General features: G+C 42.4%; 3 protein-coding genes across 3 annotated transcripts; 1 reads left to right on the forward strand and 2 right to left on the reverse strand.

Annotated features, from left to right (window-relative positions):
* The first annotated feature begins 5,007 nt into the window (after window positions 1-5,007).
* On the forward strand, window positions 5,008-42,615 carry FYCO1 (FYVE and coiled-coil domain autophagy adaptor 1). The gene is made up of 17 exons (XM_086467894.1): window positions 5,008-5,062; window positions 7,069-7,175; window positions 8,271-8,396; window positions 11,255-11,361; window positions 12,199-12,342; window positions 13,123-13,216; window positions 13,630-16,245; window positions 17,299-17,391; window positions 18,404-18,522; window positions 19,867-20,034; window positions 20,456-20,605; window positions 22,076-22,281; window positions 22,624-22,768; window positions 38,513-38,608; window positions 40,534-40,744; window positions 42,031-42,140; window positions 42,539-42,615. The coding sequence occupies exons 1-17, from the start codon at window positions 5,008-5,010 to the stop codon at window positions 42,612-42,614; spliced, it is 4,623 nt and encodes a 1,540-aa protein (XP_086324020.1). The 3' UTR covers window position 42,615.
* Window positions 27,677-28,714, reverse strand: CXCR6 (C-X-C motif chemokine receptor 6). Its single transcript, XM_009961382.1, has one exon. It carries the CDS (start codon window positions 28,712-28,714, stop codon window positions 27,677-27,679), a length of 1,038 nt encoding a protein of 345 aa, XP_009959684.1.
* Window positions 42,616-50,970: 8,355 nt separating the features above from the next.
* Window positions 50,971-52,642, reverse strand: CCR9 (C-C motif chemokine receptor 9). The gene is made up of 2 exons (XM_086468434.1): window positions 52,625-52,642; window positions 50,971-52,134 (listed from the first exon to the last, which is right to left on the reverse strand). The coding sequence occupies exons 1-2, from the start codon at window positions 52,640-52,642 to the stop codon at window positions 50,971-50,973; spliced, it is 1,182 nt and encodes a 393-aa protein (XP_086324560.1).
* Window positions 52,643-55,309: the final 2,667 nt, after the last annotated feature.

Consider the following 55,309-nt stretch of genomic DNA (forward strand, 5'->3'; position numbering starts at 1 on the left):
ACCTTAGCTGACATTCAGGCTGTGCCTGCTTTTGTTTTTAATCATCCTATTTAATGTAGTCCAGTGAGCGTTTTTATCAGTCACCTATCTTTATATGCAGTGTTAAAGCACAAAGGGTTGAGTTGCCCAGTAAAAGCATGTGTGTGTGCCTGACAGAAGAGTCATGCTGTCTTTTTTTGCAGTTGACCTCAGACCCTTAGTTCTAGCAAACAGTTCTTTAGCTTTATGGATGTGGAGCTTTATGTGCCTGCCTGGTACAAAATGAGAAAAGCTAGCAGCACAGCTGCAGTAAATTCCACTGGGACTCTGTAGAAGTACAAAGTACTTTTCCCAGACAATTACTGGAATGAAATTATTTAACTAAATCAGTGGTGTTACAGTCCTGAGAGTTAGAGACTTCCTTTTCCCAGTTCTTCCTTCATCTTTGCTGTGAGGTTTGCTTTCAGTGTGTCTTGTAGCCAACTGTATGACCTGGTAGGTTGTTTTTCCCACACAGTTTCCAAAAGTGTGCCTTGCAGTTATCAATCACTATCTGCTTTTACGGAACAAGTCATGTTCAAATTACACAAGGGAATAACACAATTAAAATTGTTGTGACTCATGAACATAGGATTTGGCTCAGTATCCTCACTTGCCTGTTTTGTTTCACATGGAGTGTTAGAATAGGTGTAGAATTGCAGGCACCAAATAACTAAAGGTCTTGTGATAGCAGTGGGGGCCATGTGATGAAGTGCCCTTGTTTGGAATGGCTAGACCAGAGTAGTTATGTTAACGTGAAATATTTCTGTATGCAGTAGAAAGTAGTGGACCCTGGTTTCCAATTAATTTGTCTTACAGATCAAATTTACTTTTTAACTGAATTGCACCAAATCTGCAGTGTGAGCTGTGCTCTCAGTGTGTGCTGAAAATGCACTTGGGTGAGGAGTGGATTCTCTGATACCAGGCTATAGTGGAGGTCTCACTGCAGCCTTTTTATCAATGAAGAGAAACTCTGCTCGTGGACTTCCTCCCAGCTTCCTGTTCTGATTGTACACGGAGGAGTGTAATATCTTGAAGGCCTCTACCTTCTGTCAAGGTTGGCTGGAAGTGACCAATGAATTAAAACAAATGTAGCTGCTGGAGATGCAGACATGCCTACAGTAACACAAAGAGAAATTTATGAGATCAGGTTAAAAGTAGGTCATTCTAGCTACCCCACTAACCAATTTAATTACAGTCATTAATTTGTTTTTACTGTTTTGTATGTGTCTCACTCCCCTTCAGGTAAATCTTTTCTTTTCCTGTAAGTGGGCTGTTTCCTTTCAGCTTCTTTCTTTAATCTCCAGGATATCCTCTGTAAAGAAGATTGTCACCCCCACACTAGTAGTTATGCCAGCAGAGGAGGGAGCAGCCACCTTCAGACATGAGCAAGCTCGGCCCAAGAGTGCGAGGAGGGACTGATGGCATGCCCTGTCTTGCCTCCGCTGCCATACTCTGTGCCAGGTCCTTAGTGTGACTGCACCGATGTCATTGCAGCTCTGCAGTTTTGTGCAAGCTAATGCAGTCAGCCTTAGTGAAATGCTATTATATAAGAGGTAACAATGCATCACCTAAAAAGCTTTTGACCCAAAGCAGGTCATTCATGCCTGACACATGTATAATGCTGTTCTCACATAGCAGACACTTACAGACATACATAATAGTACAGTAAATACTGGAGGAACAGAGTTTGCTCTAAACAATCCTGTTATGTGATGAGGAAGGACTAGATCAGGTGTTTACAGAAGCTCTTCCTATTCTGAAACATTGGGAAACCAGTTAAGGTATGTTGTTGGCTTTCTTTGCCATAGGAAGAGCTCTGCACCTTTCTGTGGGATGGATTGTGTTTTCTAAGAACACCTCTGGAAGGGCCACAGAGGAGAGAAGTACCCTTCCCCCCATTTTGCAGAGGAAGAGGCAGGTAGAAAAAGTTTTAGCACATTCTCCTTGTTCAGTAGCCCAGGTCAAAAGATCCCCTTCGCCTCTGGGAAGAGAAGGTCAGATGCATGTCTCATGGGTGGGAGCTGATGCAAGGAAGAGGAAAGCTGTGAGACCTTGCCCCCTGTCCTGAGGAAGGGGGTGACTGGGAGCAGGCAGAGGAGTGGGCTGTGCAGCTACAGGCCTCCAGCTGAGTTGTGGTCTCTGTTCAGGGCTCCTGCATTCTGCCTCAGAGATCAGAGGCAGGGGTAAAGATGCATGTCATGGTCTGCCTGGGCACAACAGGATCAAACCATTGGGAACACACTGCCTAGCGTTGCACTGTGCTGCTGAACTGTGGGGCACACAGTAGCCATTTATCTGTGGCTTATGGGCAAACGCACTAACTTACACAGTGCTAGTGGGGCTGGGGCAACTCTAAACCACCTTACTAGTAAATCTCTGCTCGGGCAGTCTGCTGGGAGTTAGCATTTGACAGGGTCCTGTGCTGCGCCTGTCTGCTGTAGGATGCCCCATGTCCTGCTCCCCACTGGCTGTTGCAAAATAAGGGCTCAAGTCCCAACTGCTTTCTCTTCCAGGCTCTCTGTACATGCCTGCAGATGGCCTGTTCGCTGTTTTCCTGACATGCCTCTCGCATAGTCTTTCTGCCTCTGGAACCTTGAATTGGAGCTTGTTCCAACCTTTGAGAAGGACAGTCAGGATCACCTTGTTGGTCCTTGCTCTTTTACCCCATTGTGTGAGGAAGAGCATTTGGTTTGGCCACACATTTTGTCTTTCCGTTGTCCACATTGCACAGTCTTCTCACTTAAGCTCCTTTCTGTAACAGTTACCAAACTGAATAGGTATAGCTGATGCTACTGTGGGTGCTTAGAAAAAGACATACTGACTCATTGGGTTTGTTATTCTTGCTTTTTTTCATTGGTACCTGTCCTGGCTACCGAACTAGCCAAAGGGTTATTCCGTACCATAGGACATGATGCCCAGTATATAAACTGGGGGGAGTTGGTGGGAAGGGGCGATTGCTGCTCAGGCGTCAGCCACTGGGTGGTGAGCAATTGCATTGTGCATCACTTGTCTTTTCTTGTGTTTTAATTCTCTCTTTTTGTTATATTAGTTTTCATTACTATTATTATTATATTTTAGTATTGTTGTTATTATTATTTTTAAAATCATTTTAGTTATTAAACTGTTCTTATCTCAACCCATGAGTTTTACTTTTTTTTTCCTGATTTCCTCTGCATCCCGCTGGGAGGGGGGAGGAGTTAGCAAGCAGTTTGCGTGGTGCTTAGTTGCTGGTTAGGGTTAAACCGTGACAGTACTCAAACTCAGCAAGTTGCCAGGAAGTGCAGTACTTTATATGATCACTCAGTAGAATCAAGACAAGAATCTTGGGTACGTAATATTGTTGATTTAGGGTAAAAAAAATCACGTTTGGCACCGCGAAATGTCAGTCGATCTATGCTGTGCTGGCCTTCTCTCCCTGAAGCAGCACAGTTGTGGTGGGGATTTTGCAGCCAAGGCCCTTCCCCAGGCAGCACATGGTCCACACAACGGTTGTGTCATAACGTAATGACTGCCATCAAAATACAGAAACGGAAACTAGCAGGTAACAAAGCACAGGAACTAACACACTAAGAAGCCTAGTTTCAGCCTTTTCTTTGTACTTAGTACATTTCTGTCTCTCTAGTTTGTTTTGGTTTGCTTTGTTTCAAAAAGAAAAGAATATGGGATCACATCAGGACCATTTCCAAACAATACCTCAATACATAGAGTAGAAGCATGGTTGGTTTGATTCGTTCAGACACCTACTTCAGCCATGCCGATTTAGTTATTTTGGGAGTGAAATTAAAAAAAAGAGAAAGGAGAGATAATCATTTGACCTAATCATATTTGTATTTCAAAAGTTTGTAAGATTTAATTACAACTTAATTTCATTTTAGTTCAGCTTGAATGATAGCGAAAGCACAGAAGTGTAACGACAAATTTTCTAAAGATTCAGTACTTTGGGTGTTGTGTTTGCTTGAAAATTTGGCTGTACCACTGCAGGCAGAATTCTTTTGAACAGGATGCTTGGTAAGTTCACTGTGCAGTTTCTGTGTGGCTTTTTTTGAATGATCATTCCCAGGATAGTGTTTGAAAGTTTGGGTCCCCAGGCATGGTTGTTTTAGTAAAGTGTTTGAGGTTTTAATTAATTTTAATTCATTAATTTTAATTAAGGAAAGATTTTCTACGAGTGCGAGGTGCAACTCACTTGTCATTGTTCTAAGCAAGGGAGGTGGTGCAAGGAATATTTATCCAGCCCTAGTATGCTGTAACAGAGCTTAAAATAAAATGGTGTCCTCTTACATGTGTTGGGAACAGTGGGTTCTGAGGAGGGGATGAGGGATGTTTCTCATGCTAAAAACAGTCTCTGGTACTAAATCTTTTAGTAGCTCTTATGAGTTAAAAATATGCTCCAATGCTGGAGAATCAGACATGCATCATTTTTTTGACTCCTTGGCCCATGCCTAGTCTGTGTCTTGGAAGTTTCCTTGAAATGGAAAAGTTGTACTTCTTACTGTGCAGCCTGTAGGGAAGATCTGGCAGAGGTTTTTGGGAGGGAAAGTCCCATGTCATCAGAACCTCTGTCAGGGTCACGAGATGAGTTGCACAAAATGCCAGCCTGAGCTGGGCTGTAAGACTAACTGTGTTGTTACTTCAGCAAGAGAAAATTGCTCTCTGAGGTTTGCTCAGTAGCTTTGAAAGATATAACTGAAGAAATAACTGAAATGGAAAGTGAAGTCTAGAAGGAGAAAGGAGGTTCCTGGAAAAAAGTTGGCTTTATGGGAATTCGTTACTAAACAGGATCTAAAATGCCAAAGCACCTCTCTTCTGCTCATTTGAGATGATAAAGACTTTAATTTTATTTTTGACTTTTACAGAATTGCAGGTATCACAGAGAAGAATAATCTTCGTCAGCCCAATGGTCATCAACGATATGAACTCTGCTGTTTCTATCTAGATGGATGAAAAGATTAACAGCCCAGAAGGGGAGGTCCTTTGGTTTTCAAGATGGCAGCAACTAGTGGCGAAAGCCAGCTGCAGCGGATTATCAGAGACTTGCAAGGTACAGTGCCATGCTGACAGATTCATTCAGTAGGCTGGACTGCATCCTCCGCATTTTGGATAACAGAGAGTAGGAGTTGTGTTTTCAGTGTGTAACACTTTCGTGCAGCACTTGCAGCAACATAGTTCAAGGTGTGTGGTGTGCTCAATAGGGATGCGTATGATGTTTTTTGTGAGAGATGTGCTGTGCCTTCTGCAGGATCCTATATTCTTCAATCCTGCAAATTTAAATGTACAAGGTGAGAAATATATTTTACGATTATAAAAAGTGTGTCTGTGGGATGTGCATTGTCTAGTCACGACTTTGTTGTCGTGACTAGAGCTGTGCTGTTACAAGACTTCATGAGAGATAAGGAGAAGGCCTGATTTTTAGACCCTGCCTTGATGGGAAGCTGGTGTGGAGTTGCTGCTAATGTGGGAAGGGAAAAAACCCAGGAGGCCAAACCAAAGTGGGAATGGAGACCCAAAGGAAGAATGCTGGAGAATTTGATTTGCTGTTCTTGCTGCTGTGGAACATGCTTTCTGTGCACCTAACTTGTCCTCCACTAGCAGTAGCCAACCTCATTTTCCACAGCTCTGTTGCAGGCAAAATTGGCAGCAGATTCATAACCTTTTTCCTGGTCTGTCTCTGTCCTAATCAGCTGCCTATACCAAGGTCCAGATATTTTTCCTTTTAATTTTTATTTAATATAAGCTATGATATGCACCAAAGCTGGGAATCTAGATCTTCCTGTAACGTAACAGTATTCACACCTCGAATACTGTGTGCAGTTTTGCGCCCCTCGCTACAAGAAGGACATTGAGTTGCTGGAGCTGGTTCAGAGAAGGGCAACGAAGCTGGTGGAGGGTCTGGAGAACAGGTCTTATGAGGAGTGGCTGAGGGAACTGGGGTTGTTTAGTCTGGAGAAGAGGAGGCTGAGGGGAGACCTTGTCACTCTCTACAACTACCTGAAAGGAGGTTGTAGCGAGGGGGGTGTTGGTTTCTTCTCCCAAGTAACAAGAGATATTTCTTTACTGAAAGAGTGGTCAAACATTGGAACAGGCTGCCCAGGGAAGTGGTGGAGTCTCCATCCCTGGAAGTGTTCAAAAACATGTAGATGTGGCACTTTGGGACATGGTTTAGTGGGCATGGTGGCGCTGGGTCGATGATTGGACTTGATGATCTTAGAAGTCTTTTCCGACTTAATGGCTCTTATGATTCTATTGAAAAGGAGATCTACATGCCTGCTAACAAGAAGAAATTTTAATTCACAGAGGGGATTGAGTGGGACTGGGAGCTAAGGCTCAGTCAGGCACCTGAAAAAAGTATAAAACCAAGGGGAAAGCAAGCTCAAAATTAGTAATTTCTGATGCTGAGAAGTGCATGCTTTGGGGCCAGAGTGTCCAGGGAAACAACAGAATTTGCTATGACTTGGGATTTCCTCACCCACTATAGGTGTAGGTTTTAGGGAAGAGGAGTTGCTCTATGCTTATTTTTATATAAATTATTTTCCCTATTTATGTTTGCAACCAGCATGAGCTGAACCTTCCTGAATAAAGCCTGGAGAAGATAAATGTGCTGACTGAACGGCTGTTCTCGTGTTACTGATCCTGTTTAGCAGATTGCATGCTTTGTCCTTTCTAACCAGAATTCTGTTTGTCCCGTGGCAATACCTTAATGTGTGCATGAGACAGCAAAAAGTTATTTGTCTTTCCTCTGCTAAAGAGCCGGTTAGCAATTGTCTGTTACCAGTTTTTGCTAAGTGTCAGAAGGAGGTTTTGCTTTTTTTAAGAAGATGATGTTGGTATAACAGATTGACATGATTTGAGCTCTATTTTTTTTATAAGTGGTGTTAAATTGCAAGCATGTCAGCAAGCTTTTTGTATTGTTGTTAAGACAGTTGGACTGAAAGAAACTGAATACACATGCATAATGTCCAGGCAGAAACCCCATTTATTTAGTTGTTTATGGATTCAGTGCTATATATCTATTGCATTAGTTAATAATTTTGGTGTTTTGTTTTAAAGATGCTGTGACTGAATTAAGTAAAGAATTTAAAGAAGGAGGGGAACCGATCACAGATGATAGTGTCAACTTGCAAAAATTCTCCTACAAGCTTGAGTACCTTCTACAGGTAAAAAGTGACATGGGTCATTTGTAATCCACCATCAAAGATAGGCATTGTTTTCTCTTATTGCCTCTTCAATAATTCAAATAATCATAAATATCCAGTTGAATATCTCTTTTTTTTTTTTTTTTCCCCCCGATAAGTGGGCTGAAATATGTGCTGCTTATTTTACTAATTTCAGGTGAAATTAAATAAATGTAATCAAAAGACAATGCTGGCAGTTTGATTGAAGAATGTAAGATGTTTTTCTATTGATCTAAAAAATTTGAGCTTGATTTTAAAATATATCCTGCTAAATTATTTTGGAAAAACTGTGTTAATGAGATTTTGACAACATTTTAATGCAAAATAAATACTAGTAATCTGTTCATGGTGCAAATATAACAGTATGAGCAATTTACAGAATTTTTAGCGATTTCGCTTTGGAAGTTCATTTTTATTGTTTGGAAGGCTTAACACGAAGGGCTGATTTTTAATCTGGAATTCTGCTTTTTGGCCATCCTCAAAATTTAAGTAAAAGGGGACACTACTGGGGAAACTGAAATTTTGCATACTCCTGTGTAATTGTGTCACTGGTTACAGCAAAGACATGCTAATCTAGCCTTAATCTAGGCAAGGGAGTTTTAATAGGGTTGCAGAAGCTGAAGAATCCTTTGAGATTTGACTGGTCCAAGCTGCAGTCCATACCCTTGCTGCACCTCTGCTCTGAGTGTGATTTAGCAAGAGCGGGTTTTTCTGGTATGTACATGTGTGCCATTGCCACACTTGATTGCAGGTCTCTCAGCAACTGGTTGTTAGTTCCGTGCTCTTGAACAGCTGCTGAATCTGTTGCAAATCTTTGTTTCAGCAATTTGAATGGATGTCTATATTTTAACTAGATCCAGAACATTATTATCTGTTACTGTCTGTAAAGTCTGTAAAGTAGCTTTTGTAACTGCTGGATTGCATCAGTGCAGTACAATGTCTTTTTTCCTTTGTGAATTCATTGGCTAAAACTAAGAGGAGTCGTGAAAACATGTGTTGCTGGGAGAGGAACAGAATTTCAAGTAGATGTATTTATGTTTAAGTTTTGCTCACTGCTTTTTGTTTTCCTTGTTTAAGTTTGACCAGAAAGAAAAAAACACATTGCTGGGGAACAGAAAAGACTACTGGGATTATTTCTGCGACTGTCTGGCGAAAGTCAAAGGAGCTAATGATGGAATCCGCTTTGTCAAGTCTATTACGGAAGTAAGTATATCAGTTAAGCATCATAATATGTGGTTTGTGTTTTGGTATGCCTTTTCAGGGGGCAACAGAAACCAAAAGAAAATACACTGGTTTTAGCATAAAGCAAAAAAAAGTTTTGAATTTTTGTTTTTAATTCTCATGTAAAGTATAAAAATGCAAAATTACTCCTTTTACTAGGGCACTAAATTAGATAGGATTAGGTAGCCTGACTCTTACTTCCTTTGAAGACCACTTACACAAGTGAATGGTCTTGTTTGTCTCTGGTTGTGCCGCACCTTTTCATTAACTTAGTGCCATTTTCTCTAAAAATAAATGAAAAATTATGTCAAGGGTAGAGCCTGCCATCTTTAGCACAGCTTAGACCAGGACTTGCTCTAAGAGTAAGAGGAAAGATTCACCATGTTTGACATTTCTCAAGACTTTTTCAACTGGTCAGTAGAGTTGAGGAGGACTGACTGAGAGCAGTGTTTCATCTTCTGTCTCAACTTTGTTCTTCCATGTCAAATAGCATGATGTAGTGGCTCGAGATGGTTGTAATTGTTCCCTTGGATAAGCTGTTATGAACAGGGCAAAAAGCTTTATTTTTTGTGATACAAGCTTAGTCTTGTAACAGCCGTCTTATGTCTTCAGCTTGGTGAGTGGGTGAAGTAAGTGCTGTTAGAAGCTTTCTGTGCTGATCCATCCTGTCTGAGTCTTTAGAATCATTTGAAGAACTTCCGTTATGGGTAAAAGAGGTGGTTATGTGGTGGCCAGCATTGTCCAGATGCAGTGCTAACTTGTATTAGCAAGTTACCATTTACAGCAGATTCACCTATTCTCTTAGCAGTTCCTCGGCAGCAGCTCTAGATGATGTTGTCTTGAGCCATCTGAAAGAGACCCATGATACTCTATCAGAGACAGGCTCTGTGTTCTCTACCTCACATTCTTCTCTCAGCAAGTTAGGCAATATTGAATTTTGCTGTTCCAAGGCAAACAAGCCAAGGAAGGGCTCCAATTTTTTTTACCACTGGGAAGGGAAACGGGAGAGTTACGGAAATTGGATTTGACTTTCTCACTACTTCCAGGAAGACTGGAGAAGTAATGACAGTGACTACTGCTGCAGGAATACAAATCTTTCCAAGTCTTTACAGCCATACTTTGCACATGCTACGGGGCTACAGGTGTACATTGCACCTTAGCTACACTGTTTGCAGTCAACATGGAAACACTGACAATACCAGACACTGTCTGCCTCCCTGAATTCTAGCAGGGCCCTAGCAGGAGGTGGCATGGTTTTGCTTCCCAGTCAAATAGTCTTTGGCTACTTGTAGCTGCATATATGTAAATATTTTCCTTTACTTCCTGTCATGTACATTTGGTTTAGTATCTCCGTGCTTAGAAAAGGCATTGTGATTTCAATTGATAAACCAATGGGAGTAAGGATCGGATTAGTTCAGTGGCTTCCAGTGGGTGTTTTGACTATTCTTAAAATATTCACTACATATGCCTAGTTAGGAAAAACACTTCTGAGCTTCTGTGCACAGGGCAAGGATGGCATCTCCCTGAAGAAATATTCAGACATCTGCAAGGTGAATAAGCTTGAAAACCAGTTGTCAGATTAAATTTTCTGTTTCTGGGGTACTTAGCCTTTGGGGACCATGTTATTTCACACTTTGTGTCCTGTAGAATTCAAAACAAAAAAGTGGTAAAAGTTGTTGCTTCCTTTGTTCCACGTTTCACCATTCCATTTATAAGAAACATCTTTGTATGTAGTGGATTGCTGAGATAAACAAGGAACCTGTGTCTTACTTGAGCACAGAAGCCCAGAAACAGCAAAACCAAGGAAACAGAGTTAAGGTATTGCTCTCACTTCACCACACTGGAATACTGATCAGAAGGAGAGAAAGCTTGTGTGGCCTGTGGGCCTTCTTTCACGCTAACTTTTCTAGCAAAATTTACAGTAACCTGCTAACTTGATCCTCAGCCCCTCTAATATTTTCCTTGGCCTCCATTTTTAAATCATTAATATAATTGGTTTGTTAGTTGGATGAGCAGTTTGGTTAGGGGCATGGCTGACTGGCAAGAGATTCTTTTCGTCACTTTGATTTTCCATCCCTAAATTGATTACTGATTTTGATGGAAAAAAGTGAAACACTACTGTTTAGTGTCTTGTTATTTTGCAGGACAAATAGCTCAGATGTAAAAGACAAAACATCAGTTCCCCAAGTCAGTACTTATAACAAAATTTAGTGCTGAGTTCTGTGATCCCCCTTATGTTGATTTAACAGCTGTCTTCATAAAAAGATCCATTAGTTCAGTTATGCAGTGTTCTTGGTCTGAAGTAAGAATTAGTTTTTTATCAACTTAATGGCTAAGTATTAGGAAAGGCTTTTTCCATCATCTGGAGTTACTGTGTCCATGGGGATATATATTTGGTTATGTGTACGTCTTTGTTCTTTGACTAGATCTGTCCTAAAGCTTTTCCAGCTGTGGCCAGACATATCTCAAGAGCCAGACACATCTTAAGTAACCTAAGCAGTCACTTCTGGCTTTGCTGGGCACATTGAGATTTTGCATTATATTGGGGATTGCCCTTAGCATAGTCTATACTCATGTACTCAATATTCATTGGTCCCGTGATGCCTTTTATATTATTACAGACAACAACCAGCTGTAGATACAAATTTGTCATTCAAAAAAGATTCCACTCAATGACAGTGTTGGGAGAAGGTGTGCCTCAGTGGCAGTTCTTACTACTTCCTTTACGACTAGTAGCTGATTGTGTGTTTTGTGTCAGTATGCAGACTGTTCTGGCCATGTGTCTACATGATTACAAATGATATTTAGAATTTTCTTTTCTTGTGGTTTCTCCCTTCCAGCTACGAACATCTCTTGGAAAAGGAAGAGCATTTCTTCGTTACTCCCTGGTTCACCAAAGGCTAGCAGACACCTTGCAGCAATGTTTTATGAACACCAAGGTGACCAGGTGAATAGCAAAGTACCTTGTTAACTAATGGGTGTTTGCTCAGTGTGATCAAGCATCATCGTCTAGTAGCTATTGAAAGAAATTGAAACCTTTCCAAATGGTTGACTTAGAGAGCTGGTAATAGGATAGGAAGGATAATAAACCTTTTGGCCTGGGTCACTGGTTCATACCTATCTTAGGCTGGTAAAGGTTGAAAGCTGTTACAGCTAAAAGTGTGTGGAGTGGGTGGTGCTGATGCTTCTATATGTTGGCTTCAACAGTGGTATTTTTGTAAGCATTGAAGATTCTGGGTTTGATCTTCTGTGCTGTACATCATAAGAGAGGATTAATTTGGATGTGTTGCACAAAGCCCCAGAAAGCATTTACATATATCTACAGAGGAACAGCTTGCCTCTGGCCAAGGAACACCAAAGACAGTTTGTAGTTGGTTGGAGGGGCACTGGTAGGGCTTTTAGAAAAAGCCAACTATTTACACAGTGTGTTTAACTCTAGTTGCTGCTTTCTGTCCCTCTTTTTTGATGTAGTAAGTGTGTGCTTTAGGCATTCACTGTGTGATTATGCAGCGTATAGCAAATATGTCGTCTTGCCAGTGTTTTGCCCAAGCACTAGAGAAAAAAAAAAATTGTGCAGGGGCTCCTTTAAAGATATTTCTGTGGAATTAATTGAAGCTGTTTGATTTCATTCACATCAAAGGGATGGAATGTTGGTTGTTGGTAGCATATCATAATTTTTCTGGGGTGGAGTGAGTAATGATGTGTGGGGGGGGGAGTTGCAAGTGAAACTGCTGCTTCTTTTTTACTTATGAATGAGTATTACTTAATTTTTTTCATTTTCAAGTGACTGGTACTATGCAAGAAGTCCATTTCTGAATTCCAAAATGAGTTCTGACATTGTGGGTCAACTCTATGAGCTTACTGACGTTCAGTTTGACTTGGCATCAAGAGGCTATGATTTAGATGCTGCTTGGCCAGCATTTGCCAGGTAAGATAGAAACACTTTGCCATTTTATATTGAAGGGGACATAAAATACCTGCCTGCTACAGAATCTATAAAAGCTTCTGCTTTTGAAGGTAGGAATACTTGAGTTATAGCAGACATACACTTTCTCTATATAATTAGCCTGTGACCAAATTGGCCTTTTTCTCCTTCAATAAACTGTGTACCAGAGATCGGAGTTGATGCTCTGTAATGGCGTTCTTCCAAGAACTGCAGTTTAGGCCCAAATCCCAAGCTATTCTCGTCTTCACACGCACAAGAAGAAATGTCCTTAGCTCCTTCTGTTTTAAGAGCTGAGACGTGTAGTGACTGAACAGCCAAGCAGTGTGCTTCACTTGCAGCAATGGTGGAGATGACAATATGCAGTCCCTACAGCCTGATCCCACCTCCAAGGGGGGGATAACAGAAACTACTAGGTCTGATCCAGATCCATTTGTATCAGTGGGAGTTTTCCAGGACTGCATGCTGCCACCATCTGGTTGAGCCACCACCACAACACAGCAATACAATTTCTTAGAGCAAACCTGGATTGGTTCTTGTGGATGTGGGAAGTCACGGCTACCAATCCCATAATCTTTGATAGGTGCCTTTGATATCCCTGTTTTGTTTTCTGTCAGCTTCAGTGGTTGTTGGCCCAGACACCAGGTGCAGTGTCTTTTTGTATGTGGTAGTTATAACTAGAGAAATCTTACATGTGAGAGTAAAAAGACATGTATGTACGTGCTTAGACTTCTCTTATATATTGTTTCTCTGTGTGATTAACAGGAGGACGCTGTCCTCACTTGGATCTTCAGCATATTTATGGAAGCCCCCAAGTCGCAGTTCCAGCATGAGCAGTTTAGTGAGCAATTATTTGCAGGTAAGCAAATTGCAAATAAATGTTATGTGGCATGGCAGATCTTTAATTAATGGCATAGATCCGGAGAGCTTGGTAGTTTTATGGTGACTATGACTCCTACAATGGCAAACTACAAGAAGAGTTCTTAATTAAAAGTAAGGGGAGTTGTCCAGTAGCTGATTCAACTGAACATGCAAATCTTGTGGAGGAAAAAACTATATATTCAGAAGACTGCCTGCAGATAGGTATGTTTTCATTTTTCTTTTGTGGAAACAAGCTCTGTTTCCTATAAGTTGATACCTTGTAGTGCTGTGAATGCAACATACAATGTCACTGTGTATTAAGAACCTGAACTTGCTCTCATTTGAGCACGCCATTTAAATGCATGTTTAATACTTCTTAAAATTTCTGGTTTTACCCTTCTCTTCATCTAGGCCCAAGAGTTCCCCTCCAGCCCTGATGCAAATAGCTCACTAAATGTTGAACACCTTGAGGGCTTTGAAGACATGCGTGTAGAACTTGACCAGGCTGAGCTGAGGCAGAGGGAACTTCAAGATCGTATTCACCAGCTAGAAATAGAAAACCAGGAGCTCCAGGCAGCTGTCAGCCTTCAGAAAGAACAAGTACAGGTAGAAAAGGAGAAGAACAATAACTACAGCGAGGAGAACTCACGGCTGACAAAGATGATCACAGAGTTACAGAAGCAATGTGAGCTCTCGCACACTACTCAAAGCACTGTTCATGACCTGCAGAAGTGCCTGCAGTCACTGGAACTGGATGCAGTGGAGCAGCAGAAGGTGGAGCAGCTTGTGACCAGCAAGGAAGACGGTGCCTCAAAACTGCAGGTGTTGAATCAGGAGTTGGAGGCCTCTAGGGCTTTAGTTGCTATGAAGGATCTTTGCATCAATGAGCTCAAAGCCAAGCTGAGTTCCACAGAACAGAAGAACCTCAAATTCCTTGCGAAAGTTGACGTTGCCTTGGAGGAAAAGGGACAGCAGGCCACAGCCCACTGTGACTCTGCCCTACAGATGCGGGCACTGTTAGAGAAGCTTCAGGAGACAGAAAAGGAAAAGGCAGATATGCAAAGACTCAATGATGAACGTGCGTCTCAGCTGAAAACAGCAAGGGAGGAGCTGCAGCTGAAAGAAGAGGCACAGAAGGAACTGGAATCCAGATACAATCACCTTGCTGCTGACTCTAAAGAAGAGAGTGAAAAGCTGCTTGGGAGCCTGGAAACCATGGCAAAGGAAATGGATGCCCTTCAGAAGGCCCTGACCCTGAAAGGAAAGGAGATGGCTGAGCTGCAGACCCAGGTAATGGGGTCTCTGGCTCAGGTGGGGTCACTGGAAAAAAATCTTGAGGAAGCAAGGAAAGAAAAAGAGAAACTTGAGGAGGAGTGTGGTAAGAGGGAAGGAGCACTGAAGCAGGAGATCCAGTCGCAAGCAGAACAACTTGAACTACAGGAGGGTCGCTTAACAAAGGTGAGTCAGACTGTGCATAGCCTTGAGGAGCAAAACCAGAAACTCTTGTCTGAGAAAGAGCATCTCAGCCAGAAAGCCAAGGAGTTGGAAGAGCAGATGGAGCAGCAAAACTCTGCAGTGAGCGACATGGGTGAGGAGAGCAAGAAGCTGAAAGTGGAGAATGTGAATTTGCAGCAGTCGAAGAAGAAGATGGAAGGGAAGCTGGAAAATTTGGAAGCTTCTAAAGCTTCCCTGGAAGCTGAAGTAGCCAGGCTGAGAGCCTCTGAGAAACAGCTTCAGAGTGAGATAGATGATGCCCTGGTGTCAGTTGATGAAAAAGAGAAGAAGCTCCGGGACGAGAACAAACAGCTGGATGAAGACTTGCAGAATGCCAGGAGGCAAAGCCAGATTCTGGAGGAGAAATTAGAGGTTCTGCACTCGGACTATGAAGAACTAAAGCAAAGAGAAGAGACCACCAAGGAGTCTTATGCATCACTTGAAAGACAGCTGAAGAGTGCCAAACAGCATAGTTTACAAATGGAAAAAAGCTTAGGCATCTTGAAGGAAAGTAACGAGTATCTCCAGGCTCAGCTCACAGAGAAGGAAGTAGAACTGCAAGGCATGGAGAGCCAGTGTCAGCAGCTAAGAGCAGAAGTTGAAAGACATAGGAAGAAAGCAGAGACTCTTGAGGTAGAAAAGCTCAGTGTTGAAAAAACATGTCTTCATCAGACAAAGCTTATTGAATCGCTCACATCAGAAAAGGAATCAGTGGAAAAACACCAGCTACAGCAGGCTGCTTCTCTGGAGAAGGAGGCAAAAGAGCTGGCCTCCAGACTGACCATGAGTGAAGAGCAGTTGGAGGTCAACCGAGGTGAAGTGTCTAGGCTGCAAGCCGAAGTCCTCGACCTGCGAGTCAAGCTTCAGCAGACCACTGATGAGAGAGAGCAGATGAGAAGTGAGCTGGCAATCACAGAGACTGTCTTGGGTGAGCAGAAGGTGCTTGTCCAGCAGCTCAAAGAGCAAAGTGAGTCACTCAACAGAAACCATGTGCAAGAACTGGTGCAATGTAAAGAAAGAGAAGAAGTGCTGAAGAAAGAGCAGGAGACAGCAGCCCATCAAAAAGCTGAGCTGGAAAATAATTTGCTGAACCTGAAGGAAGAGCTATCCAAGGTTAAGCAGTACTTGGAGGTTGCTAGAATGGAAAATGAAGAAAACAAAGATCTCCTCCACAGGACCAACACAGATATGGCTGAACTTGGTATTCAGATTTGTGCCTTGACCTCCGAAAAGGTGGATGCAGAAGAGCAGTTAGCCCAGGCTGCAGCAAATCTCAGAGAACTGGAAGAACAAGCAGCAGAGCAACAGGAGAAGCTGAAGCTTGACATCTCTAATTTCAGACAGGAGAACAGGAGCCTGCAAGAGAAATTAGAGGAGGCTCAAATATGTGCCGCAACTGTCCCAAGTCTGCAATTGCAGCTGGAGACAGTAAAGAAACAGGCACAGAGTTTCCAAGAGACCAGCCAAGAAGAGCTGTCTGCAATAAAATTTCAAATGAGCACAGAGATTCTAAATTATCAGACAAAATTCAAGGTAAATTAATGTGATTATTATAGCTGAGGATATAAAGCAGGATTTCCTCTGCTTTACCATCTGCTGCAGCAATTACTGCATGAAATCCTAAGGTTTGTGTTGGTCAGGCTCTGAGACTAGCACACAACTAGCCTTAGCCTGGGAATCTGAAAACATCTCTACACTCATGACCTAGGCCTATTTGAGGTAAAAGTAACTCTTCAGAGTTTTGGAGATGTATAGTATGGCCATGTGAGCACAGCGGAGAGGCCATGTGATATGGAAAAGTCAGCCAGTAATGCAGAGTGTGATGATTTCTTATGTTGGCACTGAAGGTGGCATCTTCTGTATCTTCCCTCTGGTCACAGCTGTAATTTTTTTTTTTTCTTTTTTTGGTAGGACCATTTCAAGACCTGTTCCCCACACCCGTACCACTACTTCTCCTTAAAACTGATTTCGGTGAAAGCAAGCTTAGACTGAGACCAGTCAAAGTTAATTGCCTCATGTTATTTTTGCTTTCGACTGCTCAAGGTAGCAGCCGAGAAGATCAAAGTTTTACTTCCAGAAAGATGTGAGTCAGCTCTGTATATGTGAAAGAGCACACCTGAAGGCTGAAGATTTTACTCTGTGTTCTGCAGTTCTGAGATAATGTCTAACACTGACAGTTGATCAGAGACGTAAGCCACTGGTGGTATCCAGAAATCCCATGAGTTTGAGAAAATAGTGTACATTCATTTACATTTCATTTTCATAAAGTCTTAAACCTCAGTATGATTTGGGCTATCTCACTCTTTTGAGCCAAAGCGTTTCGCAACTTGGGCCTTCTATTTGTTGAGAACTGTAATAGCCCATGGAAAGTAACAGTAAAACACAGCTAGTCTACCAACACAGAGGGGTGTTGCCTTGAACCCGTGAGTTGTGTGTCTTTTTAACTGTCTTTCATGAGCCTGACAGTGGTGCTGCATTTATCCCATACATGGCAGTAAAAGCGCTTTTGATTCACAGTTGGGAATTTCATAGATGAAGGGGTGACCGCTAGAGGAATGCTAACTCCTGGCTCAATCTCTCTGCTAGGCTGTCAGTGAAGAGTGTGGGAAAGTAAGAGAGCAACTTGAGGAGCAGAAGCGACAACAGCATGCTGCAGAGGAAGAGATTGCGGAGTTACAAGTAGGTGCTTGATCTGATTAAAAGGCGGAGGTGTTTGTGCCAGCAGGCATTAGTGTTATAATTGAGAAGGCAGGCAGCATTTCTGATGATTGTCTGTGAGTCTGAGAATACCCTTGAATAAATGCAGGTGCTGCAGACAAAATACTCGGCAGCTGAAAGTTAGCCGCTGAAACAGAGATTATGAAAAGCACAGCAGTGCTTAGGATTTGTCCTGCTTTGAAAGCTAGTCAGGTTTTATGTAAGACCTGGTTATGTGTACGCTTCTTAAATGAGGGTGCAATTTTCAAAGGTGTCTGCCTTAGGCCCTGCATGCCCACTGCACACAGACACATGTGTGGATCCAACTGTTGGCAGCCTGCAAGGGGCACTGAATCAGAGAATTAATCTGGCTGAGAAATTACCCAGCCAGAAAAAAATCCGATTTTTGCAATGCATTTGTGAAACAGGTGAGTTAGGAGGGTCATACTGAGGTGTAAGGAATCTGGAAAGAAGAAAGTTAAGGTTATGAACCTGGCCCTGCCTGCTAGCAGAAATACGGCCTTAAGATGCCGTTAGGTTTGTTCCCTGAGGACTCGTGAGTTTGGCAGACTTCTCTGGAGAGGCTAGCTGTGAAAGAAGTGTTTGTTTCCATTGTCCTTCATGTTCCATCTAGCGTTAATAAACAATGTTTTCCTAATTTTTTTTTTCTTTTGAAACTTATAGGTGGTGAAAAAACTTTTAGGGTGTATTCTTTTGCCATTATCTTTGAAAAGGAGGCAAAGGCTCAACTGACATGGACTAATAAGAATTACAGGCTTAATACTCTTACTTTAGAGTCTCTCTCTTATTTAGTGTGACAGAAGTAATCAATCATTAGTACACAATTAATTAGTGTCTGCTTATACAATAATATCTTAATTGGTAGTTTGGCTTTAATTGATTCTTTTAATTGTTTAGGTGTCTTGGTAATTGTCCAATGCTTGGTAAAGTGTTTGTTTTATATGTAATGAAACACAGTAATTTATTTCACTAGGCTGCAAATGTGAGTTTATCTCAAAAGCTGGATGAAGCAAGAGAGCTCCTGTCTGAGTCAGAATCTGTTCGGCTGCAGAAGGAAGAGGAGGTGATGTCTCTGAGAGAACTCTTGGAAAGGTGCGAGTTTGGGTTCTTTACAAAAGCTGTTAACTGTAAGCCAAGCAAGGGGCCAATAACCAAAGCATATTGAAAATTGCTGTGGCTTATGAAGTAGCATATGCCACAGCATTTGTGTAGGGCAAACGGTGCATGGGTACTGATGGGGACTATCAGGTGGTCACTTCAGATGAGAAATATGTGAATTACACAGCACACATGAGCGCAAGGTTTAGGTTAGATTGTATTGTTAATTTAGCTGATGATTTAAATTCATTGTATGTCATTCTTTATGAAACAAAGAAATTTTATAACCTCCTTTTACCTTACAGGTTAAGTTACAGAATTAAAACACCAATATGGGCTCTTTTTTTTTCATAAGGAATGGAAAATTCGCACTTTTTGACTGTTTGTTTTTTCTCTCCTCTCCATGAAGTTTCAGGGAATCAGTAAGAATTATTTGAGTGGGACCACATCCTGTGTGTCTTTGTCAGGTTTCTTATCAGTTTTAAGTATCTAACATGGGCTATGTTTCCAAAATCTGTACTGTGGACCTGTGTGGTGCAGATTATCTGGCAGTCTGAAATAGATCTTCATGAGGCATGGGCTTGCCTTCTTTGTGGGAAGACTGATGATTCTTGATCTGTGCTGAAGGTTATCAGTACAAAATCTAACTCATCAAAACATTTTCATTCAACTGAATTGGCTGAGTGAGTTCAGACCATCTCAGCCCTTCGTGTTGTGTTGCTGTAGCATTTTTGATCCATTGCTAGGACTTACAGTAGTGAAATTACTATATCATCAAGCCAAGGCTTACATTCTTGGAAGCTTCCTGGAAACACTTCTTTCCACTGACTGTCCAGTGAACTCAGTTGTCTTAACCTTTAGGTTTTTAATTGCATCTGTGTTAGAAGAATATACTGAGAAACTGGTTTGCTTCCCTTTTGTGAACATGAAGGCTCCGGGGGAGTATGTGTTAAATGGCCCTTTTGTATGCAACCTGCAAATGCTGGACTACCTGTAGACTTTCCCCATTTAGCTCATTTTGCAGCTGTTGATGATTTTAGCTTCCAGGGACACTAATTGTGTTCCCAGTGTGGTAATCATAATCACAAGCTTCACTATAAGCAGGGCATCCAGGAAATTGCTGATTGCGGACGGTGTTCACCCGATAACGGATCTGTGTGCACTTTCAATGATGCAGAAAACTGTAGAGATTCTGACTAGCCATAGAAAGTATGCATGCTGAGAACAAGTTCACTGAAACTACCTGTTTATCAGGATGGAGGACCCCTTTCTTCCGTGAGGAAGACTTGAATGCAAATGAGCTAAAAATGATTCTTAATTGCCTTTGTATTTGATTAGGATCCAAAAAGAAGCTGATGAAGCAAAAGAGAAGGTCCTGGATTACAGTGAGAAGCTCAGCAAGGTGGCAGCAGACAAAGACAGCAGCGACCAGAAGTTATTTGCTGAACTGGATGACTTGACAAGAACAAAACAGTTCCTTGAAGAGCGTTTGATAGAACTTATCAGGTTGGCATAAAAATAAACAGCATGCAGAAGTAGCTTAGGATGTTAAGGGATACTGCCTTGGTGGTTCAGCCTTGTATTCCTGAAGATATAGGTAATGGCTGAGCTCATCAGCAGTTGAAATTTTGCGTTTCCATAATGCAATCAAAAATATAACACCCAGTGTTACCTATCTCCTCCTTAATTTGCTGGCTGTTTTGCAAAAATATGTAGTTCTCTATATGGCCTGTATTTTTCTGCCCCCTTTCCCAAGAGCTTCAGTAGGCTTCTTGATCTATTTATATTTCTGAAAGCTCCTCAAAAGTTACAGCAAAGCAATTTTTACTGTGAAGCTTTCACTAGCCTTTAAATTGAGGTTGGTTAACAGTAAACCAGCACTGATAATTTCTATGTCTTCTTCTTTCTTTTAACTGTGTCTCTGCAGAGATAAGGATGCTTTGTGGCAAAAATCAGATGCTCTGGAGTTCCAGCAGAAGCTTAGTGCAGAGCAAAGGTGGCAGGGGGACACAGAGGTTAATCACTGTCTGGACTGCCAGAGAGAGTTCTCATGGATGGTGCGCCGACACCACTGCAGGTCAGTTTGTTGAACTCTGTTATGCTGTTCAGGAGCAGAATTCAGTATGGTCATTTACATGGATTAAATACTTCTTAATGTTCACAGTTCATTGATCAAAATCGTTAATACAGGACATTGTAGAGACTGAAAGAACACTTGAGCTTACAAGGGGTTAAGAGACATTAATGTAAAGGTCCCTTGACATGTATTAAGGCAAAGATCTGGATGCAACTCTGACTTGGAGAGTCTGTCAGTTTCTCATTTCTGGAAACAAAGATAATCACACCCTACATAGTGTGTCTCTTTGAAGGACTGTGTTTTTAATATATTTATTATGCACTGCTCTGTGCGTGCTGAAAACAGTATTCACTAAGATGGTTTTACTGTTGTGATAGAAGTATTCCAGAACAAATCCAGCATGCTGTGCAATTGTACATTTGGTTACTTAGACTAGGTATGATCAGAGATAATTGCCAATGGCAGAGTAACATTTAAAAAAAAAATTAGCACTAAATTATTTCCTATACAGTTAGCCTGCTTGGAGTTATTAGTTGCCTGATCTAGATTCATTCAAATATATTTAAGTGGACACATTCCAGGGTCTTAGTGATATGTTTGTTTTGGCTCTTTACTGTTCTTTATCCTCATCACCTGATGTGTCATTTAAGATATATGCAATTGGGGCTGTTTCAATTACATATGAATATAGGGAACATTTGATGGGGATTAATGAATAGTGAGTGAATTCTGATAACAACTTCCAAATTACTCATTTCTACTAAAATCTGTGAAACCCACTCGTGTTTTCACCTACTAATGATTTAAATGATTATGAAAAACAAAACCACTGAGTCTTCACAAATAAGTCATCCCTGCTCAGTGTTTTTCTCCATGAAAATCTTAACTTGTTCATTAAAAAGTAGTTGACAGGTTTAATACTGAGAGAGTGCAGAGTGGAGAGGACAGGAGGCATGAACGTACATGTGTGTATCCAATACTGTGTTTTCTTCCTTGTGAAAAGGAGAGGGGTGCTTACCAAGTAGAGACATGTAGATGTGTTCTTACAGTCCTTACAATCAAACAGTTTTGCTCTAATTGAGTATATTTGACTTGTGTAATATTATTAAGTACATTTCCTTTGTATGTATTTATGTATTGTTTATTTGTATTGCACATTTGTGTGTCTTTGTTTTATGTCTTTATATTTAAATAATATAATTTTTAGTATTTTTATGTTTTCTTTTTTGTGTTTTTCCTGTTTATTAAGGCAGCAAAGTATGAATGTGAATTTTTGTCCTGCGTTTGTCAAGAAAACTTCCTTCACCTCAGAAAGCATCAGTCAGTATTATGAGTTCTGCCGTGGATGTAGCATTCAGGCTTTTGCAGAGAACAAGTCAATTATGAGAAAGCCCCAAACTCTGTCACGTTGATATGTTCCACCTGTATGTGGTACTATTCTAACACAGTTTGGTTTTGAATCATTTTTAGGATGTGTGGTCGCATCTTCTGCTACTACTGCTGCAACAACTACATGGTGACAAAGCCTGGTGGAAAAAAAGAGCGTTGCTGCAGAGCTTGCTTTAATAAGCCTAGAGTCATTGTGGACAGTACAGATGACTCTGGATCTAGTGCCAACCAGGAAGGATCACCAGCTTCATTGGAATCACCTGTGTCACCATCTGAGAGGGCTTTTGGTTAGTATATTGTTTGCACGCTGTGGAGAATTAAGTAGGGTTTGTGGATGTTCTCCAAGGAACCACATGGTTAACTCCTGCTTCAAGGACCTGCATGTTCATGGAGTGTTTTCAGGGTGGGACTGGTCCCATCTTTGCCTTTGATTGCTGTTGACCGAAATTTGCATGTATATTAAATGAGTGTCAGGCAGCCTCAGGTTTTCCTTTGGTTCTAGTAGTTACCTAATGCTTCTGTAAAGGTAAAAGAATGGGCCAGTTGTACCCCTTAAGGGTTTTGCTGGTTTGTTTTCCAGACAACCAGCTAATATTGTTTGTTTCTTTTCATGTCCTTTTATCACACAGTTGCAAGTGAAGCCTCTAAACCACCAGATGATGCAGCATTTGATATAATCACTGATGAGGAGCTGTGCCAAGTACAGGAATCAGACTCTCTCCACAATGAAAGTCAGGTGGAGGGAGAGTCTCTGGATCAAAGTGTGACAGATCTGTGAGTAAACACTGCTTCATGGAGAGGGGAGTCTCTAGGGTTTTGTTTGGAGTGTTGGGGTTTTTTTTTTTCCACTCAGTGGAAACCTCTACATAAAGAGAAGACACTTCTGTTGCCAGCCACATGTTCAGTAGACCAATGCAAAATAATTTTGGCCTATTTGCACAGTGAGCATCGAATCTAGTAAATCTAAACATCCTCTCCCTCCACCTGCTTCACCACAGCACAGAGGAGTAGTCCCAGTTCTGTGCTGTCATCAGACCAGCTGTCACCATTAAAATCAGCTTGCAGGCCACACTGGATCACTGGTCTTTCACACTTATAGTAGGAGCTAAACAATACTCTGTCAGACTCACCATTATTTAAGAGAACAAGGAGGTGGGGAAAAGGTAAGGAAAGACATGCTCTTTTTATGACAGGCTCCATTGAACCTAATGTGGTCGGTCTGTAGGATTCTTTACTACTTTAAAGATAACAGCTTACAGAAAAGAAAAAGAACAGGAATTGCATAGCTAAATCTGGCACGTTTATTATTTTTACTTAAGAAAATGAGAGTGAATGCAGGTTTCAGTAATTTTTTTTGTATCTATGTCTACATAAATTAGCAATTAAGAGGGTGGAAGGCCATCTGAAATTCTAAGTACTTGGTTTGCAAACTATGTTGTAGTATTATAGTTCAGTGTTTATGAATGTTAATACAAAATATTGTTTTACTATTGTTCAAATATTTTCCAAAAATTCTGTTCTTTAGAATATATTCTTTTTCAAAAACTTTTATATAATTGAGAAGAACGCAAAAAAGATCAATTTCACCTAAATTCTGAACTTGATTTGCTTCTGAACAGAAAGTAAGCATGATAAATCTAAATGCTAAACTGAAGATAGCCACATAGTAACCAGCCTGCTGCTGAGAAGGCAGACGTAGACTCTTTTGCCCTCAGCAGACTCATTTCCGGCATAAACCACAATGACTTGCAATTTGGGTAGAAGGCAGACTGTGCAGACTTGTTTCTTTTGGAAAAAAAAAACCTTTCCAAAATTCTACATTTTTGTTTCTTGGTAAATAAGTTATGTGTATTCTGCCTATTTTGTATACTTTTGACACTGACAGTATCTTCATGTTTGTCATGTGTTTGGTAGACACGAATGAGCTGAACTTCACAATGCTCTTGTGAAGTTATTATTGCCTTTGTTTTGCAAAGGGACGATTTGCAGTGGAGGAATTTTGTTTGTTTGTTTTAAGAAGAAAAAAAGAATAATATACTACTATTTTGAATTCATTCTATCTGCAGAGGGGATAACGCAGGTGTTAGCTCTGCAGAATACAGCCAAGAGAAAAGCCGTATGTGTGTGTCACCATTTTTTTCAATTTGGGATCGAGCTAGGTTCCTCATGTCCCACAAAATGTTCAGGCTGGAAGGAAGGATTGTCACTAATGCAAGAATGCAATTCTTGAAGGGCACCTGTGCAACATCTTACTTGCACCATGTAAAATTTTAAAGGCTGTCCGTCTCCCCTTGTTCACAAATTGTAGACAGGAAAGCCAGGAAAGAGTTTTACCCTCTGTTGCTCTTGGTTCATTAGTGTTACAAGACGAGGGGAACAGTCCTACTGTGGTTATACCTGGATCCTGAGACGTACTTTACAGAGAACGCAGGCCACACCTGCCCTTCCCCATGACACTTAACATGTTTGAAAGGTTACACTAGCCTGAATACTGGAGGAGAACGCAGGAGAGTGGCCTTCTTACACTATGGGTGACTTGAGCATCTTGTTTGATTTTGTGGTTTTATGTTATGTGAGAGATGCAGAAACTGATAAATAAGTCAGATGATGGTGTAGTACCTGTGGTAGATGTTGAAGAAAAAAAGCAGAGTGCGCTGTTGGTTATGACAGCAGAGAAGTTTTCTCACTTGTTTTGTGGTGAGGGGTATATCTGTACCCAAAGCCTGAGTGTAGCTTAGCACAGGAGCAGATAATGCAACTTTTGACACTGTGGGTGTCTGAGGGTAAACATGCCAGAGCCACTATACTGAGTGTGAGCAAAGGTTCTGCTAACCCTCTGTCCTGTCTTTGACAGCAGATGTGCTGATAATTTCCCAGTGTGTTTTCTCCCATCTTCCAAGAATCTGCAGTTCAGGGACTTTCTGAGCTACTGCAGATTTGTTGGCTATACTGGGCTGGCGGACCGCCTTGACTTCACATAGACCTTTGATCTTTTTTTTTTTGAAACTGTCCAGCTAAATACGGCCTGAGTTCTATGTAGAGCCTTTGAACACTCTTGAAGTATAAATAATAATCCATGGCATCCCAATAATGTTCTCTTTGCATGAAATTTAATATATGTTGTAGAATTTGCTTTGATATTGTGCCTGGGGAAGACACAAAGGATCCAAGATTGTGCTTGCTACATGCACATCTGAGGAATGCATACAAATAAGTAAGTTTTCAGGCCACACTTCTTTATTTGGATTCTGCTGAAAATAGTCCAAGCTATTCGTTTTTCGCCAGAGATTTGAACCACTTGGTGCAGCTCTAAAAAGGAGGGAGATGAGCAGCCAAGAGACGGAAAAGAAGGGAGTCTGGGTGGTCCAAATAGACAGAGAGAAGGTGTGTGATAGACATGCTCTGTTGACATAGTTTCTTACAGCCTTGCTCTGGCTGAGTGTCTGGCTGCAATTTTCAGACCGACCTTACCTTATTCTGGGTGAGTCCTTGCTGGACTGGAAATGCGAGCTGGGGCTCAAAGCAGTGAATTGTCTTAAAGGACATTTTCTTTTCTATTTGTCCCACTTTTGGAGTCTACTGTACTGTTATTCTGTATTTCATTTGTTCTCTTCACTTAACCCTGCCCCTGTAGTTCTTTCCTTGAAGTGACATGAAATTATTGCAATGGCATTACTTCATAACAGCAAGCTTGGAGAGACTGCCTTTATTAGTGCAGGTCAGTTGAGAACCAGATAAAAATCATCTTGGTCGTGAGCTGCGCACATGTGTAGCAAGGTAAGATAGATGCTGTACCAGCATAACTCTGACCTTGAAAGCAGTTCTTTCCTTGTGGTTAGGATTAAGCAGCAGTCACTTCATGCTTTCAGGTCTGTTTTGTGAGTTTAGAGCAACCCGATTGAAATCTTAATGTGAAAAGGTGAGATGAGTTGTGTAATTGCAGTACATCCTGCTACTTCCAGGCTAATGGGTTCTCTTTTGTAGCATTGTATTTTTAAACTCTTTTATTTCTAAAGCATTCACGTTTACAGATTGTGTTCTAAAACAAAGGCCAGGATATTGTATAGCACTCGGTCAGATTACCCAGGGTGTATCAGTGCACTGTGTTTCCATTTTAACATATTGTAGAAATTAAGTGCCTGCAATAAATGTTGCAGCAGCAGAATCAAGATCATAGGTGGCAGAAGTATTAAAAAATAAATTAAAAAAAGGAAAGCCCCTACCCTGGTATGGAAACAGAGTTTATTCACACCTTGGTACTGCTTTTGGTAGAAAGGACATAGCCTGTCTGCACTGTGGTTGCTTTGGTTTGGGTTGTTTTTTCTTAATTACTCATAACACTCTTTCCTGACCTGTTTACAACTCACATGACCGGGCAACGTGCTGGCGTAGCCCAAAGCGAGGACTACATGTGGTCTAAAGCATTCGCTGCCCTGCACAGAACCAGCTGGGGAGAAGAGTGGGGACAAGAGCACCTCCCGCCACCCTCTGCTGGCAAAGCCTGCCTTGCAGCTGTGTGTTGGGATCGCAGCTTTCACAGACGAGAAAGCACATCACGTTCCTTCCTAGTTTTGTTTTTGAGGATATTGCACCATTTCGCTATGGGAGAAACAAGAGAGGTTGTGTGGTAGGGAGAGGATTGCCTAAGCAGCTGTTTTCTGAGGGGGAAAAAGGTGACATGGACACAATGGTGTGGATAAGGGTCAGGTACCACTGAGCTGCAATGATCTGGTAGGAAGGACTGAGTGTTAATGAGTAGAAAAGGAACACCCAGAGTGAGCATGGTTGTTGCAAGAATGATTAGAAACAGGTTAAAACTGGTATTTCAGAGCTGTAATGCAAAGGACTTTGAGCCTTTGGGCCAGACCCTTCATCATAGACAGCCCACAGCTGCATAAAGCTCTCTCTCTGCTCCTCTCCAACATCCCTTCTTTCTCTTCCCTGTTGCAGTCTCCACTCCTGTTCTGCTGCTCTCTGGAAGAGCTTTTGCGTGCTTTCTGCCCCAGCCTGCACTCCCCCTGCGCACCTTTTTGGTCCCCACTGGGAGCCATGAACCTGATATTAGATGGAAGGCAGCTGCTGTATTACAGAAATTTTAGATGAACACTAAAGGATAGTGTGCGGAGACCTTCTGCCAAATGGGAAAATACAAAAAAAAAAAGGCCAAAATACCCAACCACACATGAAACCAAGTGTAAAGATTGAAAAGTGTATATTTTTAATCCAGGAATTCTCATCAAATGAATGAGCTGAACTAAAATCTGTAATATCTTTGAAACAAAAGTCATAAATGCTTTTGTTAACAAACACTTTTCACGGAAAAACAGCAGGACAGAGGTTTAGTGAGTGTCTCCAGCCCCTCTGAACTCATGAAGTCCAAGTTAGCTTTACGTCATGAAGAACGGAGTTTTATCTCATTGTTTCTTTTACCTTTTGAAGATCTTCTGTGCAGTTAACTCAGTTACCAGCTTTGTCTTAGAATCAGCTCTGACCAGGAAAAGCAGGGAGCGCTGAAGTGTCATGATTAAGATAGACTGGCCTAAAGCTGGTCACAATGTCTTTGCTAACCGTATTGTATTTTTGTATTTCCTCTTTTATGCAGGCTACCTATCTCAGTATTTACAAAGAAAAAAAAATAAAGAAAAAGAGGCTGTAAATAGTTGCCAGATCTTTTAGGCAGTTTTATAGTGGGTACATGCTTGTTGCATCTGCATTATTTGAGGCAGTGAAAGTTTTAGAGCCTTCCTCTTCAGTTGGTTGCCACTGTTTAGCCGTAACTTGCCATTTGACGCATCTTGAGTTTTTAATAATTTTCTGGAGGTTCCTCCTGAATTTCACCCCCATGAAGAAATACAGAACAGGGTTAAGACAGCCATGGAAATAAGCAAGAGCTTCTGTTACGATGATTGCATATTCAAAGCTGCTGTTCAAGTTAAAGCTCCAATCTATGATCTTTATCAGTCTCAAGAAAGTATAGGGTGACTGAGTAAGAATAAATACGGCAACTACAGAAAATATCTTTTTCAGAGATTTGTTCTTTTGAAAACTCCTGGCGTGCAGTAAGGTTCTAATAATTAGTGAGTAGCAGATGATCATGGCTAGCATGGGAATAAAATAGCCAAGGGTCACTTGAATCACCTCAAGAACCAGTTCTGTGCGATGGCTTGGGTATTCTTCCTCACATATTGCCTTATCAATACTGAACACCTCACTAAAAATAAACTGTGGTGCAGCAAATGCTAGTGAGATCACCCAGATCAAGACACAGATTAATTTGCCCCATGTCATTCGTTTGGTTTGACACATACGTGCTTTGGTGGCAAAAGTAATAGCAATAAGCCGGTCAAAGGTGATAGACGTTAGAGTTAACATTGAAGTGTACAAGTTTAGAGTATACAAGCCCCGTATAATACGACATGCCACAGTGCCAAAAGTCCACTCCTGAGCAGCAGAATATGCCCAGAATGGAAGTGTCCAAAGGAAGACCCAGTCAGCTGTAGCCAAGTTCAGCAAAAATATATCTGTCAGCATCTTCAGTTTCTCGTAGAAAACTAGTATGACAAAGACCAGCGCATTTCCTGCTAGCCCAAGGATGAAAACAGTCAAATACATACAGGGCAGGAAGACTTTTGTAAATGTGTGAAAATTGTCGCTTCTGTTTTCGTTGGGATCAATGATGGAGAAGTTATAATAAAAGTTAGTGGCATCTGAAGTTGCCATGTTGCCTTATTTTTAAAGGCAGCCTGTAAGGAGACACATTGAGATTTTTTTACTCAGCAAATAATTAAATCCTAATGCATCCAGGAGACAGACAAAATCCTATGTGCTAACAGATAGGAGTTGTAGTAAAGCATCTGTGACAGACAAAAGCAAATACACTTATTTGCTGAAGAGGATTGTCTTGACAGTCAAGACCCAAACACAACAGATGGTGGATTTAAACACATCATCTGTTGCCAAATTTGTACTGACGGGGACCCAAAAGCGTAAGCAAGACAGTTACAAAGAGGCTTCTGAAAACAGAATATGGATTAAGCTTTCAAATATGTCAGTGGTTTAGCGTTTGTATCAAGGATTTCTGGAGAAATCCGTGAGAGAAACATAATTAATTTTGCCAAATTCAGCCTTTAGGCTCAGGTTACAGGCTCTGAGTGTCAGAGTAGTTTGGCTTGGGTTGGACCTGTCTCAAAAAGTAGGGTTTGAGTCTTGGTGAGTGAGCACTTTAAAGCTTGTGGTTCAGTTCAGCCTTAGCTCGTGTTTAGGTGTTAGTCACATCATCAGAAGGCAGCACTTCTTCCTTTCGCCTTCTCAAGTGACTTACTGGAAACGTGGAGAATTTTCATCAATGTCACTTCCCTCTTTGATTTTTGTTAATTTATTTCGAACATTTGTATTACTTTCAGAGAGAGGAGTGACCTCTGTCAACCCCCCCTCCATCACACCCCCTCTCTAGAGCCGATGCAATATCACAGTGTCAGCTCTCCAAGCCAAGGGTCTGTTTTCTCTGGGCTGTTGCCAGCATGTAAGCGTAACAGCCATAACAGTAACAACCAGATTTGCAAGCTGCTTACCTTGTAAAATCTTTTGTGAGACAGGTTGATGGGGTTTTCAAAGATTTAGCCTGAAGTTAGATGTTCTTTCGCTTGAGCCACGAAGAACATGTGTCTGTGAGACTAATCCTACTACAAGATATTACTCAGTGTAAGATTAGCAGAATTCGCCTCTGAATCATTTAGATTGGCTGAAAGGCCTCACCTATGTGAGTTATAACATACAGCAGATTGAACATTAGCCAAAAAAGCAGTTTCCATGGGGCCCAGAAGCAGAGCCAGAACAGTCTGTTAGTCATCAGAGAAGTACTATAAAACTGTCTGCCCCTTTGAAAAGTTACTGGCTCTTTATAAAATAGTTTACTTTTCAATTCAGATGGAGGCCAAGCGCAGGATGGAGATAACCAGCAAAAGTTAGGCTCAACAACATCAAGGCAAAGTATACTGAAACAAATAGAAGCACTATGTTCTATTTTACGTACTCTTTGCAACAGCAGTCAACTGACGTTTTCTTGCTTCTTTCTTGTAGAGGAAAGGCGTTTTCCTTTAAGCTGAAACAAAGTAATTACCAGGTACTCAGTTACATAGTTTGACAACATAACATTACGTTAGTTGCCTTACTAAAATAGTACAGTTCTTTCTGCGGTCCAAGCTTACTGGAAATTAGCCTTTAGGAGACTCTTACTGACTCTTTTAAAAGAAGAATTTTAATCCACAATAGTTTTTTTGCCATAGTAAGTGCAGCATTCACTCTCTAGACAGACCAAATATTTAAAACTTTAACTAACTTTTTTCCTATTACATTAATGTTCTTTACAGGAATTTTCAAATTCAGGCAGTAATACCCTACTTTGGTTTTGGTGAAAGCAGATGGTAGTTTTCCTATGGATTTTATGTGGAAGGCAGGCTAGGAAAGTTGTTGAGCTCCAGCTGTGAAGAATTTTCGTATATACAAATAGCAGGCACTGGCTTCTGATATTGTTGTCTCCCCCACATGCTGACATGAGCAGATCTGCATGTCGATGGAGAACAGGATGCTGCAGAAAAGATCTTTCTAAGTTAAAACTGTTTTTTAACATGTCATGTGATTTACATTTCTCAGTTAGCTAGAGAGCTAGCTAGTTAGTTATCACGTTATAGGAAAGAGAGGTGGTGGCTGACACCTTCGAACAGATAGCAAAGGATCAATGGGAGTCCTTGAAAGTGACACGAAATTTATTTTCATGTTACATTTTTGTGATCTTAAAGGGCTTAAGTTTTCTTTCTTTTCCTTCTTTCTCTTGTCTGAATATAGCCATTTAAGTTCCTTCTTAGTTTGACAGCAGGAGAAATGTTCTCCCTGGTCAGAACAGTGAGCAGGATGAGTTTATTTGCAGGGAGGAGTTGTTACAGTTTGTATGGACTGAATCTAGGTTCTAAAACGATTTAGAAGTTTAATAGAAGCTTAAATTGCATAGGAACAACATAATGGGTAGAAAAGTGAGCTAGAGGGAGTCATGCAGTGACCGGTGTGTTAACACGGGATTTGTTTTTAGATCTGGTTCTGTTACAGTTAAAACTCTTGAATTGATGAAATGGAAATGCGAGCAAGAAATGGAGGGTCAGAACATGCTATTCTGGTTTGTCCCAGCATAGATAGATAGTTATCATGCTGTCACCAGAAGGAGGCTGCTTATCATTTCCACCACTCTGGGAACTGGGTATCCCAGGAACTAGTAGTCTCCATGTTACAGGGCTTTTTCCCTATGTGGTCTCCATGGTCTAATTTCTGTTGTGCTGATCAGCTATCCTGTTTTAGTAGCTGCACCTGAAAAGCAGGGTGTAAAAAGCAGTAATAATGATCTTGCCAGTTGTTATTTCTGTTGTCTCAGGGTTCCAAACAGAAAATCCAATATGGATATTTTCTAAATATTCCAGTATTTTTTAAATAAATCTAAAGAAATAGTAATTTTAGCGTATAATAATAAACAGCATAGTTTGCCATCACAATAAATACAGAATATAAACAGAAAAATGGTAAATAGTGCTCATCATCAACATCACGTGATATACCTTCCTTAGAAATAAAACTAACTTAATTACAAAAGAGTTTTGAGAGTGTAATCAGAAGAGCTGAAATTATCTCATATATATATTTTTTGGAAAAGATGAAAGGTTTTCAAGCACACACCAGTTGGAAAAACAGAATCTGGAGCATAAATGGAAAGGAGGTAATTAATATATACCGTCTGAGTTCCAGGTATCAAAAAAATTTGTCTAAAGGCCTTTTTCAAAAACTAGCAAGTATAAACCAAAGAGCTACTGCAGTAACAAGGCACCAGGAAAGTTTTAATAACAAAACTAGAATGCAAAATCAGTATCTTCAACAGTCTGAATAAAAAAACACCCTTTCTCATAAATTTTGCATATGAGGATGGAGGATACCTATGGTACTAACAAAATCTTTCAAGTTTGAATATTTCTAAATGTTAAAGCTTTTTTTTTTTTTTTTTAAACTGTCCACCTATTCACCTGAAGTAAAAAACATATTCACTTACCAGACGATGTCACATCTTGGGGGAGCGCAGTCATCTTATCTTTCAAAGGAAATGTGAAAGCAGCAGTTTGCTTTATTTATCAGTGTTGAAGCCTGTGCCGCTGCCTCACAGCTTTCGTAGTTGTTGTTGACCAAAGCAACATGATGTGAAGTTACTCCTTCGAGTGATACTGCTACAGATATGATAGTATGATCAAGCTCAGCTCTCAAGATCCACTTCAAGTTCACTTACGTGTGGCCATCCATCTGAAATGCCCAAAATTAAATTGATTTTTAAAAAATTATTTGCAGAATTAAAACTTAATCTGTATTTACTGCTTACCTTTTTTAACCACTTATGCATATTTTGTGACAATACTGGATTTTCCAATCCCTTCTAGTTTTTCTATTTTTTTTCTGGGGCAAAAATATTCTAGTGACAGTTTTCTCTCAGATATTTTACCCATCTGAGATGAGCTGGACGTGGCTAGAAAGGTCTTGTGTTGGTGCCCATCCCCAAGTGAGTTTTTTACCTTTAAGGCAATCTCAGCCCTAGTTGATGTTAGTGCATGTGCTAAATTTTCTTTCAGAATCAATGGAAGAAGCTGGGAGGGCCTCTATACAATTACAAGGGAGCGGGAGGGGGCCTACCCTGTGCAGAGGTGGCTGGTTTCCCTTACAGCAAAGGCAGGGGTGGGAATTGACTTACAGCCTATGGGTACAAGATCTGGGAGAGATATAGTTGTGAGGAGTCTCTTGAGAGGGTGCAGGGAAGTGGAGGTGCCTGGGCAAGACTGCTCAATGAAATGATACTCTGCTGTTGTTTGTTCTTACTGTAATTAGGAACATCTTTTGTGTACTCCTTGTAGCTAAACTACATGCCTGGCTATCACCACAACTCGGTGTGAGCTGTAGCTTTCATTTAAACTTTCCTGTGGTATTCCTTCATAGCAGGAGCCCAGTACCTGCACATCCCATAAAGCAATGCACTGCACACAGTGTACGTAACATTTCAGGTGATTTCCTAGGTGTGTTTCCTAGCTGTGTTTATTAGCTGTGCTCGCTTCCCGAGTGAGCTTCTGAGACTCTGTCCTGTAGAGCATTATGCTTGTACCTCTGGGTACTTGAATTTGGTACCTGCAAATGTGTATCAAAAAAAAAACAATACCAAATTTGACTTAACCCTACAAGATCAGTTACTGAAAGCACACTACTTGCACAAGAAATGCAAGGCCCTGTAATGCTCTTTAAAATTGTGTTCTCCTTTGTGCTTCATTGCATGTAGTAGTAATTCCTCTGTCTCCAAGAAACAAAGGTCTTAAATATTCACAAAATGTGCTTGTCAAACAGGGGAACAATAGGTTGCAACAGCCACCTGCTTTTAACAGTTATTTTCAGATGCAGAATAGGGTATGAGGATGATAAAGCGGTGGCTAAGCTATGTGGTAGCACATGTACCCTAAACCAGTGTAAATGTCTGCCTTGAGAAAAGGTGAAGTTCCCACCATGTTGCAGAGGGCCAGCAATTGGCCCTTTCTGCCAACAAGGCCCATTTAAATTCCTCAAAACCAGAATGTGTCAGAGTTGCTTTTGAAATGTCTTAATCATGCATTTGTGGAGAGATTATCTGAGCTCTCTGCCAGCCTAGTTCACAGTGACCTCATTGCAACTGCTGCTTCGTCAATCACCAGAGCAGCTCGTTTCTCACACTGTAGGGGCAGGGATGGCCTTCCCATGCAGATCAATAGCCTCCTGACATCCCTTTGCCCTTATCCATACATGAGGAACTCTGGGATCATCACTTCTGTGTAACTTCTAATAAACTCTTTGCCAAAGACACCTGTAGTATCAGGAGTATTCAACCCTTTATCATGCAGTTGGGGTCAAAAGAAACTCAGAAATACTTTATTTTATTTTAGCTTGCTAGCCTAACTGTAATTTGACCTGTTTCCTTCTTTATTCATAAACTGTGTTTCCATAAAATATTTTTTGATGGCCTACTCAAAGAAGCCCTCTCTAGCATAGAAATGGTGAGGGCTGCTGCTGTGTGAGTCTGCATACAGGTAACTCTTTAAGACTGGATGGCCTTCCTTGGTTTGCCTGCAGGAGACCCCCTATAGCTGAATTGTCACTTTAACTTAGGAATTATGGTAAAAATCGTGGTGGACAGTGTGAGTTTATCTCAAGGAGAGGGCTGAGAGACCAGCAATTACTCCTGGATGGGTCAGTCTGAAGAACATTTGATTGTATAGTTGTGAAGCCCCTGTGTGCAGAAACCACACCAGCTGCGGGGAACCTGCAGGCTCTGGGACAGAGCAGCCTCTGCAGAGGTGTAGCCTGGGCACTGTGGGCTGGGCAGCAGCTCTGCTGAAAAGGCCTGGGACTCTTGGGGGATAGTGGTGTAAACCTGAGCCATAAACTGCCTTTGCTATACCTCTTCCATAATTCTGCCTCAGTTTCCCTGTAATAGCCTCTAAAGAACTGTACAAGGAGAAAATTCAAAGGTATCTAAGAAAAAAGCACCTCGTTTTTGGGAGCAAATACCTCACGACTGAAAAAATCTAGGGCTACCCATCGAGCTGGCTGTAACCGACTGTGCAGTCGTTAGGATCTTTGGGGCAGAGGCTTGCCAGTGTTTCTAGGGTCGGTTCCGATAGTCATCTCCTTGCTGCCGCCTGCTGGGGAGGGGACTTCAAAGCACCCTGGTAATCCCAAATGGGTTATTTTGATACCTGTTATCTGAACCTCTTGCGAATGCAGCGTTTGGCTGATGGCTGAGAGCTGTCTTCATCTCAGAGCCTTTGCCAAACCTCTTCCATATCACAATACTAAAAAAAAAATCTCAAAAGATTTTGCATGTTGTCCCTGGGAGCACAGAATGATTGTTTCTGTCGCTTGCTTTCTCTGCATGCACCAGTTGCATCTGGTCTTACAGATAGAGTGTAACCAATTTTGAGGCAGTGGAGTCCTTTTGGTTTGGGTTTGGTTTTTTTTTTTTGGTTGGTTGGTTTTCGTTTTCGTTTTCATTGGGTGTTTGGTTTTTTTTTCAATGCAGGATGTAGCATAGTTAGATCCTACACTTTTTTTTTTTTCCTGAGAAATGGTTGAGATTTCCTACATACCAATATGTGGGTCACCCACAACACATAGTGGTGAATCGACATGTCCATCCATTTTTTTCATCAGCTGTCTACATGATGTTTTCCCAACCCTACGTACGTCAGGGTCCTCCCATGACCCTTCCATCCTCCTCCCACTCGTACGTACTCTTTCATGCAAGATACTCTCTTGTACCCTGTTAAAAACTCAGTAATTTCTGTATCCCCCATGCCACATGCCAAATCATGCCTCTCTTATTGACCACACCAAGGGCTGTTTGTGCATCCTTTCTTCTGATCCTTTACTATCCTTTTATTTTTTTTCTTTTTTGTTGGGCTGGAGAGGAAGGCTGATAATTTTGTTAGGGTGCCTGGGATGGATCTGCCTGCTATGTAACAGCAGGCCCAAGGAATCATCTGTGGAATCCAGCATAACACCTTCAATTGGTTCTTGGCATTAGAGACGCTTGCAGAGGTGCCTGCTGGACTAAGCAGCTGTAGGTGGCCTGTACAGCCTTCACTCTCTGTTTCAGATTTCTGGCTTTCACACAATTCAGTAAGGTTCTGGCCCTGTACAACTGAATTTCTTTCCAGAAATCATTGCACTGCTGATAGTGGTATTTCGTTGCTTAGCCACATGAAGCTGACACCTCAGCCACGTAGCTACAGCTGCCAGAGCTCAGGTGTTTATGAAAACAAAAAATTGTTGAGGGCAGAGTGGAACCAACTCTCTTCAGGTTTCAATTCTGAAAGGGACTTCTTATATCTAAGTCCCGAAGCCATTCATGATGTTGGTCACAGTATTGTTAGTATCATGTGTAGGAAATGCTTTCCATATATAAGAACAGGCACACTGGTCCAGACCATCCAGCTGAGGGACAGTGACCAACAGCAGATGCCTGAGGAAGAGCATAAGAACAGGACAAGCATGAAGTAATACCTCTTCAAAATGCTCCACCAGCCTCCCACAATGTGTCTCGAGGATTTGCTGAACTAGAGCTCTTCTTGCTGTCATGTCTTTTCCGAGCTTCAGTTCTTCCTGCTTTTCAGTCCCGCTTCATTTCATTTTTAACAGAAAAAGAAGAGAAACGGCCTGCATTTTAATAAATACACCAGAGGCTGTATATTCATAAGCTGGGGACCTGGCAAGCTGCAGGAACATCCTTAGTGCTGCCGCCTAGTGTGAATAGGCCACGCAAGAATAAGTTCTCCTGTCAGTTAAATCGTGAGACTGTGCTTCTGTGCTTCTTGTATTTTCCACACAAGCTACCAGACCTCACTTTAGACCATTGGACTTAATGGGATATCATAAAGAGAAGGAGGATTTGCTTTGTGATTGTAATGCACTTGGGTTTAAGAGACAAAGTAGGAGGCTTAGTGTTCCCTTAGATTATGGTGAATAGGTGCAGGGGGTTTACTGGCTAAAGCAGCCAAGTGGCAAGCTAACCACCTAACCGTGTGCTAGGTTGCAGCAGCAGGAATAAGGAAGATCACATGTTAGAGGAGAACATGGAAAATGTATTGGTCCTGGGATTTAGTTTACATTTCAAGGTCCTAAAAGAAAGGTGAAATTAATGGATTAAATAAGGAACTCTAATGGCATTGCATAATAAATCATGGAGTTTGGCACTCTTGGGATTCCTGTAGTCCTGTAGTTCTCTTGGTCTGTATGAATTCAAGGCTGTGAAATTAATTCTGTGTACCTGTCATGCTGGGAAGGGAGAGTTTTTTGGACCACAGCATGAAGTCTGTTGCTGTTCGCATTGTGCAAGCAAAATGTATGTGTAGGTTTACAAGCTATAGTTTAGTTTTCCAGGGTTTTTTTCAGAATCAGTTTTCTTATCTAGTTGCATGAAGATGGTTAACAATTAGATTATTTGTATCACGTGCTAAGTATTTGCATAAATGTATTAATCTTTATGGACCAACATGTACTATGTCATTCCTACATTTCAGTTGGCAGGTAGCGGTGTTTGGTTATAACTCAGGTTTTGGCACTTAGTCACAGGTTTGAGTCTTCCCTGCAGGTCACAGTTGTCTCCTTAGGGTATTAACAGTAGTGGTATGACTTTGAAGAAGTCAAGAGTTACCCAAGAGGCTACAGGAATAAGAGAACATGAATTCTGCAAATAACAGTGCTTTATGAGTTCAGGAAACATGTAGACAGAGGGTGCAGTTTAATTTGCAGTCATAACAGTTATTTTTTTCTTATTTCCAACCAATAGTGTCACCCTGCTAAACTCACACGTGGTTGCATGTGCTGACACAGTATATTCAGATGCTGCTAATGACCAGCTGGAGGTGCTCTTACCTGGAGATACTTTCTCCTGCAGCTCTATTCAGCAGTGCTGCTTGTAGAGCAAGGTCCCATAGGATTTAAAAGAAATGATAAACTGTGCATTGGTTTGAGAATTGGTCTACAGAATGTGTGGCAATTACATCCTTGCTACATGATTACACTTGATGGTTCAGAAGCACATATAAGCCGTATTACATTTTATTAGATTCCACTGGTTTTTGGAAGGAGCAAACCAGGTGGTTCCCTGTATATAAGAATCCTTGGCATTTTTCTAGGAATGACAGACTAATGGTGTCAGTTATCAACTCGCTGAGATGCAGAGAAGCAAAGTAAGTATCAGAGAAGCTGTAACTCACTTGGGAACTATCAGCATTTGTTCACTGACTCAAACTCATTCTCTCTCTATCCCAGCCTTGTAATTAATAGCTGGTGCTACTGTGGTGTTCACCCAGAGCATGCACCCTTTTTGAGGTAAGGAGTGGATGGCAGCGTTCTTCCATCTACTCCCTCTGCTCTCCTGGACACATCGTGGTGGGGAGGAGGCATCCTGCTTTGCCATCGTGTAACACCTTCTTTGATGTATTTGTGTTTGAGTCATCCAGTATTTGTTGTATGGAAAGGAGATACATGATAGTGATTCTACAGCAGTAAAACATGTTTTGCATACCGTTGTCAGAGTAAGGAACTGTACAGACTGTTTTGCTTGTGTCTGCCTTCCATCAAGATTTCCACCTGCCAGGGAATCTTTAAAACCTGGCAGCATCTCAATACGGAATTTATCTTAAGACTGTTGCAGAGATGTTCTGGACATCTGTATTCTTTTTAGCTCATGAAAGCAGGATAGGCACAATTTTACATTTGTGCATAGTGGTTAGCAGAACAGGGCTGCAGTTTTGCCCAGACAGTTTTGTCACTAGAATGCACAAAATAAGAATTCTAGAATTTGGCATCATGACTATCAAAATGTTTCTACTTTAGGAAGGCATCAGCATGCAGATGGTATTTGACCATATACTACCCAGTGAATCATGGCTTTCCTTTTTTTCCTTGTCCTAGAAACAGCACGTGTAATTCTTCAACCTTTGATGAATCAGAAGAGTGGCAAGTTGCTCAAGATGCTGAGATATGCTTGTTGAAGTCAGGAGAAATCATGTAAGCAGAACAGTTTCATTACTACCAGGCTGAAAGAATAAAGGCTGAGATCAGATATCGGCTATGTGAGCACAAGTCTTGCAGATCCCTGGAAGAGCAGATTGCTTGTGTCCCACAGTGGAATTGATCTGAGGAAGAGCAGAGAGTGTAGCTCAACTAAACGGAGCAGCAGCAATGAGCCAGGTTCTCTCTATTCAGTCCTGTAAAATGTTAGTGCCAGGAGTAAGAAGGAAAGATTTGGGCCCACATCACATCAGAAAACCCTCCTTCCTATTATTGTTGCAGGAGGTGCTGTGAACAGGAAAGGGGCTTAAAGGGAAGGCTGTGTAGTTCTAGTAGTCTCTGGAAGAAACAGTAAGGGAAAGTCAGGAAGTGCCGTGCTAGTGAGACCTTTGTCACAGGGAGGGAATTCTTGGCCTTCTGGAGCATGTGCCTATTATTTACTTGTAGCCCCTACCTACTGCTTCACAGGAACTGTCTTACCTGCTTTGATTGATAAATGCTGTAGCTTAAAATGTTCAGCTGAGACTCTGCTCGACCTCTGTGAACTGTGTGCATACAATGCTGCCCATGTATCCCTCTCAGAAATTAATAGTTATGTGTGGTAGTGAATCAGCATGTCACTTACACAGCCAAGAAGGGAATCTAATGCATGAAAATGCCCAGGACTGGTAGAAATTCCCCTTTGCTCACTTTCCGCTTAAGCCGAGCTTTGAAATTTTGGCTTAGTTATGGGAAAGGTTTTAAACTTTTGACTTCAGAGAAATAAATTAGTCCATGTTTCAGCACTGTTGCTGCTCTTCAGAGAACCAGGTAAATGAAGCAGTAACTAAAGCTGGGCTGCGGGGCAAAACCAGGAGTGATTGTAAGTTTATTAAAATCAAAGATCACTTGAGACACCCCAGCAGTTAGTTCAGCTAGGAGGAAAAAGTGACAAGGTAAGCAAAACTTAATATAAAGCTTGCTCTCTGGCCAGAGTACAATAGTTCTCATAATAAATCAGCTGTGATCCCTAACCACTGTGTAGTCATGGTTGGAAACTGAACTCCTCCTTACTGTAGAAGAGCAAATCGTCATGGTGACTGTGTGATATCTTCTGGCAAATGTGTTGATTTTTGATAGCTGCTGACAAACATATCACAGTACTGTGATTTACTGTGAGTTCATTGCTTGGGAAGCAATTTATTTGGCCTAAAGAGTGATTTGTTAGCTCAGTTTTAGCTAGAGTAATGTAGGTAAGATCCTCAGCTCTTAAAAATTATAGGTTTCCCCTGAAGAAACCAAGCAGCATTCTCCTGTTTAAGGCCCTCAGTGATTACAGTCTGAATTAGATACCAGAATGAGGCAGGCTAGCATAATGCTTCATGACTTAGGATCACACCAGATGAGTGCTAAGAACTTCCTTTTTTAATTGGAGCTACTTTGAGTCAGCTTTTATGCATCTTGCCTGGGTAAAACGGACCAGTCTGTAGCATTAGGTGCTTCAGAGGATCTAGACAGTGCTGCTGTTCACATTCTACCTTTCTGTCCTCTTTGTACTCCTGATCCCCGTTTCCTGTACAAATAAGATCTAGAAAGGTGACTTGTTTCAATTTTTGATTAAAAAGAACAATAGAGGGCAGCAGTCTCTTTTTTTAGTCGTAGTAACGCTAAAAAAAAGCTTTATTAGAGCACTACATTTTTCTAGTCGAAATAAGTGAATAGTATCCACAATTGCCAGAGCAGTGAAAGTGCTTAGTATCCATCATCTTTTCTGTAGTTCTTGCTTTCATCCAAGGCTGAATTTTCCTGCATCTTGTGGACCTGTCCTGAAGTTGCTGTGAAGTCTGCCTCAAGTAGATAGGAAATAAAAAGCAATGATTATTGTTTCTGTCTGAGTAATTACATTGGATCTCTTCAAGTAATTGTATTTTTTTCCCTCACAGGATCAAATTACCCCTTACAGTGGAAGAGATCTTAAATTTTGGGGAAAGTAACAGAGAGCTATTCATTAAATCCAGCACCTACAGTATCATTCCCATCACCGTTACAGAGATGGGGCTAACAATTAGCTGGATCTTTTCATCAGACCCTAAAAGCATATCCTTCAGTGTCGTCTACCAAGAATCAGAAGACACACCACTGGATCAGTGCAAAGTAAGGCCTTTGTGTCCTTAGAGACTGTAGTACACTACAATCAGCTGCCTAGAGGAATCAGCAAGTATACCTACAAGATCCTGACAAGAGTGCCAGTTGCTATTGCATTAAGGACTTGTTTCTCCAGTTAAGCTACAGTTCTCCTGCAGGCAGAGCTACGTCTTTAATTATTTAATGTTGCCTGCAAAAATTGAGTTGAAAAGCACTGTAGCTTCTATTGGTCGCATCTGAAATTCACCCACTATTATTAAGCAAAAATAAAAGCCCAAGCCTGCAAAATTCTTCTTTTTTCCCTCCTCAATATTACTTGATTTATAAACTGCCTTGGGCTGATCTTGCCAGGCTCTTAAGCAGAGGCCACAAGGAGACATTGATTGGGTTACCTACATTGTTTTCAGTGAAGAAAATATTTAAGTGCCTTGCTGGTGTGCAGAATCATGTTGCCAGTGCTCAAGGTACCAGTTTTTATATGCACTGTCCATATTTAATGAGGATTATGGATTAAGTGACTCTGTGTTACTCAGCTCATTGCAGTCTTCGTGAAGACAAGGCAGCTGCTGGTTTAACCCACCGTGGTAGGGGGAGCCCTAAGGCTGTGATTTCACTGGGGGAATAACATTTATTTAGCATGTGTTAGTTCACTCCAGGGTAACTAGCTCCATGTAAAATCTCCTTTTTCCTTCAACTGAAGGCTGGATGAAGAGTGAACGTTGCTTCCGTCTCGATCTATCTGTTTGATATAACTCTGGGGTTTATAGGGTCGTCCTTGATCTACATCAGCTGCTGTTCTGACAGCTGCCTCTGCTACGGTTTTATGGCAAGATAGGTGGTTACATGTGGGTTTGCTGTAAACTTAGATAAACAATTAAGGTTTGCTGAGAAAGCTTATTTTACAATACAGGGAGTATAAAAGCATATATTAAAAGACATATTTAGCTAAATCCTGCTCTTGGATATATTTGTATAGATTTGATATAGCACTGCTGATGTTAGTAACCTTGCTTAGATTAACATTAGAAAGATCAGGATTTGATTCTATCTTTAAAGCAGAGATTTATAGTCATAGCTTAACACTGTAAAGAGGTTGTCAAAGCAAAACAGATGTCTCACTGTGAGACTTTAGTTTGGGTGGGGTTTTAATGCTAAGCAGTGAAAAGAAATACTTTTACACATACGTATGCACTCTGGGAGTTTCAGGATGGCTCGAGTCTGAATATTTTTCTGAAGGCAAATGTCAATTTATAGGGTAAATAGCACGTTTCCTTTCAATTTTTATTGAATTCCAGGTTCTTATTCCTATGACCCGCTGCAACTCTCATAAGGAAACTATCAGAGGACAGGTGAAAGTCAGAAACTCTGGAATCTACACGCTGATATTTGACAACACATTCTCTAGGTGAGTGTAAAAGCTGAGATAACTTTGCTTTTGCAGACGATGGAACTGATCAGATGTACCATTATTCTACCATTCATGAGAAATTGGTCTCAGCTTGTGCAAAGGTCTTCTGACTGGGTTTTGGTTCATGTTCTTGCTGAGTTTTTTTGTTCCCCACCCGGTAGCAGAATTCCACTCTTCTGTCTCAACCTCCAAGAAGGTGAACAGAAGCAAGTCATTTATGAGTCTTCCCAAGACAGTTTAGTCATCTTATTAACAACAGACCTGACCACCCTTGTGCAGGCATACTTCTTTTTTTTGCCTGAGTATAAACTGAAAGATTGAATACGCTTTTAAGGCTTCCTGGCTAGTTGACTTCCGCTAACGTGATCACCTTGCTCTCTTTTGTTTCTTGACAGGTTTATCTCAAAAAGAGTGTTTTATCACTTGGCTGTCGAGCGACCTGTCATCTACGATGGAAGTGATCTTCCATAGCCTTGAATATACTGTGTTATTTTTAATTAAATTTTTAAGAAATGCTATTATTTATGTACATGTAAGCATTATGATTACCACTGTGTTTGAAGACTTTGAAACTATGCAATAGCTATAATGCACTTAGAGAACATGTATACACTAGGAAATGGAAGCCTTTTTAGGAACACTAATGGTTCTGTACTGTGTACAGATTGCTCAAAAGCCATGTTGTTTGATTTAACAGGTCAAATAATGTTCCAACCAAATTTTTTTCAGTGGGGAGAAAAATAAGTGTGGGGGTGTCTAAATGCAAATGGAAATTCTCCACTGAAAATTTAATTACTTTTCTTCCAAAAATATCCTTCAAAAGGAAATTTAAAGAAAAATGCATGGGTTTGTTGACCTTTCACTGAGCAGTAAACACAACCATTTCTTTTCTGCTGTAATGCTCTTAGTCAGAACAACTACTATGCAATACTTCAGTCTTCACAGGCATATATTGTAATCCCTCTAGAATTTTTTATCTTTTCCAAGTTTTATAAACAGCAAACAGAGGGTTTTTTTACATTTTGGGCTGAGATTTGGTAAGTCTTAACTGGCTTTTACAAATGCTTTGGTACTGAATACCAGTTACAAAACTATACAGCATGAAGCAACAACTCTTTCACTTTTGCTCACTGTACTCTGTAAGTTGGTCCACTGAAACCAGCTCACTGAAACACACTGGTGAGTGCCAGTGGCAGAATCAGGAGTATCATTTGTAGAGTAAAGCGCTGCTCACTGTGTGATACTAAGAAGAGGAGCATTCCATTCTCCTGCTTTAGTCATTGGCATCCACAGGAAAGCACAGTTTCTGAGGAGGTCAGCAGCCTTTCTCTTGCTAGACCACATGGAAGGTAGCAATAATATTTGAATTGGTCTCCTCCAAAAGTCCATCCAAAACAGAATGCATATCCAGCCCTGAGGAGCTCTCCAGCCGGTGTTAGAGTGTTCTGTCCCTGTCCTAACCCTTGCAGTTGCCTTAGCCAACTGCTAACTTTCCATCTCGGATTTGGGGACAGAGCTGGCTGCAAACACTGCCTTTCGAGGAAGACTGGGTTCTCATTTATACAAAATTTCCATGCAAACCATCTGCTTTCTATATAGAGTTTCAACTTTTTGTCAAAATACCTGAAAGCAGATTTTTCTCTTAAAAATTCCTATCTTCTGATGGAAAGGCAAAACATTTTGGGAGGAAAAAGGAGAAAAGCTCTTTCTCCCAACCAGCCTTCCTCATAATTTCAGCTGTGTCTGATTTCTAATATTACTGTTCTCCCAAGAAACGCTCAGACCTGGAAGGTTTTAGTGCAGCAGTTGGTATCAGACCAGCTCAGCCTGCCAAGAACCCTGTAGACTCTTGGCGGAAGCTGTCGCTGATACCCAGGGGTCATGGTGGGAGATAGAAAATAAACCATGAGGGCAAGCACAAGCTGAAGCAAATGATTTAGGGGAGGTGAAAGGGGCAAACTTGTAAATGTGAAAACAAAGGCAGGGAATTGATGGGATCAGCTCAACTAGGGAAGGAAATCAGGAGAGTCCAGCTGGTGTTTATATGTGGTTGGTCCGATCCATTACCCATAAGGGATCTCCTACACCAAAAGCCTGGTTGTTTAGAAGATGGAGATCACAAGACAAGTGTTGGACATTTACATAGTAGCAGCTGAGGCAGAGGGAAATTTCTGACCATAGGAAAGAAAAGAATAGTGTAGATAAAGCTAAAGGTTGCTAATCATTCGTTCCAGTTGTTAACAACGTATAAATACAGTGATCTTGAAAAAGATTGTGAAAGAATGACTACTTTTCTTGGAGCACCTAGCTTTTCAGCGACAGCTTTCCCTTCCCTTCAGTCGCCTCTTCCCAGTATTGGTGGTGTGCTCCCCAGCTTCTGCCAGGAGGAGGGGTCAGTGGAAGGTGCAAGCTGGTTTACTCCCCCTCCTGAGGGAACAGGCTGCAACACAGTTAAACCCTCACCTGGCTGCGTGCATGAAAATGAGATGGATAAGAGACTGAAATGGGCAATAAACAGTGCATGGATCAGTTAATGAATTATGGCATATTTCAGTGTTGAAGCTATGTTTTATATTTAATTAGGCAAGAAAAAAATATTTATTGCTTAAAAATGGAGTACTGTGTACCATATGCTACACAGTTTCACTGAGCTGTTACTGAAGTCTGCCGCAGTTTTCCTTCAAGCTTTTAGGTGTGGTTTTAAAAAGCATTTTGCTGTTGTTTTAGTTAGAATACTAATCTTACTAGGATATCTTTCTTAAAATGCCAAATGTAAGGTAAAGGGACACTGCCAAGTATCTTAGGCCAAAATACAACTCTGCTCCGAAGTATTTGAAAATTATTTGACAGACTTGCCTCTGGATTTCCTCTCTGCATCCCAGTTCTTAACATTTTTTTATCCTGTGGCAAATATTTTTAAGCCACTGTTTGTTTAACTCTTAAAGTAATTGGCTCCATCTAGTAAGCCAGTCCCTGCCAGTCTTTCATGTAGACACTCCTGAGGCTCACTGAAGTGTATATTTGGGAGGAAAGGAATAAAACCACTGAATTTTATCTAGCATTTGAGTCTTTATGGTACCTTTTCTCCATGTTTTCCTGCCCCATGAGAATAGTTTTATGGCTGGTTTGCTCTCTGAAAGATGACTAAGAGTGGGAGCCAGAACCTGTAGAAAAGAAAAGGTTTGCTTCTAACCAAGGAGAGTATTTAAGAAGGAGAAAAACTTTCAAAAGAGGAAATACTCAAACTGCTAAGGTATAGACAGGAGTGCAACTGTTCAGATCAAGTGTTCAAGAACAGGAATCCCATCATGTCACCTAGAAGAGGGAGACTTTTACACCTCAGAGGCTGTGCAGAGAAGACAGTAAAGAACCTGTCATTAGTAGTAAACTTTTGTTTGACTGTCCCAGACGGTTTATTACTGGAGCCATGGAAACCCAATAGAGGACTTAGCACAAGTGTAGGTTTGTGCAAGAGACGGTTTCATTCAAGCACCTTATACCTCCATTCATACAGCACTTGTTCATGTGAGCTGTGCCAAGGACCCTGATAGATCTGTTTATTTACAAGTACTCAGGTGATTTGTTGACTTGGGCCTTTTATTATCTGCAGCGATGCAATTAAAAGAAAACAAATATTTAAAATCGATCATTAAATTAATTTAAGGGGTTGTTGCACTCACAAGACGAAGTATACATTGTGGTCTGTATAAGCAATGGGATGTCTTTTCTGAGTGCTGGAACAATGGAGGGTAGTATTTTTTGTTATGCAGAGGTTTATGCGAAGGAAAGAACGTAGTTGCTTTAAGAAAATGATGGTGTTCTTTTACTCAATGTTACTCAATGTTGCTTTATGAAAAATCACAGAGATGTGTTACACAAGACTGTACCACATTATAAAATAGCAGAGCTACAAAAGCCTGACTTTGCTCCTTTTTTTAAATTGAAATTGTACCATGGTTTTAATATGCTCAATCACTGAGTTACAATTGTAACTTGTTCAGAACCATCTTTTGGTCTCAACTGCCAAAGAATTGCAAACCCTGTTCACGTCAAACTTCATGCTCCAGATAGAGGAAAAAGAGATTTATGTATACCAGCGTCTGTACAGTTACAGAAATGTAGACGGTTGTGTACTGGAATGTTGATGCTTTTTTTCCCCCTTTTTTAACCTCAGGAATTAAAAAAATAAAGTTCTGTATCATTGCAAATGTGTGTCCCTTTTCTGCCTTGTAGAGATAGCTTTGTCTGGAAGATAAATCAGATGATTGTATGATCTACTTCTAAGCAGGAACAAATTTTACAAAATAAGGACAATAGAAAATAGTTTGTCATGCTGGTGGAGAAGGGCCACGTCTGTACATTACAACAGAGCAACAGCGGAGATCCTTAAATAAGCACTAAAGGAGCCGCTCCCCAGGCTAGAGGAAATATCACCGTGTCCTGGTGGCTTGGAGCAGCTAAGCCCCCCCCAGGCCCCATGGCTGAGAGACACTTTCGTCTGCCTTTGCTTCCCCTCAGAGGTAAAACCAAAGCAGCCTCAAGGACAGCAGTTCCTCTCACTGTCATCCACGACACCAAGCAGCGCTGTTCTTCAGCGTGGGGCTCCCATCTGGTTTTCCCCGGGTCCTGGCGGGGCCTGTATGCCTGGGCCATGTTGTGTGTCTGTGGGAGGGCGAGAAGCGCTGTGTCAGCTGCAGGCACTCCTCACAGGTCACCTCTGAGTTTGCATCTGTAGTCCCAGCCCCACGGCATGTGGTAAATGTGCACCTGAGCTGCTGGGGCCACCCGAATGGGGTCAGGAGGACAGCAGGCCCCATCACAACCAGTCATCGCTTCTTTCATCAGTTATTTCTGTTTCCTGCTGGGGTGGAAGCTGTGACGCTTCCTGTCCCCACACTCCAGCAGCAGCAGCAGCAGCCCCTGCTCCACGCTGAGGCTTCTTGCTGGGACAGTCTCCAGCAAAGCCTAGCCGGCAGTACGAGGGACCTGCAGCACACATGTAAGTGAGCGTACCTTGCTATACATCTCTGCAGGGGAGGCTGCAGCTGTTGGAAGCCTCTGTGTACATCTCCAATAAGCCATGTTTAGCCATCCATACTAGACAGTATCTCCTCCTTTCTTTGGTGCTCGGGGCAAGTCTCTCCCAGCCCTAGTGCTGCCTTATGTAGGGTCTTAACCCACCTGTATCTTGGTCGGTGCCCCAAGAATTGGCCTTGGCATGCATGGCACAACATTCTGCTGTGGGGAGCGTGTGCAGCTGCCACGAGACAGTGGTATCCTCTCTATTAGTCCTTGCAATGTCACTGGGACACTCTGAAGTTCAAACATACGGTTTCAAAACACATAAGGCCCAGGAGGCTTAGAGAAAATAGGCAGCACTTGGGTGTGCTGGGACTACAGTGTCTGGTCAGTTGAATGATGGATAATTGATCCAGATCATACTTGGAAATGGTGGGTTTGCACCTACTGAACTCAGATCGATGGTTCTGGTTTTGGGCTAGTTTATCTACTGTGACCTCAATGATTCTTGCAGCACCTATCACCGTGCTCACACATTTTTCCATCATTTTTCTACTGTCTGGAAGAGGAGCTCCTATAAACACATCTCTGTTCCAGGCATCAGTCAGGCAGGTTTGCCTGCAGAGAGTGAAAGTTTCTCATCGGCTCTCCCAGCTTCCTCTCTTTGTACCACAAGCAGGCTGGCGCCATGCTACGTGACTCCTTGCACCGCAGTCGCAGCTGCCTTCGAGCCCTTCACCACAGCGAATCAATGACAACCTGAAGCTACTGCCGTGGCCCTCCCCGCTATGGCATGGCTCCCAGCCTTTGCGTAAGTTGGGTGTGTTAGGCCAGCGGGAAGGTCTGGCCTGGGTGAAATGTGGGGTCTTGGCACACTTCTGGCTCTCAGAAGTCTGAGATGGGGACTAGGAACCAAAATGAAGGATCTCATGGTAATGACGCAATGCTCAGAGCGGAGACAAGCTGAGCTGCTCCTTCAAAGAAAAGGGACAGCACAGTAGACAGCAACCCAAAACTGGGAACATCTGTGAAGAAATGGCCTTAAAGACACGGGAGGGGAGACATATAAGATCCTAGCCTCTCCTGGGACTTCCAAAAACTGCTCAGTGACTGTCCTGCTGGAGCTATGGGTCAGGCACAGGCAACATCCCATAGGTGGTGTGAGGGACCGTGCGGCAGGGGAGGCAATACCCCTCGCCTTTGGGGAAACCTACCCTCAGGGGAGACAGCATCAGCTGAAGGCCAAGGACTCCTTAGTGAGGCACAAGACGGATTTCAGTGGGATAAATCCAGCTAAAACCTCAGGGCAGAGGGACAGAGGAGCCCCAGGAGGCCTGGCCCCCAGCAGACGGAAGAGGGGGTAATGGCAGCAAACAGCACCGTGACTGAGTCCCTCAGTGGGGACAAGGCTGCAGCCAGAGGGGCTCCAGGGAAACAACTTCCCTGCAAGTTTGGGGGGTGTCAGTAGCCTGGGAAGCCACCAGCGGCTGCTGGATCACAGGCAGCCCTGGTGGCACAGACCTCACCAGGGAAAAACCGCCCCGGCAAAGCAGCAGAGATCAGCCTGACTCAGAGCGGGACATGTGTGACCCAGGGATGACCCTGCCACCCCAAACTGCTGAAAGTTCATCGCCGTTTCACCACCCTCAACAGTTTCATTCGCCGACCGAGCATGAAAATTTCCCACCGCGTTTCGTGGAGCAAAAAAGTTTTTACCTTCTGTGAGAAGGCCCTGAAATTCAAGTTCCCGGGGCCGGTGGGATGCTGTGCAGGGAAGAAGAGCTTGAGGCCACCGGGCAGGACCATGGGTCGGCAGCAGCTAAGGTTTGCACACTTGTTTGTTTGTTTGCACGACTTGAGGGTTCTTTTGGGGCCAGAAGGACCCTCTGGGTGGGACCACCCTTACCCGCAGCCCTGGGAAGGGGTGGTGGGGCTCAACTGCTGCAGGGAAGCATCTGGCCCAGCATGTTGCATCCTCCTGTGCCTCAGAAACCTGCCCTCCCTCCTAAAACTGCACCCCACCCCTCGCCTCGGGAGCTGAAACCCGCTCTGGCACCTGCGGGGTCCTCAGCTGCGGCTTCCACACCCCAAGGGTTAGACATACGAAATAAAGCCTGTTAGCAAAGTTTTCCTTCGTCCTTTTCCGGGAGGGGTAGGTCTTGCCATTGGAAACAGATTATGTGTCTGGATCCAAACCTGGGAAGGATGAGTGGGCAGGAAACAACCAGTTCATCGCCTCACTCTATGTGGCAGTGCCTTTATTTAAGAGAATTTCAGCTTCTGTTCGCAGTGAGCTCGACACAAATCGCACACACCCCCCCCCCCCCCCCCAAACTCTTCTTACACATATAGTAAAAACCACATACATCTTTCACCATTTTTTCCCCTAAGGAAAAAAAAAATTAAAAATCCTAATAAACGTATATGTAACTAGCACCCCATCTGCTCAGATGTACCCTAGTAGCTAGAAAAGCAGCGCTAATCCTTGCAGAAAGCTCATGTTTATTGACACGCTTTAATGATTAATGCACAAAGAAAACACTTTCTTCCTGCAAGAAATAATTACCAGGAGGCATACTGGGTTGAATGTGATTATTTAAAACAAAGGCCCCTGAGCATTGCAGCTTGCAGTTGAAGACTGGGAGGTGCAGACGGTGGCTGGGCAGGACAGGCAATGCCACGTCCCTGGGAGGGCGAGGGGGAATGGCCACGCAGTGACCTGCGGCCTCGGGCCCCATTATGGCACCAAGACAGGCATGCCAAAAGCCCTACAGAAGTTGCAGGGTGCATTACAGCACAGCGCTTTTGAGACCTGCTGCCTCCACCAATCTGAAGTCTCAATCCAAATTTCATTAACGTTACGTTTGACACTTAATTACTCTCTGTCTTACTGGCTGCAGGCTAAATATATTTTTTCACCGTTAGCAAAGATCGCACATAACCGGCGGTCTGTGGAACCATGGATTTGGTTTTTGCATTCTGATTTACTACGGCTTTGTACCACACAAGAAGTATCTCTGGGACAGAAAACTCAGCATCTCTGACACCCTTGAATTTTTATTGCAAGGTGTGATTTGTCAATACAGGAAACAGCACAAAATGCCAGTATCAAAACAGGAGCCGTAGCAAATAAGTTGTACTCAATTTCACCATACACCGTGCAGCTAAAATATAGAAGGGTAGATCTAATTCTGTAATGATCACTTTATGAACACAAATGATCAGCTTTCCTTTGCAAGAAGAACAATGCGTGCAGCAAAACAGCTTTACATCTGCATAAGCATGGAGAGTAGCACTTGACTGCTGCAACAAATCAGTGTAGGAGCTAAAGACTGTTCTCCTTTACAGCAGAGGATGCTGGCAGGGCTCCCGAGTCCAGCAGCCTCTGGAGGCGACCCTGGCTGCACAGCAAACGAAGGCTGAACCCCCTCCTGCTTCCTTTGGACGGGATGGGCAGTTCATTCCGCTTCCTCTGTTGCTACCGTAGCTGGGCTTATCACCTCCCTGCAAGGCTTGTTATTTCAGGCTGTGGTCTGAGCTGCAGATGGGCCGGGTTTTACAGCTGTCACAAAGATAGTTTTTATCCTCTAGCTGTTCTGCTTACAAGAAGTACGGCTCCATTTTCCTCCCTTGTGCTGAAGGTTTCTCTTCCTTTCAGCCAGCAAGCCTAGGTTGGGTCCACACAGCGAGGATGGGGCCCACAAAGAGCCCCCAGCCCTCCCTGCTTCTCCGAGACAGTCTTTGGGGAATTACATATGGTTCCCAAAGAGTTTGGTGCTCCTCTGGAGGGGAAAGAGAGGGGACTAACTTACAAGAGGACTTGGCAAGGTGGGGGCATAACAGAGGAGGTCAAGTGGGTGCTGAGTGTCAGGGAGCTCCTCACCCGCCGCCTGCCCAGCAAGGCGAAGGACCAGTTTGAGCTGTGCTCCTGGCTGTCGCAGGCGGAGGAGCACTGCTCTCGGGCCCCGCTCCGGCAGCAGCCGCTGCTCTGCATCATCCTGCCCAGCGCTGCCCTGAACCGCTCCCCAGCAAAGACATAGAGGAAGGGGTTGAGGCAGCTGTGGAGGAAGGCAATGCTCTGGGTGACCTGCAGCCCGATGTCCAGCCGGTTGGCAGCCTGACAGCTGTACGCCGCACGGGCATAGGTGTTGATGGCTTTGACCAGCAAAACAATATTGTACGGGAACTGAGAGAGGAGGAAAGCAGTGATGATCATGGTGATGATCTTCAGTGACTTCTGCTTTTGGGACCTTTTGGCTTGCAGGAGGGTGTTGATGATAAGGGTGTAACAAATAACCATGACAAGGAGCGGGAGGAAGAATCCGATTGTGACTTTCAAGGCCAGGACAGTAACTCTGAAGATCGTGCTGACGTTTGGCGGGTACATAATTTTGCAAACTGTAATGTCGCCTACCTGTATGCTTTGGCTGTACGTGATTTCTGGGATGCACAGGCCCACAGATGTCAGCCAGACAGCCAAGCACATGAGTTTGCTGCGCAGGAGCTGCCTTCGCTTAGAAGTTTTAGCTTTCATTGACTGGACAATACTGATGTATCTGTCAAAGCTGATGCAGGTTAGAAACAAGCTGCAGCCATAGAAGTTGATCTTGTACATACTGTTGACAGCTTTGCACATGAAGCTCTTGAAGATCCATCCGTCAGAGGCAGCCTTGGCCCAGAAGGGGAGGGTGAAGAGGAGGAGCAAGTCCGCAATGGCCAGGTGCAGCAGGTACCGATCCATCATGCTCCTCCTGAAGCGGTATTTGCAATAGACAAGCACGACCAAGGCATTTCCTACTGTGCCCACAAAGAAGATGAGCCAGAAAAAAAATGGCAGGAAGGCTCGTGTGAACTGCCTGACCTGCCTCTTGTCGCACATGAAGTCTGTGTCGTTCACCGCGTTTCCATACAGGGACAGCACTGCGCTGTCATTCCTGTAGTAATCCAGGCTGGGCTTCCCAGGGTGGGTGACCTGCAATGGGTCATCAGGTAAATTTGTGTTGAGAGGTGGTTCAGTAAAGCATAAATTTGCCCCTGTCCACCAGATGCAGTTGAAGATCCCCAAGATACTCCATTTCAGATGGGAAAACACAAAAGCTGCCAGCAAAATACAGCACGTTTCAGACTGAAGTATGTGGCACAGCAGACTTCTAAAAATGACCCATTGAGTAAGAACCTCTTTACAAAAGAGCTGTTCACAACCTCTAGCCAACTTCGGTTATTAAAATGGCAGGTGGTGAGAGCATTATCTCTGTCAGATCATTCAAAACACTGTTGGCTTGGAAGCTTCAAATACACAACAAAATGCAAAATTCCCAACCTGGAAAGCAGTGGGGAAGAAGGCTTTGTGTTACTGCTATGGTGGGACGGCACCATTGGCTCGAGAGAGGCAGAAAACTGATGGAGGCAAAGAGAAGGGAAAGAAAAATTGAGATTACACAGCAGTGTAGCTGTATACTCACTATGCTTGCAACTGCCATCTTCAGCCAGGTCTTTACTCAGTCTTGAAGGAGGTTCTGTAACCTGGAGGGGAAAGTTGAGGGGAAAAAAACTGATTTGAAACAGCTAGAGAGACAGTAGAACTGTGACTTTTTTCTTTTGTCATCATCTTCTGCTTTTTCTTCTTTTAATAGAAACCTCAACCCTATGAAACAAGTCTGGCCAGGAGATGAACAAACCACACAGAAACTGATATTGCTGCTTTGAATTATCTAGCTGTTTCCATTTTACAAATTCACATTTAGCCTACATTAGGTTTTCGGTTTCTCTATGGTACCATGTTGATTTAGTCCTTTGACATACTAGAGTCACTGCAATCTTATTTTTAACAAGATGTATGCTTCCCAGTGTGCACATTAAAAAAGAAAGTAATCTGAAAGCACCATATCTTCCAAAAGATTTGTGAGAATAAACAAAATGTGTCTCTTAAATTGTCTAGCAACTAACAAGGAAAACTACCTGCCTTTAGTAGTAGTTTGCAATGTCAAAGTATTTGTATGCTCTGCAGCAACTAATAATCTCTGCCTGCAACATCCCTTTCTTATCTGTGAGTTTAAGCACGATGCTCACTGCTGTTGCCCCGCAAAGCAGATCATTGTGCCTCGGTAAACAAGACAATACCATTTTTTCCTGCTGCAGATTTCAAGTCAGGTTACCATCACAAAGGGTAGTTGAGCCTAGTGGGCTTGACGTGAGTCATGCTATCCTAAGTATTCAAAATGTTCTGCACGAGCCCGCCTGTGCTAGTGCCTGGGGATGAAGCCCAGGAGGGACAACACGAGGTGGGTCCCATCGGCGCTACCGTGGACCTTCAGTCAGCACAGACCTTTCCTGCGGACATCGGCCCCTTTGAAAGCAGGTCACACAACTGAGAGGTGGCCTCACAGAGCCAAACCTCTCACCACGCCTGACTAAAAACACCTTCCCCAGTATTATTTGGGGCACAAACTGATGCAGCGTGCAGTTCTCCTCCCTAGCCTGCATTAGGGTTCGCTGCGTTAGCAAGTTCATCAGCACAGCCAGTTTACTATAAGCGGCTACTTTTAGGGATGGCAGGTGTGTTTGCAGCCACATCTCTGTGTTTGTGGCACCCTCTGGCCTGAACAGCCTTTGATCTCTTCGCCTGCTCTCAATGCTGAACTGAATGCTTGCAGCAAACATTTGCAGGGCTTTGGAACCTGGTAAAAAAAAAATTAATGCAATTGTTTTCTATTTAGACATTATTGTGTTCCAAAAGCATACATTAGGGGATAATCCTTCCATATTTTACCTTCACGAAGCAACTTTAATGGATATGAATTATTTAGGAGCAAGTTTGGAAGCATGAGATCTTTGCAATAAAAGAATATGAGTCTAGGCACAGAGTGTTTGATTAAAAATGGATAGAAGACATAAAACCAATCATAAATATGTGCTCTTAGTTTTTAAATTTTCTATCAAGATACAGAACTACATGCAGAATTATGCTGGTCCCTGGAGTTTCAAGTACAGGTATAAATTTAGTACTTGGCTTTTAACAATGCCACCTGTACCCTGTGCGTAGTAGTTGAATTTGTGATGCACAAAACTCAAAATATATTTTTATTTGACTTCTTTTCAAAGCAGACAACCAAGAAAAGTAAATTGCCAAAGCATATTAATGCTACAACATGGCACAGAATTTATGCCAGCAAAAATATGCAAGCAGATGGAAAGAAACCACCTGTACAATACCCCTAAATCAGATATACCACCTGTAAATACTAAGATGTAGAAATTAAGACCAACCATAGCCTTGCTTATACAAATGATGTCAGACAGGTCTGCTGAAACAACTGGAAAATGCTCCTCTCCCAGCTGTGGTTCCATATAGCAAAGTCTCAGCCAGTGACAGCCCCACAGGTGGATTTCTTTGTCCGCGTCCCCACCCCCATCCCTGTCCCCATCTGGCTCCAGCCCAGGCAGCAGTGTGGGTGCAGCGGGAGGCTGGAGGGGTGACGGACCGCGCCAGGTGCAAGCAGCAAGGGTGCACCCACCCCGGCCCCCTCGTCACAGGCAGGCTGGCGCACATCGCGATACACAGGGGGAGAGCCGACAGCCGAGCTGGATTCCTACCATCCGAGCCAACGCGCTGGCCACAGTGACCGCCTTGTGCTGGGGTCGTGCTTTGTCGCTACCGCTGCACTTGTTATGGGTTATACTGATAATAACAACAATAATGTGGGGTTAGATACAATGAGCTTTCAGATGTTCTAGCCACCACCTGATGTTTTTCTACAATGAGCTTCACAGTACACTAAAAGTTGACAAGCAACAGACAATCCCTTGAGATGAGGATGGGCTGCTTATTAGTTAAAATTAATTTGAACCTTTTTTGCTTATTTTGGGGAGAAAAATGCAGTCTCAGCAATCATTGTGCTCAATGCGTGACATCCTTCCCAGCTATGTGGCGATGTCAGACCTGCCACGCTCCACCTGCTGCGACTCCTCGCTTCAGAAACTCACAAAATTTGGCTATCGAGGCTGAGACCTGCCACATATAACAGTGGTGACCATGGCCAGGGGCAGGCACTCAGCACTACTGATTTCTCCGCAGTACCCATTTCCAAAACATCACTGCAGCACCTGCTGAAGGGTGCAGAGCTGCGTGTCCCCAGTGGGCTTTTTTA

Source organism: Leptosomus discolor, chromosome 7 (genome assembly GCF_034619465.1).
Source record: "Leptosomus discolor isolate bLepDis1 chromosome 7, bLepDis1.hap2, whole genome shotgun sequence".
NCBI classification, from domain to species: domain Eukaryota; kingdom Metazoa; phylum Chordata; class Aves; order Leptosomiformes; family Leptosomidae; genus Leptosomus; species Leptosomus discolor.

What these genes read in the sequence shown, in the direction of transcription:
- CXCR6 (XM_009961382.1), bottom strand. Translation starts at nt 28,714, where the DNA reads ATGGCAACTTCAGATGCCACTAACTTTTATTATAACTTCTCCATCATT.
- FYCO1 (XM_086467894.1), top strand. Translation starts at nt 5,008, where the DNA reads ATGGCAGCAACTAGTGGCGAAAGCCAGCTGCAGCGGATTATCAGAGAC. An exon ending in TTGTCAAGTCTATTACGGAA is followed by an intron (nt 8,397 to 11,254) that starts GTAAGTATATCA and finishes TCTCCCTTCCAG; the next exon opens with CTACGAACATCTCTTGGAAA. An exon ending in ATTATCAGACAAAATTCAAG is followed by an intron (nt 16,246 to 17,298) that starts GTAAATTAATGT and finishes TCTCTCTGCTAG; the next exon opens with GCTGTCAGTGAAGAGTGTGG.